The sequence below is a fragment of the Lolium perenne genome, chromosome 3 (genome assembly GCF_019359855.2).
Source record: "Lolium perenne isolate Kyuss_39 chromosome 3, Kyuss_2.0, whole genome shotgun sequence".
NCBI lineage: Eukaryota > Viridiplantae > Streptophyta > Magnoliopsida > Poales > Poaceae > Lolium > Lolium perenne.
The window spans coordinates 211,891,402-211,951,904 of record NC_067246.2 but is presented as its reverse complement, the minus strand read 5'-3'; the positions used below and the strand labels follow the sequence as shown (position 1 = coordinate 211,951,904).

The following is a 60,503-nucleotide window of genomic DNA, read 5'->3' as shown; positions in this document are numbered from 1 at the left end:
CGTTGTTTTGGCTTCGTCATCTTCTTTTAATCTGATCTGGTTGTAACCAGAATATGCGTCCAAGAAGGAAAGACGTTCACATCCTGCCGTGGAGTCGATGATTTGGTCGATCCTTGGGAGGGGAAAGTGATCCTTTGGACAATGTTTATTGAGGCACGTAAAGTCGACACACATGCGAAGGACTTTCGTGTTTTTCTTCGGCACCATCACTGGGTTAGCTACCCAAGTGGCCTCTGTAGATATTTCTTTGATGAAACCAGCTTCTCTGAGTCGATCAATTTCTGACAGCATGGCTTTGCGGTTTGGTTCCGAAAAACGCCGCAAAGGTTGTTTGATTGGTCGCGCTATTGGATCCAAGTTTAGGTGGTGCTCGGCAAGTTCCCTGGGTACTCCTGGCATGTCAGCTGGATACCATGCGAAGATTTTCCAGTGCTCACGGAGGAACTCGACGAGCGCGCTTTCCTATGCGAGGTCCATGTTTGTTGCGATGGACGTCGTTTTCTTCGGATCTGTCGGGTGGATCTGCACTTCCTTAGAATCTTTTGCGGTATTGAAAGTTGACTCCTTGTTGGGTCTCCCTACATCTGGCAGCACATCATAATCAGTCATGAGCCTTGACGCTGCATACTCCGCTTGCATCCCGAAAGTTTCTAATATTCGATGAAAATCCTTGTCACATTTATCGGCTAACGCAAAGCTTCCTTTGACTGTGATTGGCCCCTTGGGCCCAGGCAACCTCCAAAGCAGGTATGTGTAGTGTGGCACCTCCATAAACCTGGCATACGCTGGGCGTCCCAACAAAGCGTGATACTGCGACGGGAAATCGACAACTTCGAATTCCAACCTTTCTATCCTGTAATTTTCTCGGGTCCCAAACTGAACGTCGAGATTGATCCTTCCCAATGGGTAACTTGGCTTCTCTGGTGTGATGCCGTGGAAACGTGTGTCGGTTGGTTTCAAATTTGCTAAGGAGATGTTCATCTTCCTTAGCGTATCTGCGTACATGAGGTTTAGGCTGCTGCCTCCATCTATAAATACTCGAGATACGTCGAATCCTGCAATTACTGCTGGTAAGATAAGTGTTGATTGCCCTGGTCGAGGAACTTGCTGCGAGTGATCCGCTATTGTGAAGCCAATGTCTTGCCCTGACCAATTTAGGTACTCAACCGTTGGTGGAGGCATATTTTCTGCCATAAACACTTGCCGCGAGATTACCTTCTGAGCCCTATTAGATGGCCTAGCTTTTTGAATCATCGAGACCGCACCATTATTGTTCGGATCAACATATGGAGGTGGTTGTGGTGCTGCCGCTATTCTGAGCTGATGTCGATTTTCGTCCGTGATCGCGGGAGGGGGTGGCAAGTGGATTTCGCTCCTGGGCCCTTGGGGGTTTCTATTTGCTGCGTGAGCATTAGCCATCCCTGCGACCCGCAGCATTGCTTGGAAATTGCGGCAGTCTTTCTGCAGATGTCCTGATTGCCTTTTCCCATTGCTGTCGAGATAAAAATGCATCTGGCATGGCCCGTTCATCATATCTTCGGGAGTTACGAAAGATATCTGGAACCTTGATCCGCTATTTTGCCTGTTATCTCTATTGTCGCCTTGCTGAATATTACTTCTTTGGTAATCATCTCTATTGTTTCCTCCATTGTTTCCTCGAAAACCAGCCGATATTTGGCCGGGTGCGTCGTAACTTGAGAATTGTCGAGGAAATCGGCGTCTATTTTGAAAATTTCGACTGCGGTCCTCCTCTGGGGACCTATGTCGTTTGTTATGTACTGCATCTTCACCATCTGCCCATCTGTTTGCTATTTCCATTAATGCTGATACTGTTCTTGGGTTTGTCCTTCCCAAGTCCTCCAAGAAATCTCCTCGTCGAACTCCTGCTACAAACGCATCTATCGCTCTCTCGTCGGATATATTTTCTGCCGAGTTTTTGATGATGTTCCACCTTTGGATGTATTTTCTCATTGATTCATCATGCTTTTGTCGACATGACCTCAGCTCCTCTAGTGTCGCAGGTTTCTTGCAGGTTGACCGGAAATTCTTGATGAACACATCCTCAAAACTTTCCCAGCTGTCGATGGAGCCTAGGGGAAGCTTCTTTATCCACGATCTGGCGGCTCCGCTCAGATGTATTTGAATGCTCTGCATGGCTGTTGCTCTTGTTCCGCCTATTAATTTCACTGTCTCAAGGTAATCGACTAGCCAATCTTCGAGATCTTGCAAGCCATCGAATTTCTTGAAACTATCGGGTAGCTTGAATCCTAATGGAACTCTAGTTTTTCGGACCCGTCGTGTGAAACACGGGAGTCCACACATATCTTCTTCAGCAAGTTCTGGTGAATGCCGACGTTCCCTTCTTTCTTGTCGTGCTTTATCCACTCTGGCCTGAGTCGTTGTATCTTTGGTTCCACTTGCTCTTGGTGGATCTTGTACTACTGCGGTAGGTCTCGGACTATTTTGCCTTGCAGTTCCTTCGGGAGGTGTAGCTGCAAACGCTGCTCCCATGGCGCCACATCCTGCCATGGCCATGTTATACAACGCTTCTCTTGGATCTCCGGGAGGTGGTCTGGACGCCAGGATGTAAGCTTGTGTCGCCATGTACCCTGCTTCTGGTGTTTTTGGGATAATATTCCCCCTCGTGTCGATTGACATAAAGGACATGTCGAGGTTTTGGATTAAAGTTTCTCTTTCAGCCTCCGGTATATTTTGCAGCCGAGATCTTGCTCTCCTCCGAGCTTCTCTATGACTATCTCCCGAAGTTCCTGACTGTCGACTTAACTCCGCTCTTCGCCTGCTTGACGCGGAAGCTGCTTCCTTTCTTCTATTAAGAGCAGCTGTCTGTTTTTCCAATTCCCTTCTTTCTCTGGCTAGCCTATATTGATATGCTTGCAGTTCTTCTACCGTGGCAGTTGTTTCCATTGGTTCAGAGCCATCCAAACCTTTCGCAGCTCTATCCCATGCTGCTTGTGGAAGTTGAACTCTGACACGTGGTGTGGGCCCGACATATTTAGTGCCCAAACCTCTCCTTAGATCTGAGGGATCGACGTAGGGATTTCCCAAATCGTCGAAAGCCTCCGATGTTTCCTCTTGATCGCGACTTGCTTCTCCAATGGCATAAACTTGATGATATTTTGGAGTTTTCACTTTGCTTGGTTTGGTGACACCATCATAGAGATTGGTGAAGACCTTCCCAATAGAGATGGATTTGTCGATGAAGTCGAAGCTGTCGGTGTCGCTCGAATCATCGCTTATATAGGAGTCCGCAGTTGACTCGAAGGACATGTCGCTGAATATCTTGGCGAGTTTTTCGCTTGCCCTGCTGCCGATGAAGCGTGGCAACGAAATCTCCTCGTCGCTTGACTCGATGGATGATACTGAGTTTGAGAAGTCAGGACCAACCGCCGATAATCCCGACGAGATCGGAACTTCGAGACGATACGCTCCTTCTTTCTTGACGCGGAAGTGGAACTTTCCAAACGTCATCTTCATGGGCTCCTCCAGATACGCATATGCATCCAAACGGGAGGGCGGGTGAGGTATAAAATCAACTAGACCAGTTTCGATTTGTTTACCTCTATCCATGATGTTGCTTGCCACCGATGAAGTCGACGATTTTGAACGTGCCATCGAGATCAGCTCCTTGTCGCCTCTTAATCCCACAGACGGCGCCAATTGACAAGGTATTAACTTGTCAATGCCTACGGATTGTAGACTAGGGTTTAGTTAGATGTAGAGGGCAAGTAGATCTCGAAGGTTTCAGCCGAAAAGTACTCGACGAATATAAAACTAGGGTTGTGTTGACAGTAGATTCGATGCTTTCTTTGTCCCTCGACTCCCCCTTATATAGGAGGTGGAGCCGAGGGATTCGTATTGTACAAGTTACAGAGTCCGGAAAGGTTTCTAACTCATCCCGCAAGATTACAAACATCCTCTCCTAATACAACTCTAGCTTTCCTTAATAACAACTTGGACTTCCGATTCTTCTTATTCTTCGAGTCATGGGCCTTCAGTAAACCCCGGGTACTATCTTCGGCAGGCCCATTGGGGATGCCTATGTCACCTGTGGACCAGCGATGAGCTTAGGGCGCCGAACACTGTATTAGACCGCACCGGATGAAAAGGACATTTGGGGCCGTTGCGCCCCAAAAATCTTCGGGGGACGCGACGGAAGATGCTCTCATGCTTGGGTGCGAGCAAGTTTAGCGTGGTAGTTGCATGGTGCGTGCATCAAGCTGTCTGAGTTTCTTTTTACATACAAAATAAGTATTTCCTTCATACGAGTTTATGAAGGTTGCACGTAGTTCAAGAAAAATGACTATAAATTAAATCAACGAAATATAAATTACATATCACAAAAATTATATACTCCACTACTTCTAAACTAGAAGTAACCATCTAGACATTCACCAAGAGGTTACAAAATTATAAACCTTAGAGCATCTCTAGTGGCTCCTCTATATAATCATCTAAATGTGTATAGATGACCATGAGCTAAAAAAATCCTTCCAGTGGCTCATCTAAACGGTCATCTAAATATAGAGGATCATCCATTTCCTCTACTCATCCTCCAAATCTAGAGGATGAAGCGAGGACCATCCAAAGCAAAATCATTTCCCGTGCACGCGTCCCCACACACATCTGAGATCAAGAGGTCCACTTAACAATGCCTAAATCAAAAATATAGACGATCTAGACATAGACGTTCCACTGAAAAATTGAAGACATCTAAAAAAGAATCTTTATAGATGGTCATCTATATGAAAATATAGAGGTCCTCGTTTAGAGAAACCACTAGAGATGCACTTAATCACATCGAGTCTTGCGTGGTCCATGCATGACTTGGTGGCGGCAAGTTACTACGGACACCGCGTAATAAGAACAATCCATTAACTGACAGGACACATGAGCAGCATGAAAAGAAACTTCTTAACACTCTTGAAAATCGGGTCTGGTCCAACCCGTTGAAACCGTGTGCATGCCATTTTCAGAAACTATGTGCTGCCTCGGCTTTACACTGGGACTAAATACTCTCTAGTCTCCCTAGTCTTGCACGGAATTATCAATAGCTCCTAGTCTCTTTAGAACATCTCCACCGGCGGTCCTAAAATAGTCGCCGGTAGGGACGCCGGCATTGCTGTATGGGGGACGCCATCACTGCATCCTCCATTTGGTGACGCTGTTTTCACACCGACGTCTCACAAACGGCGGTCCCCAATTTTTTTATTTTTACAATATTTTGAAATAACATATCAATCACATTTTATTCATATAATCAAACAAATAGTACTTAAATTATTCATACAACCCAACAAATAAATAGTACTTAAATTATTCGTACAACCCAACAAACGAATAATACTTAAATTGTTCGTACAACCCAACAAACAAATATTACTTAAATTATTCGTCCAGGCAAACAAATAGAAATAAAATTATGCATTGTTGGCTGCTCCTCTCCTCGTCCACAAATGTGCAGCTAGATTCGCCTTCAGCTGTGCATGAACACCTGCATCTCAAATTTCATTGTGCATATGAAAAAAAGCAGCAAATTCTTGGGGCACATGCTCTACCTCAGCTAGTGACCCCTGATAATCAAATTTTTTGACAACGAGCATATATTAATATCGAAGATACCAATTACATCCAGCCTCTGCAATAACGCATTGCCCTAGCGGCCTTACGGATGCACACAGCCAAAAAAGAAAGAAGAATTACAGGAAAAAAGAAAAGTCCCGCTACGGTAGTTTAAAGTTTAAACATTGAAACAACGGCACTAACACCACCAAGACAGCACCATAAGTCCAACTTCTTCAAAAATGGCGCCTCCAAGAAGGGAACAGTGCACAAGCGCTGTCGTCGCCCGATCAAAGATCTGGGTTTTCACCCTGAAGAAGGTCATCACTCTCAAAACAATGCCTTCAACAAGGCCATTGCCAGGCACAACCAATTAAGCCCAGACCTTGGATTTTCACCCTGAAAGATAAGACTTTGGTCTTCTCCTGTGCAGTCGCCCCCGCTTGCATGCCGCTGCTCCAAGTCATGAAACACCAAGCCAACTCCTCCTCGCCTCAAAGAACGGATCCTCCATTGCTAGTCCTCAGATCTCGGCCTTCATGACATTCTCTGCCAGCACCATGGAACGAGAACATGCCCCATGATATTAACAGCCAGCAGAGCTTCGAAGCGCTCCCTCTGAAACCAAACGGCTAGAGTAAAACATGGGTGCGCACGACCGACTCCCACCCGATCCAGCAGTTTCCAGGCGTGAATCGCCCATGGAAGATCGCCGACGGCGCCTCCCGGAACCCGTCACTCTAGCCAGATCAATGGGGACACAGCTCTGTCAGATCAGCATCTTGACACAAAAAGGAATCCTAGGACCGCAGCCTTTATTCAGGTCGCGCCCCCACGTCGGCGACCATCCCAGGCTGGCCAAGGTTGCCGCCGGAGACACCAAGCGCAGATCGCGTTGTCCGAAGGCACCGCACACGCCTTGGGCACCGCCGCAGCCGAACGCCAGCCCACCACCGGTGACATCAGCCGTCGCTGGCTTCCACGCCTCTCCACCTCGCCGCCGGAACGCGATGACAGATCGAAAGATCCAGCACCACCATCCGTAGGCCGACCCTCTCCGGCGAAGAAGAGAGCCGCCTCCACCGTCGAACCCAAGGCTGCTGCCCCGGGCGACCTCGTGTCGCAGGAGAAGCCCGAGACCATCTCCACGTACCGGTGAGAGGCTGGGGAAAAATGGCGCAGACCATGGGCCTGGCCGCCGCCCACCACCAGCCCCTGCCGGCATGCTGCGGGGGAGAGCCGACTGGAGGAAGGGGCCGCAGCACAGAACGCCGCCGTCGTCCATCACCATCCGCTCCAGCCGGTCGCAGCGTCGAGGAGGAGGGGTCCCATCCGCCGTCCACAGCGCTACAACGAGGAAGGGCCCCCGCCGCCGCCACGCCCCGCGGTCTTTGCCCCGGCAGCTCTACCGGCGGCAGCGGCGGTTAGGGTTTGGTGTGCTGCGGAGAGAGAGAGGTGCGGGGTTGTGCTGTGTTCCGCGTACGATGATGATAATCAAATGGATGATCATCCTGCACAGGTGCGTCGCGCTCGCTCTCAATGATCATGTTGTGGATGATCACACAGGCGTTCATCACCTCCCACATCTGTGCCTTAGACCAAGTGAGAGCAGGGTACCTGACAATGGCGAAACTCTACTGAAGCACCCCAAAAGCACGCTCAACATCCTTGCGTGCTGCTTCCTGACATGTTGCAAAATAGGCTTCCATCTCATTTGATGGAGAGGGAATTGTCTTCACAAATGTAGCATACGTCGGGTAGATACCATCAGCAAGATAGTACCTCTTGTTGTATGCGTGGCCGTTTACCTCAAAGTTCACGGTAGGAGCTAGTCCCTCAGCTAGCCTGGCAAACACCGAAGAGCGCTGCAGCACATTGATATCATTGTTTGTTCCTGCCATGCCAAAACAAATGCATGCCAAATCCAAAGGTGATAAGGGGTTGCCCGATCTTCTCAGTAAGTGATGGGTGGTGATGAACACATGATGTATGCAGCGGATGGATTCGATGATATGATGTAGATAAATTGTATGACACCGACGAAGCCTCTCGATTGATTCCTGTCGCCAATGCAACAGCTCTCAACCCTGCAAGATATTCGCAACTCCACACACTTGCGCACGTAGCCGCCGACCACGAAGCGGTAAATTGCAATCTTCTACTCCCCAATGGAACAACAGATCACACAAACTTTCAGTAGCATAAAACTCTAGATCGAAACGAATTGGAGAGTGGTGTATCAATAGTTTTGCGTAGCAAACAACTATGAACTAGGGTTTATCTTCAACGTGGTCTCAACCTAATTTGGGGGCGTCCTGGGCACTTATGTAGGGGTTCAGGACGACCTCATGTCGAAAAGATACAAAAATAACCGACCCAGAATAGATCTTGTCGAGACAGATTCGGACTCGGCCGGCCTGGGGGCCGGTCGATCGGGCCTGGGACCGGGCAGGCCGGTCAAAACCGGACCTGGCACCGGGTGGCAACCGGGCGGGACGTCCGGGCTTACGGGATAGCGCCCGGCTGGCACAAGCTGGAGATCCGGTCGGCGCCGGGTTGGTCTGTTGTGGCATCCGGTTGACCGGGCCTGGGACCGTGGCGGCCGGTCAGACCAGGTCTGGCGCCGGCTCGAACTTGGTCTTCTTCCCTCACGCATGCCTCCCTCTCCTCCCTCGCGCTTCCATGGGATGTCTTCATGTTCAGCTTCATGACCAGCTCCATGTCCAACTTCTTGTCCAGCTGCTCCTCTCCTCCTCGTGCGATGCTTGCTCCCTCTTCATACCTGATCATACATAAGTAATAGGACTTAGGCAGTATAAAGTTCTCATTGATCAAAGTATCACTTAGGAACAAATTCACCTGTTGTTTAAGTAGCTTCGCACGAGCTCGTATCATTGGTCCAATCCTGACGTCATTGGACTTGAGCTTCACAGCAGCATCGTCTTCATCTTGTAATGACGGAGGTAGTAGTGTAGTAGGGATGTCCCAACAAATACAACATGTAGCATTACAAATAGATGATCTTGATCATGATAGGCAGCTCACAAGATCTAACATGATAGCACAATGAGGAGAAGACAACCATCTAGCTACTGCTATGGACCCATAGTCCAGGGGTGAACTACTCACACATCGATCCGGAGGCGATCATGGCGATGAAGAGCCCTCCGGGAGATGATTCCCCTCTCCGGCAGGGTGCCGGAGGCGATCTCCTGAATCCCCCGAGATGGGATTAGCGGCAGCGGCGTCTCTGGAAGGTTTTCCGTATTGTCGCTCTCGGTACAGAGGGTTTCGCGACGAAGGCTTTAAGTAGGCGGAAGGGCGGAGTCGGAGGAGTCACGGGGGCCCCACACGCTAGGGCTGCGCGGGCCCCCCTAGGCCGCGCCGCCCTAGTGTGGCGGCGCCCCGTGGCCCCACTTCGTTTCTCCCTCGGTCTTCTGGAAGCTTCGTGGAAAAATAAGACCCTGGGCGTTGATTTCGTCCAATTCCGAGAATATTTTCTTTGTAGGATTTCTGAAACCAAAAACAGCAGAAAACAGCAACTGGCTCATCGGCATCTCGTCAATAGGTTAGTGCCGGAAAATGCATAATAATGACATATAATGTGTATAAAACATGTGAGTATCATCATAAAAGTAGCATGGAACATAAGAAATTATGGATACGTTTGAGACGTATCAAGCATCCCCAAGCTTAGTTCCTACTCGCCCTCGAGTAGGTAAACGATAACAAGGATAATTTCTGAAGTGGCATGCTATCATAATCTTGATCAATACTATTGTAAAGCATATGAGATGAATGCAACGATTCGAAGCAATGATGAAGACAATGAGTAAACAACTGAATCATATAGCAAAGACTTTTCATGAATAATACTTTCAAGACAAGCATCAATAAGACTTGCATAAGAGTTACTCATAAAGCAATAAATTCTTAGTAGAAAGCTTTGAAACAACACAAAGGAAGATATAAGTTTCAGCAGTTGCTTTCAACTTCAACATATATATCTCATGGATAATTGTCAACACAAAGTAATATAACAAGTGCAATAGGTAAACATGTAAGAATCAATGCACATAGTTGACACAAGTGTTTGCTTCTGGGATAGAAAGAATAGGTAAACTGACTCAACATAAAGTAAAAGAAAGGCCCTTCGCAGAGGGAATCATGGATTACTATTTTTGTGCTAGAGCTTTTCATTTTGAAAACATAGAAACAATTTTGTCAACGGTAGTAATAAATCATATGTGTTATGTATAAGACATCCTATAAGTTGCAAGCCTCATGCATAGTATACCAATAGTGCTCGCACCTTGTCCTAATTAGCTTGGATTAACACGGATTATCATTGCATAGCATATGTTTCAACCAAGTGTCACAAAGGGGTACCTCTATGCCGCCTGTACAGAGGTCTAAGGAGAAAGTTCACATTGGATTTCTCGCTTTTGATTATTCTCAACTTAGACATCCATACCGGGACAACATAGACAACAGATAATGGACTCCTCTTTAATGCATAAGCATTTAACAACAGATAAAATTCTCATAAGAGATTGAGGATTTGTGTCCAAACTGAAACTTCCACCATGATTCATGGCTTTAGTTTGCGGCCCAATGTTCTTCTCTAACAATATGCATACTCAAACCATTTGATCATGAAAATCACCCTTACTTCAGACAAGACGAACATGCATAGCAACTCACATGATATTCAACAAAGGTAAAAGTTGATGGCGTCCCCAGAAACATGGTTACCGCTCAACAAGCAACTTATTAAGAAATAAGACACATAGCAACATATTCTTCACCACAATAGTTTTTAAGGCTATTTTCCCATGAGCTATGTATTGTAAAGGCAAAGAATAGAAGTTTAAAGGTAGCACTCAAGTAATGTACTTTGGAATGGCAGAGAAATACCATGTAGTAGGTAGGTATGGTGGACACAAATGGCATAGTTTTTGGCTCAAGGATTTGGATGCACGAGAAGAATCCCTCTCAATATAAGGCTAGGCTAGCAAGGTTGTTTGAAGCAAACTCAAGTATAAAATGGTGCAGCAAGACTCACATATGAACATATTGTAAGCATTATAAGACTTTACATCGTCTCCTTGTTGTTCAAACACCTTAACCAGAAAATATCTAGACTCTAGAGACCAATCATGCAAACCAAATTTTAACAAGCTCTATGTAGTTCTTCATTAATAGGTACAAAGTACATGATGCAAGAGCTTAAACATGATCTATATGAGCACAACAATTGCCAAGTATCAAATTATTCAAGACATTATACCAATTACCACATGAAGCATTTTCCGTTTCCAACCATATATCACTGAACGAAGTAGTTCAACCTTCGCAATGAACATTAAGAATAAAGCTAAGAACACATGTGTTCATATGCAACAGCGGAGCGTGTCTCTCTCCCACACAAAGAATGCTAGGATCCGATTTTATTCAAACAAAACAAAAATAAAAACAAATAGACGCTCCAAGTAAAACACATAAGATGTGACTGAATAAAAATATAGTTTCACTAGAGGTGACCTGATAAGTTGTCGATGAAGAAGGGGATGCCTTGGGCATCCCCAAGCTTAGACGCTTGAGTCTTCTTGAAATATGCAGGGATGAACCACGGGGGGCATCCCCAAGCTAAGACTTTTCACTCTTCTTGATCATAGTATATCATCCTCCTCTCTTGACCCTTGAAAACTTCCTCCACACCAAACTCGAAACAAACTCATTAGAGGGTTAGTGCATAATTGAAAATTCATATATTCAGAGGTGACATAATCATTCTTAACACTTCTGGACATTGCACAAAGCTACTGAAAATTAATGGAACAAAGAAATCCATCAAGCATAGCAAAACACGCAATGCGAAATAAAAGGCAGAATCTGTCAAAACAGAACAGTCCGTAAAGACGATTTTTTCTGGGGCACTTAACTTGCTCAGATGAAAATGCTCAAATTGAATGAAAGTTGCGTACATATCTGAGGATCATGCACGTAAATTGGCAGATTTTTCTGAGTTACCTACAGAGAATTCTACTCAAATTCGTGACAGCAAGAAATCTGTTTCTGCGCAGTAATCCAAATCTAGTATTGGCTTTACTGTCAAAGACTTTACTTGGCACAACAATGCAATAAAATAAAGATAAGGAGAGCTTGCTACAGTAGTAACAACTTCCAATACTCAAATATAAAACAAAGTGCAGAAGTAAAATAATGGGTTGTCTCCCATAAGCGCTTTTCTTTAACGCCTTTCAGCTAGGCGCAGAAAGTGTGAATCAAGTAACATCAAGAGATGAAGCATCGACATCATAATTTGTTCTAATAATAGAATCATAAGGTAACTTCATTTTATTTCTAGGGAAGTGTTCCATACCTTTCTTGAGAGGAAATTGATATTTAATATTACCTTCCTTCATATCAATAGTAGCACCAACAGTTCGAAGAAAAGGTCTTCCCAATATAATGGGACAAGATGCATTGCATTCAATATCCAAGACAACAAAATCAACGGGGACAAGGTTATTGTTAACCATAATGCGAACATTATCAATCCTCCCCAAAGGTTTCTTTATAGCATTATCAGCAAGATTAACATCCAAATAACAATTTTTCAATGGTGGCAAGTCAAGCATATCATAGATTTTCTTAGGCATAACAGAAATACTTGCACCAAGATCACATAAAGCATTACAATCAAAATCATTGACCCTCATCTTAATGATGGGCTCCCAACCATCTTCTAACTTCCTAGGAATAGAAGTTTCAAGTTTTAGTTTCTCTTCTCTAGCTTTTATGAGAGCATTTGTGATATGTTTTGTAAAGGCCAAATTTATAGCACTAGCATTGGGACTTTTAGCAAGTTTTTGTAAGAACTTTATAACTTCAGAGATGTGGCAATCATCAAAATCTAAACCATTATGATCTACAGCAATGGGATCATTGTCCCCAATATTTTGAAAAAATTTAGCAGTTTTATCACAAACAGTTTCAGCAGTTTTAGCAGTTTCAGGTAATTTTGCACGCTTTGCACTAGGAGTAGAAACATTGCCAACACCAATTATTTTACCATTGATAGTAGGAGGTTTAGAAACATGTGAATCATCATCATTACTAGTGGTGGTAATAGTCCAAACTTTAGCTACATTATTCTCTTTAGCAAGTTTTTCGTTTTCTTCTCTTTCCCACCTAGCATGCAATTCAGCCATCAATCTAATATTCTCATTAATTCGAACTTGGATGGCGTTTGCTGTAGTAACAATCTTATTATCATTATCCTTATTAGGCATAACTTTCAATTTTAAAAGATCAACATCAGAGGCAAGTCTATCAACCTTAGAAGCAAGAATATCGATTTTATCAAGCTTTTCCTCAATAGATTTGTTAAAAGCAGTTTGTGTACTAATAAATTCTTTAAGCATGGCTTCAAGACCAGGGGGTACACCCCTATTATTGTTGTAAGAATTCCCATAAGAATTACCATAACCATTAGTATTAGCAGAAGGATATGGCCTATAGTTGTTACCAGAATTATTCCTATAAGCATTGTTGTTGAAATTATTACTTTTAATGAAATTCACATCAACATTCTCTTCTTGAGCAACCAATGAAGCTAAAGGAACATTATTAGGATCAACATTGGATCTACCATTCACAAGCATAGACATAATCACATCAATCTTATCACTCAAGGAAGAGGTTCCTTCAACAGAATTTACCTTCTTACCTTGTGGAGCTCTTTCCGTGTGCCATTCAGAGTAATTTGTCATCATATCATCAAGAAGCTTTGTCGCCGCCCCCAAAGTGATGGACATAAAGGTTCCTCCAGCAGCTGAATCCAATAGGTTCCGCGAAGAAAAATTCAATCCTGCATAGAAGGTTTGGATGATCATCCAAGTAGTTAGTCCATGGGTTGGGCAATTCTTTACCAAAGATTTCATTCTTTCCCATGCTTGAGCAACATGTTCATTATCCAATTGCTTAAAATTCATTATGCTACTTCTCAAAGATATAATTTTAGCAGGAGGATAATATCTACCAATGAAAGCATCTTTACATTTAGTCCATGAATCAATACTATTCTTAGGCAAAGATAGCAACCAATCTTTAGCTCTTCCTCTTAAGGAGAAAGGAAACAATTTCAATTTTATAATATCACCATCTACATCCTTATACTTTTGCATTTCACAAAGTTCAACAAAATTATTAAGATGTGCAGCAGCATCATCAGAACTAACACCAGAAAATTGCTCTCTCATAACAAGATTTAGTAAAGCAGGTTTAATTTCAAAGAATTCTGCTGCAGTAGCAGGTGGAGCAATAGGTGTGCATAGGAAATCATTATTATTTGTGCTAGTGAAGTCACACAACTTAGTATTCTCAGCAGTTCTCATTTTAGCAGTAGTAAATAAAGCAAACTAAATAAAGTAAATGCAAGTAACTAATTTTTTTTGTGTTTTTAATATGGAGAACAAGACAGTAAATAAAGTAAAACTAGCAACTAATTTTTTTTGTGTTTTTGATATAAAGAGCAAACAAAGCAGTAAATAAAGTAAAGTAAAGAAAGACAAAAATAAAGTAAAGAGATTGGATGTGAGAGACTCCCCTTGCAGCGTGTCTTGATCTCCCTGGCAACGGCGCTAGAAATTTAGCTTGATACGCGTAAAGCACACGCCCGTTGGGAACCCCAAGTGGAAGGTGTGATGCGTGTAGCAGCAAGTTTCCCTCAGTAAGAAACCAAGGTTTATCGAACCAGTAGGAGTCAAGGATCACGTGAAGGTCGTTGGTGACGGAGTGTAGTGCGGCGCAACACCAGGGATTCCGGCGCCAACGTGGAACCTGCACAACACAATCAAAGTACTTTGCCCCAACGTAACAGTGAGGTTGTCAATCTCACTGGCTTGCTGTAAACAAAGGATTAACCGTATAGTGTGGAAGATGATGTTTGTTTGCAAAGAACAGTAAAGAACAATTGCAGTAGATTGTATTTCAGATGTAAAGAATGGACCGGGGTCCACAGTTCACTAGTGGTGTCTCTCCCATAAGATAAATAGCATGTTGGGTGAACAAATTACAGTTGGGCAATTGATAAATAAAGAAGGCATAACAATGCACATACATATATCATGATGAGTACTATGAGATTTAATCAGGGCATTACGACAAAGTACATAGACCGCTATCCAGCATGCATCTATGCCTAAAAAGTCCACTTTCAGGTTATCATCTGAACCCCTTCCGGTATTAAGTTGCAAACAACAGACAATTGCATTAAGTATGGTGCGTAATGTAATCAACACAAATATCCTTAGACAAAGCATCGATGTTTTATCCCTAGTGGCAACAGCACATCCACAACCTTAGAACTTTCTGTCACTGTCCCAGATTCAATGGAGGCATGAACCCACTATCGAGCATAAATACTCCCTCTTGGAGTTACAAGTATCAACTTGGCCAGAGCATCTACTAGCAACGGAGAGCATGCAAGAACATAAACAACATATATGATAGATTGATAATCAACTTGACATAGTATTCAATATTCATCGGATCCCAACAAACACAACATGTAGCATTACAAATAGATGATCTTGATCATGATAGGCAGCTCACAAGATCTAACATGATAGCACAATGAGGAGAAGACAACCATCTAGCTACTGCTATGGACCCATAGTCCAGGGGTGAACTACTCACACATCGATCCGGAGGCGATCATGGCGATGAAGAGCCCTCCGGGAGATGATTCCCCTCTCCGGCAGGGTGCCGGAGGCGATCTCCTGAATCCCCCGAGATGGGATTGGCGGCAGCGGCGTCTCTGGAAGGTTTTCCGTATCGTGGCTCTCGGTACAGAGGGTTTCGCGACGAAGGCTTTAAGTAGGCGGAAGGGCGGAGTCGGAGGAGTCACGGGGGCCCCACACGCTAGGGCTGCACGGGCCCCCCTAGGCCGCGCCGCCCTAGTGTGGCGGCGCCCCGTGGCCCCACTTCGTTTCTCCCTCGGTCTTCTGGAAGCTTCGTGGAAAAATAAGACCCTGGGCGTTGATTTCGTCCAATTCCGAGAATATTTCCTTTGTAGGATTTCTGAAACCAAAAACAGCAGAAAAGCAAGAATCGGCTCTTCGGCATCTCGTCAATAGGTTAGTGCCGGAAAATGCATAATAATGACATATAATGTGTATAAAACATGTGAGTATCATCATAAAAGTAGCATGGAACATAAGAAATTATGGATACGTTTGAGACGTATCATGTATCAATAGTTTTGCGTAACAAACAACTAGGGAACTAGGGTTTATCTTAAACGTGGTCTCAACCTAATTTGGGGGCGTCCTGGGCACTTATATAGGGGTTCAGGATGACCTCAGGTCGAAAAGATACAAAAATAACCGACCCAGAATAGATCTGGTCGAGACAGACTCGGACTCGGCCGGCCTGGGGGTCGGTCGACCGGGCCTGGGACCGGGCAGGCCGGTCAAAACCGGACCTGGCACCGGGTGGCAACCGGGCGGGACGTCCAGGCTTACGGGATAGCGTGCGGCTGGCACGAGCTGGAGATCCGGTCGGCGCCGGGCTGGTCTGGCGTGGCATCCGGTTGACCGAGCTTGGGACCAGACGCGCCGGCGTGGCGGCCGGTCAGACCGGGTCTGGCGCCGGCCCAAACTTGGTCTTCTTCCCTCGTGCATGCCTCCCTCTCCTCCCTCGCGCTTCCATGGGATGTCTTCATATCCAGCTTCATGGTCAGCTCCATGTCCAACTTCTTGTCCAGCTGCTCCTCTCTTCCTCGTGCGATGCTTGCTCCCTCTTCATACCTGATCATACATAAGTAATAGGACTTAGGCAGTATAAAGTTCTCATCGATCAAAGTATCACTTAGGAACAAATTCAGCTGTTGTTTAAGTAGCTTCGCACGAGCTCGTGTCATTGGTCCAATCCTGACGTCATTGGACTTGAGCTTCACGGCAGCATCGTCTTCATCTTGTAATGACGGAGGTAGTTGTGTAGTAGGGATGTCCTCATCACAAAGCTCATGGGCCACCGCCTCAAGAATGACACTACACTCACCAGTATGGCCCTTGTAGATCCCCTCCTAAGCAAAAGGGCAATTCTTCCAGACCCAATGCATACAGTCAATGCTTCCGAGCATCCCAGCAAGCCCTCTTGCTGCATTCGTCTGCAGGATCCGAGCTGTATCATCTGCTCTTGGTGCTCTCAAATAGTCTTTACCAAACACCGCTATGACGGCTCGGCAGAACCTGTAGAGAGTCTCTGTACATGTCGACTCTGCCATCCGTAGGTAGTCATTGGTTGTATCTGGAGGAGCTCCGTATGCAAGACAGCACATTGCAGCAGTTCACTTCTGAATTGAGGGGAAGCCCCACAAACCTGTGCAATCTTTCTTGTCCATGAAGTACGTGTCGTACTCCCTGACGCCGTGGAGAATCTTCATGAACAGGTCCTTGTTCATCCTAAACCGGCGCCGAAATTCCTTCGGCGAATGAGTCGCGTCGTCGTTGAAATAGTCGACGTCAAGCAGCATTGGGCCGTCTTCACGATGTCGGTTGATGTTCCTCCTCTTGCTTGGCATTGAGCCACCGGGCCGAGGCACGACGAAGAAAGGCTGGCGAACGCGCAACATGTTTGTCAGAATCAGCTGCTGCTGTTGCCGCCGAACATCATGAGCGTTCTGCTCCTCCGTGAACAGATGCACCATCATCTCGTCGTCGCTGTCCATCGCGGCAATCGGATGAACACCTTGCGGGCGGGGCGATACTATCACGGTGGCGGCGAGCTCTGTTCCGGGCGAAACAGCGGCCGCCGATCGAGGGGGTGGTGGCCGTGTCGATGAACGGCGGTTCCTAGACTGTCGGCGGTGTCTATTGCAAGCAGGTTGGGCGCGGCGGCGACGACGACAGTGGCGATCTAGAGGGGTGGGAGTCGGCTCGGGCGTGTGTAGAAGGTGGGAAAACGGTGTGTCTGGCTGCCAGGCGGAGCCCACACTCGTTTTCAGATGTGCCGCGAGGCGCCGGTGCGTCCGATTCGCGCCCTTGGCGAAGGGGCCGGCACGGGGTCGACGGCGATTCTATTGGGCTCCAAAATTGGCCGGCGCCATTTGCGGCGCACCAGTGCAAGCCCATTTTCGTTACCGGCCACCAAAATGCTATCGGGGACGCCGGTGGAGATGCTCTTAGTCTTTAATTTAACTTTCTAAGAGCATCTCCAATCGTGCCTCCTATACGGCGTCAGGTGGAACCGTATTTTGGGCCGTACGAGTGTTGTCGGCTAGAATTTGAGAATGGGGCCCGGTTAAGTCCTAGCCGTGTCCCCATAAAAATTCAAAATTTAAATTTGGTAAAAAAAACAAGTGATTTTATGGATAGTTCGGACGATCTCATACAAAGTTTGGCTAATTTAAAAAGAAACCCTAAAACTGGCCACGACCAAAGCCTAGGTGCCGGTACATCGCCGTCGCGTAGTCCTGCTCGTCATCGTCGTCGGGCTCCTGCTTCGGCGACGCTAAGTTGCTGCAGCCCTGGCTGTCATCCCCGCGTTCGCGGTGCCTGTTTGACGGGCCGGCGTCGCTGTCGTCATCCAAGTCAATGAACAGGCCGAGGCGGCGTGCACACTCGGCCTCCTCGAGGTGGTGCTCCGCCGCGGACCACTTCTCGATGAACTCGTCCGTTTCCTGGAACGAGGCCTTCTCGGTGATCCGTTGGCTTGGGAACTCCTCCGGGTCCTCTTCCACCTTAAGTTGGAGCGCTGCCAACTTGTACTCCGGCGGCGCTGTCCACTCGCGCATCTCGTGCTTAGGCTGCAGTCGGCCACGGGGAAGGAAAGGGGTGCGCCGGCCACGGATTACAATGATGTCGCCCGCACACAAGCGGGGCCGCTCGTCCAGCTCCTACTTCACCGGTGCCAGAACGGGGGGAGGGGGAGGGGGACGAGTAGGGTGAGTAGGCGCTGAAGACGAGCATGCGAGGAGGAAGATGACTGGTCCGCAACCGCTGACTAAGTTGGCCACGACGACCGACCAGTTCGCACATCCTCTTCCTGCCCTGTTTCTCGCCAACTTGCGCTCATCCGACGCTCACGCTAGCCTCCATGTGGGTTGGGTTTTTCCTGGGGGCGCTGGATAAGTTGTTGGGCCACGTCGGCACCAAAATACAATTTGAGGGCCGGCTAGGCGCATTTTTTGACGCACCCCATAGCTCTTTAGAGAGCCTTTAGAGCATCTAGGTTGACTGTAGACGATATAGCATTTAGCTTATAGCCAACGGTTGGAGTATTAGGGCATCTCCAGCGGCGCGTTTCGGACGTCGCGTCCGTTTGCGTCAGGCCAAATGGTCGAAACCGTCCGGGCGTCCGTTTGCGTCGGGGTGGCTCCAGCGGCACGACGCATAATTTTTTTTTTCATTCATACGTCATAATTTACATGATAAAAAGGAAATAAAAAAGCCAGAAAGGCGTGGTAAAATACGCGCTGTTTACTGGTCGTCGTTGCTGACCAGGTCAATCAGCTGCAGCGTCGGCCATGGAAGCTCGTACGCCGGCGGTGGAGGAGGTACCGCCGCACGGACAGGAGGCTGTGGCCAGGGATCCCACGCTGGAACAGCAGGCGGAGCGCGGACGTTGGAACGCGTCGGCGTCGCCGGAGGAGTCGCCGGCCTCCCCTGCGCGAGCGCTGACTTGTGCAGCTGGATTGCGAGCCCGTCCCACAAAGCGAGCTCGTTGAGCTCGTCCTGCTCGCTGTTGGCCAGTGCCATGGCAATGGCCTCCTCCTCTGAAATGTCCGGCGGCTGGGTCTCTGGATCCCACGCCTGTCCACCATCGTCGTGGCCGTACTGCGGCATGGTCACGTCGTCGTCCTCGTCCGCGTCCTCGTGGTCGTTCTCTTCTTCTTCGGCGGCGATCTCGCGCTCGAAGTAGTCTACGTCGGCGAGGTAGGCAGCGCGGCGCCGCGCGTCGAACTGCCACGTCCCGAAGGAAATCCAGTTGTAGGAGTTTAGCGTGTACGCCGGATCCTCCCGCAGATCCGGCGGCAAGATCGCTCGGCGGCGGCGCACCTCGTCCCGCCGCTCTCGGCCCTCGCGCGACACGGGGGGACCGGCACGCGCCGCGAGTTCAGGTACCAGCCCCCTCCCGGCAAGTTCGCGTCCGGCCATGGTACCGGCCGGTTTTCCTCCCATAGCTGTCGCGCGAGGTCAACGCGGACGTACCGGCCGACCCGTGCCTTCTTGCCGGAACGCGAGCCGCTAGCCTCCTGGTCGTTCTTCGTCTTCCGGAACGGCCAGCATTTCTTCCCCATGGCGTCGGTGTGGTGGATACTGTGGGAATTTGGCAATGGTTTTGGTCGGGGAAATGGGCGCCGGCAGCGTCCCTTTAAGAGGCTCCGACGCCATCTCGCCTTCAATGGTCTGCCAGTGCAACGCCTACTAGCTGCGCACGCTCGCGAAAGCCGAGGCACGCCATTAACGCGGCCCCTGCAAAGGCTGCAGCGCGCCGCCCAGAAGTAATGCCGCGGAAGACGAAGCAGTTGTGCCGCTGCCAGGCGGGCCCGTGCGAGGACCGAGCGGACACTTTGCGCGTCCGCGCAGCGTCCGCCGAGACGCAAATCTGGCGCATATTTGGGCCAGGTTTGCGTCTCCGTGGACGGCCCGATCACTTTGCGTCGCCCCGCTGGAACAGGCACCATACGCATTTCCGGTCACGGCGGACACAAACGGTCGCTCAGCGTCCGTTTACGTCGCCGTTGGAGATGCCCTTAAACTTGTTCTTAGTCATTACTACATTGATTAGATGCATCTACTCTGGCGGGTAGCATCTTTTTTGGTGAACGACTTTAGCATTGACTCACATTCCACTAGTAGTTCAATACTGATTCTGGATGGTGCGAATGTGGATGCATTCAATGTACACGCGGTATTGACTTCTTTAGCTTTTTTGTATAGTTTTGACATGCAAGAGAAATACAAAGAATAACCAACTGGTCTGCACAAAACAAATTAAAATAGAAAAATAAACAGTTATAGTACCGTGGAATCCCCCTATGTACATGCGCAGGTCTATGTGGTAATTTACATCGTCATATAATTATGCAGCAAGACGTTGAAGCATAACCTAAAGCTACCTTCTAGTCTCTAGCTTCCATGGCCAAGCAGAGTTTGCCGGAAAGGAGAAAAATGTCTGCGGTGCTCTTTCTAAGCCTTCTTTCATCACTCTCCTTCCAGTTTTGCTCTTGTGCTTCCCCATGGCAGGCTATGACCACCGGCTCATCCATGACACCACAAGATCATGATAGAATCTTTCTTCTCTCACCAGATACCACCTTCTCTTGTGGCTTCCATCAAGTTGGAACAAATGCTTTCACTTTCGCCATCTGGTACACCACCGTGAAAACGGTTGTCTGGACGGCGAATCCCTTCTCCACGGTGAATGGCTACAGTTCCCCGGTGAACCTTTACGGCTCCAGGATATCGCTGAACAAGGATGGAAACCTGGTCCTGGCAGATACAAATGGCTCAACGGTATGGGAAAGCAAGACATCTTCAGGCAAGAACACAATTGTTTCCCTCCTCGACACGGGCAACCTTGTGATCATTGATTCTGGCAACAAAACTGTGTGGCAGAGCTTTGACTCACCAACAGACACCCTGCTCCCTAGGCAGAACCTGAAGAAAGACACAAGGTTAGTTTCTGGTTACCGTTACCTCTATTTTGACAGCTACAATATCTTGCGCCTATTGTATGATGGCCCGGAGATTACAAGCATCTACTGGCCAAGCCAATATGCCAGTACACCACTAGCTGACGGGCGCAATAGATATAACAACACCAGGGTAGCATTTCTTGATGAGGAGGGTAATTTTGTGTCAAGTGATGGGTTTAAGATAGTGGCTTCAGATTCAGGCCTCGGGGTCAAGAGGAGGATTACAATTGATAAGGATGGCAATTTCAGAATTTACAGCCTGGATGCATCAACAGGGAGCTGGGTGGTTACAGGGCAGGCTGTAATACAGATGTGCTATGTGCACGGATTATGCGGTAAGAATGGTCTTTGTGACTACTCAAAAGGCCTTAAATGTAGATGTCCTCCAGAACATGTAATGGTTGATCCAACAGATTGGAACAAGGGATGCAAACCGACATTCACAATTAGTAGCAAGCAACCACCTGAGGACTTCACATTTGTAAAGCAACCTCATGCAGACTTCTTTGGCTTTGATCTGAGGTCTAAGCAATACCTGTCATTAGAAGAATGTTGGGACATATGCCTGAACGATAGCTTATGTATATCTTTCACGTACCAGGGTGGGGCTGGTTGGTGTTACATGAAATACTTAAACTACAATGGTCAGCAATACCCATATTTTCTTGGAGATAACTACATTAAAGTATCAAAGAGTTTCAACAGTTCAGCATCCTCAATCTCCAAACAAGAAAGCCTAACATGCAGACCCAATGGTTCTGAGATCATGCTAGGATCAGAAAATATGTATGGAATAAAGAAGGACACCATAAAGTGGATATACTTCTATGTATTTGCTGCAATATTAGGAGCTCTGGAGTTGCTTGTTATTGTGACAGGGTGGTGTCTTTTTTTCAAAAACAGTAACATGCCCAAGTCAATGGTGGATGGATACAAGATGATAGCAAACCAGTTCAGGCGGTTTACATACAAAGAATTGAGGGAAGCAACTGGAAAGTTCAAAGAAGAGATAGGGCGAGGGGGTGCTGGAATTGTTTATAGAGGAGTACTTGAGGATAAAAGAATAGTGGCAGTAAAGAAACTTGCAAATGTTCAACAGGGGGAAGAGGAATTCTGGGCAGAAGTGACTCTAATTGGAAGGATCAATCACATAAATTTGGTCAGGATGATGGGATTTTGCTCAGAAGGGAAAAATAGGCTATTGGTATATGAGTATGTGGAGAATGAGTCACTGGACAAGTACCTCTTTGGTGAGAGTACTGAAAGTTTGCTCGGCTGGAGCCAAAGATACAAGATTGCCTTGGGCACAGCAAGGGGTCTTGCTTATCTTCATCATGAATGCCTTGAGTGGATTGTGCATTGTGACGTGAAGCCAGAGAACATACTCCTAACTCGAGATTTCGATGCCAAAATAGCAGACTTTGGACTAGCCAAGCTTGCAAAGCGAGACAGTGCTAGCTTCAATTTCACCCACATGAGAGGCACAATGGGCTACATGGCACCAGAATGGGCGCTGAATATGCCGATCAATGCGAAGGTTGATGTTTACAGCTACGGTGTTGTACTTCTGGAGATTGTGATTGGAACTAGGGTCTCAAGTGGCGTAATTGTTGATCAAACACGAGTTGAGTTTACAGACATTATCCAGGAGGCCAAACATATGCTAGCTACCGAGTGTATCACTGATCTAGTGGACGCCAAACTGAAGGGGTGTTTTGATCCAGAGCAGGCTACTGCAATGGTGAGAATAGCTGTTTCATGCCTTGGAGACAGAAGCAAGAGGCCGACAATGGATGAAATTCTGAAGGCTCTTATGGCATATGATGATGAAGATGGCCATCCTGCCTATTCATAATGAGTATTGACATGAAGATGAAGGGATGCAAAGATTGGGATATGCACAATGTTTCTAAAGTGTATTGACATTATGTGCCAATAGGCATAAGTACACAAGTATGAAAGAGCAAACTGCTGTGCGCATTCGCTAGAACCTATTGTAATATGTGCCACATTTTGTGTTCTAATTGTAACCGATGAACAATATGATGGGCTGGTATTTCCTTGCATATCGGCATCAAGTGTTATGATAACAGCAATGTTATAGGTCTGCCTACTGTCAGGTTTCTTTTTTATCTTTTTTTGCAGGAAGTTATCAGGTTTCTTTGAGTTTATCAAAGGATCCAGGGATGAGGATACCTGCTGATCTAAAGAAAATAACAACAATGCCATGTGTTTTGTTCTAGAAAACCGTTTTCATGTCTCCAGTCTCCCCATCAAAAGGAAACCACTCGATACGCAACGCAAAAGAATATATGTGGTTCAAATTGATGTATAAGGAAAGTCGCCTCATAAGCCAGCACCATCTGGTGGATTACATGCGGCAAATTAGTCGGCACAGGCAGTCCTGAGTGATGCAGAGCTTGTTTGTTACCTTGGCTTTATTAGTCACGCTAGAATCTTCAAGAAATGGCAATGCCAACTGCCAAGTAGTATTATAGCAAACAGGAGATAAATTGAACTGGACAAAAAATGACGGGAACTTGGAATATTACATACACTGGGCGACAGTACCTGCGAAAATTGACGGTATTGTGCCATATAAATGGCATTATGATAGCAGGATAGATCGAGTCCTCCGAGGGCTCATACGCGGTGCCGGCGTTGGCCGAAGCTGAATCCGGCGGAGGGGAATGGCTAATGAGGGCGCCGCCAGCGGCAACCGCGGAGGGGGCACGGAGTTCGGAAGCTTTCGGAAAGGCGGCCGCGAGCGCTGCGGTGAGGAATTTGTTTTTCCGTTTTTTATTAGTAGAATGCCGGAGCGAGGAAATTGGGCATTGGGCTGCGTACGGCCCACTGGGCCTCTTTCCACTCGGCAGCCTGGTTCCGTTTCACACGGGAGAACGGAGTCGACGCCGGGCGAAGGCAAATTTCTGAGACGAGTGACATATTGGCATGACCGGTAGCTAGTCAGCATTGCCTGACACTTGCAGAAGCAGATACTTTCGACACAAAGTCAGAAGCCCCAACTTCGAATAGAAATTTCGTTGGGATATTCGTGAAATCTGTTGGAAAATATGCACCACGCAAGTAAGATACTACCACGAGACGAGACAAGATTTGGACGGCATTCCAAAACTATTCTATGGGACCCTTTATTTAGGAAACTGGGTCAGACACGGAGGTGGCGTTGCCAATTGTTTTGCCGTTCCCACGACCCAAGCCAAAACTACCGAGTTGGCGTTGCCAATTATTCACACTAAATTTAGATGTGCGCCTTGGCGCATGACCCCGTAGAATTCGCACAAATTTATAGTTAGTATGATTGTTTTGTAAAATGATGGAAAAGAATTGTTAACTGGTCTGTTTTAAATGTATAGACTCTCACTGACCCGAGGAAATTTTTTTTAATTTCAGCAAGCATGTTATGTACACGAAATAAAAAAATTCACCAGGGTCACTTAACTTAGACCATGCAACAGGCATTTTCTTTATATACCAAAAAAGAGTATGTTCAGATTTTTCCTAGCAACAACATGGCACTCTAAAAAACAAAGGCCTATTACAGCAATCAGATAAGATGCCAGTGATATTGCTAATATGGAGTTTCCAAAGAAGCACCATTGCACGGTCAAAGAGCCTAACAGAGTGAGTTCCGGTGTTCATAGTGGCAAGCAAACTTAGATTCTGTTTGTAACACGGCAATCACCTGCCTAGTGCAACATGGTTTTTTTTTGTCTAGGATTGCTTCCTCATCATCTTCCGACGCTCATCCCGAGTACCCAGCAAAGGTCAGCTTCTCCCCCGCGACTGCATATTTTGGAGGCTTAACCAGCTCAACCTGAATTTTAACCTGCATGAAAAAACAACCCATGCACAATTCAGAACTCAATAGCATCATGCGACATGCATCTTTCTCAAAGAAAATGTATTTAGGAGAAAATGTGAACCATGCAGGTGAGTGTAAAAATGATAACCAATTAGAAGAAATTCTTTGGTATGCCTCTGCCCGGGATTTAGGGACAATCCAGAAGTACCTATCCATGTTCTAACATGTGAATATGACATCAGTTTCTGAAAATAACAAAGCAATAAACATCTACATTAGTATATATTTCTACAACTTTACCAATTGATATATCAAGAACAAAAGACCATTATTATCAAACATCATATGATCTGGTGCTCACTTCACACGCTCACTGAACATTCAAATCATGCAAGATCACAAGAACCACACACAAACACATACTTCACTGTCAGATAAACTAATCAGAATGATGCATCGTACCTTCAGAAGCCAGCCAGAGGATTTCTCATACAATCATCGATCTTACACCACTCAATATGATCCGCCTCGTTGCTGCCAACAGCAGCAGCAACCAAAACTATCAGAAATGCCAACTCAAGTATTAATGGAAATAAAAAACGAAATGGAGAGGAGATTTACCAGACGTTCTTTTCTTGCTCACTGCAACGGAAATCCGACTAAGAAAATTCAGGAAAACATAGCAATTTTGCTTTTATACATAAGTTGCAACTTAGCCACTTTATAGATTTTCGTCTGTTGTGATCTATCCTTCTATTCATTTGTAAGCTTTATTAAGTTCAGTCAGCAGTATGAATCAGTTACAAAAATAGGTTGTTGAACTGAGCTCTTTTCATCTTTTGTAAGTGACAACTAAAGGGCATTATTGCTGGAGTATTTTATAACTTGGTTTGGACGAAATGAGGCTGAGGCTCCACCCGTAAGGAAACAACGCAGATGTCACATAACATATGAAAATTACGCAAGGACACATTCTGCATTACTCTGTGACTCTGAAGCCAAACAAACTTGCACTCACCCAGCCAGATTTTTTTTTTGAACAAACTTGAACATATTTGGATACTTCAACATCCTAACAGGAACTCAGCTAACCGCGTCAATTAATTAGCCATGTTTAATATTTACAAAGGAGTTATAACATGCACATAAAATCTAGGTGATTGTTCCTTGTGGAATGACGTTTGGCTGGATGGTTTACATCCCTTTTTTTTAGAACTATTTATATCCCTTTTAAACGGAAGGACTCATGGCCCAGGCTTTATATACTCTAAGATAGGTTACATAGACCAAGTTATAAAAGAAAATCCAGTATGAGCAACATAACCTCCTTGGGAGGGCCAAACACCAAAAGGAATAGCACGTGGTTAGGCAACCAGACTTTCGAGTGCCCAAAACTACTATAAAATAAAATTGTATAAGAGTATTTGATAAAATTAACCGCCAACGAAAAAGAAGACACTCGTCATATAACCACCAGCAAGCAAGAATAGACATCGAACAAAATGACATGTTGCCGTATTTGACAGAAGGGTAAACTCAGCTTGAGGCCTGAGGGAACTGCACCTTCGACGTAGCGAAGCAAACCTACAAATAAGCACTAGCAAGGCCTTTTTTCACCAGACTTTCGAGTGTCGAAAACTACTAAAAATTAAAATTGTATAAGAGTATTTGATAAAATTGACAGCCAACGAAAAAGAAGACACTCGTCATATCACCACCAGCAAGCAAGAATAGGCATCGAACAAAATGACATGTTGCCGTATTTTCCAGAAGGGTAAACTCAGCTTGAGGCCTGAGGGTACTGCACCTTCGGCGTAGCAAAGCAAATCTACAAATCAGCACTGGCAAGGCCTTTTTTCACAATAACATATCAGAATGGAAGGTGTAGAAACCACGGTAGCATTTTCATATGAACCCATTTTAAATGTAGCCTAGTACAGGGTAAGAAAAAACAGATGAAAGAAATGATCTATGAGAAATTGAAATTACTTTCATTTGATCGGGAACATCTTGATCACCTTTTCTCTCCTTTTCAGCATGCTAGAAATGAGTGATTATAACCTAGATAAGTTTACAAATCCTGAAACAGAAGAGGAGCATCCAAGCTTAAAGTTTCTGAAATAGCAGGTTATGAATCGACCTCAGCAATGGAGAACATAATTATTAACTTCTGTTTGGTTTCAGTACATGTCATTTGCAGCTGAATTTTTTTTTTTTTTTTTGAATACGGAGTTAGTTGAGTATGAGACAAGCATGCATTCACAACAGTTTGGTTTGACAGTAAAATTGTCAGCGAATTAAGTGGCTAGTTTGTAAAATAACTCTATCTCACAAAGAATAATATGTGCCGAGAGCAGTAGCACTCGAGAACTCAAAACCAGTAGCATGGGCTATAATGGGACTAAAATAGTTGTAAGTTACTACAGATTACAGAGAGGTGTAAGCAGTGGGGTTTCCGGATGCGACATTCTAAAATCGTACTAGTAGTGAGAGATGTATAGATCTACCAAATTATTAGAGGCATCAACAAAGAATTCTCATTTTTTAGTAGTCCATACATTAGCCGGTCACTGATAGTTTTACTTAGCTAGGGGTTACATCCTCAAACAAAATGGAGAAAAAACACTCGGAACCAAAAGAAATAAATGGATTGGTAATTATGTGATAAGGAAAGCAAGAAATAGATGGTACTGAAATCACTGGGTTAAATTACTTCGAAAAAGTAGAAACCTAAACTAAACTGGGACCATGCTTTCTAGTACAGAATACTCAAAACCAAAAAGCACTTCAATGGAAAATGACGTAGATAACACGAGTCTGGATACAAAAACTGTATGTATCGGGACTATAGCGAAGCAAGTGTGTCACATATTCAGATTAAGAAATTGTAGGCCAGCGGTAGCTATAACCAGTGTATTTCCTTCTAATTTTGTGCCCACCATGTGCAACACGAAGGGCAGGAGACAAATCAATAACCAGGTAATAAATATATATAAAAAGGAAGCATATGATAAGAATTAGTAGTCCACCTTGGGTCAGGAAGGAACACATCCCTCCTTGCTATACAAACAGTTCTTCCTGGGACAGCGAACACAGATGATGCCAATCACATCTGCACTTCAAGGAAGTGAAGCTAATGGCCCCGGTGCGGAGACAATGGTATGCTCATGTACAACAAAGAAAATAAAAGGATCAGTAAGGAGGCAAAGGATAAATGTACGGAGAGACATGATGCATAAACCAGACGGTGAGTTAAATGCAGTCTTCTCCTATTGCAACAAAACAAAGCCATATCACAGTTTGTAACCCAGATATGTATATATGGTCAGGACAAACAAAGAATACCACTTAGGAGAACATGACATCAGATAACATCGGGGAACAAAGTAATACTTTCACCAAGATGACCCAAAGAAATTCGTGCTAACTGGCTGACTATAAAGAAAAGGAAATGCCACAAATATAAAAAAATAGCTGCAAAATTTGCAGCTTTTAGCTATAAATTAACCCAATCCACCAATGAGCAACACTCCAGAATATATATAATTGTTGCAGAAGTAACAGGAAAGTACACAACAGAGAAGCTGTAAAATTAGAGTGCCAAACAAAAGAAACCGCCTAGGAGTATGTATGAAATACCGATTTTAAGGAAGATGATCACAAACAATATATAGACTATATGGACACACATCTTGTGCTCCCAGATTTCCAAGTCAACCAGTTTAAAACAGTCTTTGGTCGAACCTGGACACTTACCTGAGCAGCAGATTTTCTTAGGAGTGAAATACTCTGAACAACACGGAGCATGTTCTGTAGATGGAAGTATCAACAATTAGGCTCCGTTTGGTACCTCTGTTTTTGTTGAAGTATTATGAGAATACTGCAGTTTTTAGAAATACTAAAGTATGGAAAACTGTGAGGTGTTTGACTCTAACAAATATTGCAGTTTTCAAAACCATAGTATTCCCAAAACTGTGGTATTTTTGCAGTATTGAAAAAAGAGGTCCGACCCTCTTTTTTCTAAAACTGAGAAACGAGAAAAACGACGCATCATACATTGCTCGCGTTTCCAAGTCGCCCCCGCATCATATCTGCTCTAGATCCTCGCTTGGCGCCATGGAGAAACACATGGGCGCCAGCAGAAAACGCGCTAGCCCACGGCCGAGCCTGAGATGAGAGGACCTGGGAGGAACCGTCCAGTGATTCAGGCCATTGCAATTCGCGCAAGAAGACGGCGCACGACGCCACAGCGGCCAGCGCCCACGCCTCCGTCCAATCAGTTTACAACCGCTACTGCAGCTACATTATTGGGCAAAACTTGATTTTACATGCGTCAAAACCACAATAAAGCAGTACTTGCCAAACGTCTTTGTGTTCTTGCCAAAACGTCAAAAAACTGTGGTTTCAAGAAACTGAAGTATTCCTTTGCCCGACACGGAAATACTATGGTTTTGTAATACTTTATTTTTAGAAATACTTTGTTGCCAAACTAGGCCTTAGGCTCAGTTACAGGAAACATAGATGCAAGGAGACAAATTTAAGCCCATGGGTTCATATGCATCAAATACGATTGTAAGCAACTTATTGATCTCTGGAAGATCCTTATTGAAGTACCAACAGAACAGAGCAGTACAACTTAGTCCCCTACAACCTGTGAACAGAACTAAGAAAAATCTGTGGAAACGACTATAAATGAAACATGGATGATCATGTCACTGTTCGAGAAGGCTCAACATTCCCTTGTTTAGTGCATGACCAAACAAAGCACCCTCCATTGATTCGGTAATTGCATACTGCTCTGGCAGTTCGAACATTCATTTATGTTGCAGCATTTGTCGGAATCATGTCTTCGAATTTTAAAAGATAAGATCACCAAATATTTCTACGAACACAAATTGATTAGAATAGATGTTTTTTTTCGAAATCACATATCCAAGGAAGTAAATAAGAAAACATAGATGCTCATATGCATCTCAAGTATAGCTACCTCAAGTCTACATTACAGGCATCTTGTTAAATTGTTTTCACTCCTAAACAAAATAAATTTCATTGTCACTTTGCAATATGCATTTATTGTTTAACTTCAGGAAATTCTAGGTACCAACTAAGGAGCCAGAAATATATATAAAGAATAAACTAAACCCTATGTAACATCAAAATATATCATTTTTTTATTAGAAATTGTATCGATTCAAACAATACTGCTACCCAATGAGATGAAAATGAGACTATAAATGATATCATGCGCGACTCCATGCTTGAGCGAAGGATATCACTTGATATTTCCTCCAGCTTGCCGTTTCTTATTACCTCCATAAGGGATGCTTTATGAACTTATATTGTAAAATAATTATACTACAAACATATGTTTCTTTTTGGTAATATGAAAATAACACCCTCAAAATTCTACCTTAACTGGACAAAACAAAATGATATGTTTTAAACGTTACCATGAGCTAACATGAAAACAAAGAAAAATAGGAGAACTGAACTGTAGCAGTTGAGATTGTGGCCACAAAGTAATTCAGTTGTGATTTGTCTCGGCTGTTTAACACGACAACTCCGCAAACATTGTGGCCTTTCTGATTGTAAACAGACTCAAGTTGATAAAAACATCATTTTGGCGCTGCAGAGGTGAAGAGAGGCACTCTGGCTGTTCGTGATCACATGCGTGACCAGCATGAAGCTAAGAAAAACTGTAAAACAAACTTGGATAAAACAGTCTTATGGTTATCCGATTTTTTGTAAACTAAAGTTATTGCATGTAACATAGGAATACAATAGCAGATCTAAACATGTAGCATTGTGCCTGGAAGTTAAATCTTGAAAAAATTCTTACTCATGCGAACACACACCTTTCATCACCTTTCATCGCATAGCTGGGTCACAGCTCGGGTCTCACTGGTAATCCTCTGCTAATCTCCAAAACAAAGCAAAGTACAGAGCAACTACCAAGAACAACATCAGGCAGCTGGGCACCAAACGGGACCAACCATGGAGCCACACAATGGTGACTACCACCACCCGCTATGGAAAACAACAAACAACAATAGAAAAATAAGAGCATTATATCAATAGGTCACAAATTTAATAACATGCCAGCAAATGGATCAAGGCACGGCGTTTGATGCCCAACATCAACAATAAGCTGGTTGATATCTGTCACCCTCTATGGAAACAAGTTCTGATGTTTTAAGAAATAACATTCCATTAAGGTACTCGCTCATGTCATGATATTTTACCCAAAATGGGCACAATTACTTCATTTCAGACTTTAGTTCTTAAACCAAAGTAAAATGCATCCAACCTTAGTTGTGTTCGGCACCATACTTCTTACGTTGTTCATGAAAAAGAACAACCTCATTGACAAAACTACTCCCAGATGTACATGTAGAAATCCCCTTGCAAATCTGTTAAAACTGATATTATAATATCTACGCAAAAAAGGAAGCAAGACCCTAGAACATCTTGTGATCGACTGCATAAAACCTCTAATGTTTTTTTACCTAAATAGCATGCATGTGGAGGTGGAATGAAAAATCCTTTATTTTGATAGCTTCTGAACACATTTCTAGAATGAGTTCAGTCGGAGAAAACCCAAGTTAAGTATTCAGTAGGGGTTCAATATAACCAGTAAAAAAGGGTCAACTTTGCGCAAAGTTTATACTAAAAACATATTTGTCTTCTAAATGTAATTAATAGTTTCAAGGATCAAGATAATACCAAAACTATGAACAATTAAATCAGTGTCACCAGATGCACAAAACAAATACAGTGAGTACCAAGATCCCCATAACTTCACGAGACTCATCCCATGAAGACGAGGGGGAGAACATTGGCCAAGAAAGTCAGTAATTTACGTAAAGCATAATAAGGGTCTTGAAAAATAAAGGAAGATGGATGCAACAAATATTTACCTGACAAAACTGTAGGCAGTAGCAAGAAAGGAGGCATATGACTGGAATTGCATATCCGATCAGATGCAAGTGCAAGTCAAAAATTAACATGGATATCTTGATCATGGATCCATGTTAATTTTTGACTTAGAAACTGTGTCAGACTTAGAAGGAAGGAGGGATGGGTCTTGAACTTCAAAGAATATAGAAGTTGAATCCAATATCCAGTTGCAATACTGAAATCAGTAAACCGAAATTGGATCCTTGAGCAGGACAACAAGGTCCACTATGTCAGAATCCTTTGCACCTAGCTGGTAACAGTAACCACCTCCCATTTTATGAGTAAAGGATGTAAAGTATAGTACCGACTATAAAAAACTCATGTGTGGGCTGAAATAACACAACCTCAATAAGTCCAGAATCAATTGTCTAGAAATAAGAATTAACCAAGCAATGGAGAACAAAGCCACACAAAACCAAGTAAATTATGGGCTTGACTTATTATTCTTAGAACATGTTCAGTCAACTTATGCCGATATGAATGATATAATATTGAAGAGTAATTAGAAGTGTCAGACTGATAAAGACATTTTCTATGCACACCATTTCACGAAAAGGTTGATTAATCCTTCCTTGCTAACCTAACTTATCACCTATCATCCAGAACACTATAAGAAGAAAACACCTACCTATTTATGGTAGTTTTCACTTAGACTGGCGGTGGCATATAATGAACTTGTTAAGCATGAGATCAGAATAGTATGTTTCAGCGTCAAACAAGTTTAATAGACACTGGCCACCTCCGTCCCTTATGTTCTACAAAGTAAAGAAACAACTTTGAGCAAAGTTAAGGGGAAATAATGTAAGCATCCAAGCATAATACCTCACCTCGGCTTTGAATAAAAATGGGATGCAATCAAGGGTGAGCATGCATACATGTATGAAGTGGTGAGCATGCAGATATGTTTACCAACACATTCATTTTAAATGTCTACTAAAATAGTAAGGCCTTACGCATCATCTTAGTAGAGGATTATTCAGCAAACTTTATGCATCATTAAAATTAAACGACTCATAGTCAGAACACCAAAATCCAAATGCCAATATATTATATGCATACCGTGTGGACATATGTTTCAGCATTCTTGGGGAAATCTGATAACAACATTAACAACTTGGATATTTACTACCCTTGTAAAGAATCTGCAAAAGAAAACACAAATGTCGGAACCAGAAGTTCATCTCACCCAACACGGAAGATCATACGACCCATCCAGCTTTACATAAAAATAGGTCAAGAAACTAATACATTATATTCTCAAGTAATGACTAATGAATGAAAATGCGAAGAGCGGTGATTCCTGAATGTTTTCATAAAAGGTAGAATACTACTGAATTCTAATTCACAGAAGCGATGAAATATATTAGACCATTTCCAAATTTCACCACCCATAATAAAATACAAAATTCCTCAGATCAAAGCATATACACTCAACTACAGAATAAAAGTAAATTCTCTGAATATAAATTACACCAAAGTTGCATCTAATGTCAAGTACTTTGGTGTAAAATGATTAATACATTAAACACATGAATGGATAGTAAGGGAAATGCTAAAATATTGCAGATTGCTAATCATAAGTCCTACACATTCTGATGAACTATTTTTTCCTGTATTAACTGTAGCTGTAGTGAAAGGCAACAAACATGCAAAGTTGGAAACTGGCAAATACCTTCAAACCCATCCAACCGGTGATGCCGTGATCATCCCTGGATGGGCTTATAACAGCGGCATAATCTTTGTCAGCGAGGTGCCAAAAACAAGGTTTAATCGCACCACAAGAAGTCCTCGAAAAAACACATTATTTAATTATAAGAAGGCAGTACACAATATAATTGCAAAATTCAGCATTTTCTATTCCTCATAACAGTGAACCTAAACCTTTGGAAATTGCAGTCCTCCTGCCAGCATCATGTCACTATCCGCAGGTTCTATGATCTGGTAAGTTGTAACCTGGTAACACCATGCAGATAAAATACTAAATAGAAATAATTTTGCAAGGAATTGCTACTAAACAAGCCAATGCCCAGAATTCATTCTGCTACACATATTAGAAGGAAAAACTTATCAAGCATACATATCGTACAATGGTTCATCAGGCTTAGCTGGAAGATTTTCAACTCTTAGCATCTCTTAGACAATCAGATTGCCGATCACAACTATCACTGTCTTCCAAAAGTCAGACTGCTAATGAAAGACCATGATAATCTACACTCATAGACACAAGACATGATCTGATAATTTAGGAGTAGCTACTGTCAGGTTACACATGATACCTTGGATGCAATAGCCTCTGTTAGGCTTGAAACCATGAGCTTCTCAAGCAAAGCCGTCATTAAAATCTGCACCAAACAATCCAATGTTTACACACACTATATAAACTTTGAAATAAAAAATCAAAACAACAACCACAACATACGAACAAGCATCTCTTACTCTCTGATAAGCAAACCACACCACTCGATCTTCTCGGCCTTTCCACTGTTGACACCCACCACAACAAATAAAAAATCTGAGAGATAAATGATTGGAAATAAAAAGTAGTACATAACAAAATCGATAAGAGATTTACCAGAGGTGGGGCCATATGAACTGAAGAAATCAACATCTCCCCACTGAGAAATATCAAGATAAAGTACCAGGTTTAGATAGGGAGGGGCGGGATAGCAACATAGGGTGAAGCGTGGCCACCATGGCTAGTTTGGGCTGAAACCATGTATGTACATATTATGGTGTGCATCTTAATAGGCTGAAAAATACTATGAACAACTATTAACAAAAGCTATGAAAAACTACAAACAAAAGTTATGAAAATACTGTTTTGCAATAACTGACCAGAAATTTGTTTTCATCGCTGCAGCTAAACCATTGAACCAAATTTAGTGAATGAGCACTCAAAACGATCATAGAAACAAGACCTACAAAGCACCCCAACTAAGCTTTCTCTAATTCTACCAACTGGATAGTCAAAACTGATGATCTGTGAACTTATATGTCTAGAAACGAGAATATAGAAACATGTTTACTTGTTTGCATCGCTGCAGGTAAACCTCTGCATCAAATATAGTGAATGACCACTCAAAACGATCGCAGAAACGAAACCTACAAAGCACTCCAACTAAGCTTTCTCTAATTCGACCAACTGGGTAGTCAAAACTGATGATCTGTGAACCTATATGTCTAGAAACCGGAATATAGAAACTTGTTTACTTGTTTTCATCGCTGCAGCTAAACCGCTGCACCAAATATAGTGAATGACCACTCAAAACGATCGGGAAAACGTGACCTACAAATCGCTCCAACTAAGCATTCTCTAATTCGGCCAACTAGGTAGCCGAAACTGATGATCTATGAACCTATATGTCTAGAACGGGAATACAGAAACATGTTTCATCTAAAGTCCACTTGATCTTGCTAATCCCCAGCCATATGCACCTAGGAACCACCATTTACAGAACCTTGGATTATCATAGAGGGAGGGGAAACTCACCCTTTGAGCTGGATGAAGAGAAATCGATCAGAGAAGGTGGGGATCTTCTATTCTTCATTCTTCCTTCTCCTTCTCTTGCTCCTCTTCTTGTAACCGCTTCTTCTTCCTCCAGATCCTAGACCAGAAGCCATTCTTGCTGTGTAGAAGGACGATCTAGGGCATGAAAAAGAGTAAAGGGATAGAGGAGGTGGGGCACCATGGGCCACGAGCTCTACGTTGGGGATGGAGATTGGTGGAGGGAGGGCAACACAGAGATTGGAGGATGGGGGCCTGGAGGATGAGGGAGAGGGAGAGGCGGTAAAGGAGGAGGAGAAGAGGACGGGAGTGGAGCGAGCTAGGGGATTGGGGAAGATGGCATGACGGGATTTGGCTGTGGTGGCTAGGGTTTTCCACCGCCGGGAGCCCTTTTTATACCACAAAGTGAAATAATGAACAGCCAAGATGCACTGCAAGACCCCACCTGAAAAGATCCAACGGCCACGAAACGCAAATCGTTGTGAGACCCCCTATGGGGGGCATCGTTTATACCTTTAGATGTGTACAGGTATAAACAGATAGTACTGACTCAACTATTGTAAACAGCATTCAGTCATGAAGTTGGATGATTAAACTAAAGATTCCATTTATTGAACAGCAGCACCACTGTAATCGGTAGGCCATTGCACAAAATATTCTTACGAGAGAAACATTTCGGAGTCGGTGGTCACGGAGAACAGCAAGTGACCAATACCTATGGGTTCATGACACCCCTGTGGACCATAGGTGAAAGCGATATTTGGTCGTGTTTTCCTGCCTTAAGCTGGACACAGAATGAACATTTGAAACGCGTTTGGTTGCCTAGGCTAAATTCCTGCATGACTACGCCAGCGAGATGACAGCCCTTGCGTGTTGCGAACAGGCCATGGGCCAGTTTTGGCGGGTCGTTTGGTAGCCTGTGCGATCTTTTGCGCGCCGGAGAAAGAACCCAAGCCCCATCGTTTGGTTGCCCGTTACATACGACCAGGATGCGAGAGACCACTCAGAAGAACAAGATCCTGACGATCACTACGATGAGGAAGGCGATGAAGTAATCTTTCACCCGGCTAGGACGAATCTCTGGCGGTGCTCCTTGTAGAGCATGTACTTCCTCCGGCGGTGCTCTTTGTAGAGCATGTACTTCCTCCGGCGGCGGCTGTGCTAATAGCACTACCTCATCGATGACATGATCTTCCTGCAGCTCCTCTTCCAGGAAGCAGAGGTACTCTTGTTGTGCCTCTTCCAATGTTGCATATCCACGGTAGCTGTTGTTGGAGTAGCCATTGACCTGATCTTGACAGACTCTCCATGAGGTGTAGATTCCTCGAACCCGCCCGCGAAACACCACATACCACTAGCATGGCAAAAGAAGAAGTTAGCAATCGCAACAATGAAGCAATTCAGAAATGAGCAATAAAACAAGACAAGTGTTGACAGCAAATCTGAAACTAACAGGGGCATGCATATCATTCCAAAAGTCAATCAGAAGTTTATCCTACACCATCGTGGTGTCGTCCTACCACCACAAAAAAAGTGGATGTCTCATCCTAACACCGCAAAGTTCACAATCACCTGAGGGGTTAGTATATACCACCTCATAATACTTACAAAAGGGGGCCAAATGTTTTTCATCCTAGCTACTGCCAGAATATACATCATCATCATCATCATCACCATCTCCATGCATGCAACCCTGATCCACCGCCTCAAGGGCACCACTAATCCTTGCCGTGGTACTTGCCAAGGTAGTTCCTCAGCCAGAGGACGCGGTGTGGCTCGATCATGCCGACGAAGCTCGGTCCCTAGGCCTTGTGGTCGACGAGGTGGTTGAGGGCGACCATCAGATCATCCTCGGTGAAGCCAAGCATGTCCATGACCGCATTGTACAGGTCAGGGTGCATTTCCGTGGGCTTGTTCGCCATGATGGCCTGTGCGACCTCCTTCACAGCAACAGTCATGTTGGTGAAGACCACCGGCTCGTCGTCCGCGAAGGCACCTCTCTTCCTCTTGCCGACGGTCGGCTTCTCAGGCGCGTCGGCGGGCTTGTCAGCATCGAGGTTGACCGTGTTGGACTCCTGGGTGTCAGCATCCTCAGGTGCAGGAGCTGGTGCAGGCGAGCCCAGGGGCTCACTGGATCCCATGGCGAACTTGTCGGTGGTGAGGCCGAAGGAGAAGATGGTGTGCATCTCGTTGTAATTGGCGATGGGAATATTAAGGAACTCCATGCCCTTTGGGTGATCCTACGATACGAAGGGACAATCATGTTAGTTCTGCTCGTGGGTTAGCTAGTGAGGACGACTGAGTTAGTGAGGTGCTCATCGCGACGTGCCCGTAGTAGTGCTCACCCTCAAGGACGATGCATTTGGTGTCCTCGCACCACTGAGCACCGTTTAGATCGCGGAGCCTGGTAATGGTGAGCCAACTCTGCCTCCACTTCCTCAAGTGGTTGTACACTTGAGTGGAGCAGACGGTCACACCACAGTGCTCAGCTAGGCCCTTCGCCACAGTATTGAGATGGACTTCCTTAAAGCTTTTGTCAGTTCTCACTCCGCTCTGGATCAAGGCGCACATCTTCTCCAACACGAAGCTGGACATGAACGGAAGCCATTTCATGGTGGCATTCATTTCCTGCCCGGTCTTCAAGGCCCTCTCCACTTCCCTGCGGTTCTTGTTCTTCTTAGAGGTGGCTAGCCTAGCCGCCACCTCTGTCGCTACCTGAGCCACCAGGTCAGACACAAGCAGAGGGGTGACCTTGGACTCATACGTGTGCTGCGAATCGGGAACTTGGGAAGGGATCCGAGAGTCCCCAACGCAGACAAGCGCCTGGCTAAAGTCATCGCAGAAAGAGTCCTACACACATCGTAGTACAACCTAAATCATACAAGCAGTTCATTGCAACTGTGAATAGCACAAACCCTTGCAAGGTCATGGCAGGTGAGCACATTTTGGACTAACCCCTGCTACAAGAACAAACCCTAGGCAAGATCATGGCAGGTGAGCACATTTTGGACTAACCCCTGCTACAAGAACAAACCCTAGACAAGATCATGGCAGTAGCATACAGAAATATCGAATCCTAGCTAGATCATGATAGCTCACTACAATCCGAACTAACCCCTGCTACAAGACCAAACCCTAGGCAAGATCTGACAACTCCTAACCTAGATCTAAACATCACCGCGGTACGGGATAAGGGATGGCTTACAGTCATGGCCGGAGGTGAAGATGCGGTGGACTAGGAGGTAGCCCAGATGTACTCGCCGCCGCCGCCGCTGCAACCGTCACCGACCGGAGATGCGTGCGCCTCTTACCTGCTTGCCGTCGGGAGGAGGAGCTCAAAATTTGGGGGACAATGGAGGAGGGGGTAGAAATAGGCCATGGCGAGCGGCGGGAGGTGACGGAATCCTTCCCGCCCCCCCTTTTCGCTTTTCGCCGATGCGCGCCGCAGCTCCCGCCATCTCCATTCTCGTCTCCGCCAGTGCGCCGAAGATTCCACTTTGCATCAGCGGGCGTGGAGATTTGCCTGCACCGCTGGAAACTGCCGAACCGGACGTTCCTCCAGGGCCTGGCCCGACACTGCTTTGATAACCGGTTCCTACAAGAACGCGGGTCGGCCCAGGCAACCAAACAGACCAAAAATTGCTGATTCGTTGCGAGCCAAGGGGCTCACAGGCAACCAAACGTTCCCTTGAGCACCCTGTTTATCTTTTGATGACGTGAGGAGGCAGCCAAGATCACAAGTGTGAAATCAGTATAGTGCAGATTCTCAATGACCCTTCACACGAGCAGATGCTCAAAGCAGTGCATGGCCAGCCAGACTCATGATCATTGCTAACCACGTTTCGTAATTATTGCTGTGGTTTTAGTTTGAAGGAGTACTAGTCACAAAATGGATAGTGAAAGAGCCCGCACTAGATTTTTTTGATAAAGAAATATATTATTATCATAAATATACCAATTATATTTACTCTCTGCAATAATAAAATATCCTAAATACATTATGGATGCACCCAATCCTACTACAAAAAGGGAAAAGAAGAAAAAGAAAGATTCCGCTACGGTGATTAAAACCTTGTAGCTGCAACACAAACCACTGCAATGGCAGCACCTCAAATTCGTGCTTACAAAACAATATTTTCAACAAAACCATTGCTAGTCACAACCAATTAAGGGTAGATCAGCAAGTCCGCCCTCTCAAAACATTACCTTCAACAAGGATACATACATAAGAGATCATAATCACTGACATCATCATCACCTCCAACAATTAGAAAAATATGTCTAGGCTCCTCTATCCAATCATGCTTTCCTTCCTCTTTGTTCTGCTGCACTCCTATGAGTCCCCTTGGCGCACCATAAGCACGGGCTCATCTCGCCTGACATGAGGCCACCTCCAGCGGTGGACCGCATTTTAGACAATCAATTTGTCCGCTTTGGTCCGTATACGGTGGCTGGCGGACATCAGAGAGAGAGGCCCAGCTCCTTTTGAGTCTAGCAGCTACCCAAACGGCAGACCGCATTTTGTCCGCGGCCTTGTTTTTTTTTAGCAAATTTTTCAAACTTATTTTAGAAACATATGTCACGGGTTTTGAATAAATGCAAAAAATATTATCACAAATTACATAAATAGTAGCAATGTTTTGGATAACACAAATAGTAGAATCTAGTTCGCACAATACACACAAAATCATAGGTCATAATTTATTACAAACAATGGAACTCAAATAGAGGACTAATAGTTTCTAACATGGTTCCACATATGCTGGACCAAATCATTTTGGAGTCGGTTGTGAGTTGTCTTGTCTCATATTGCATGATGCACATGGAGAAAATCGACCAAGTCTGTCGGCGGTTCAGGCTCGGTATTAACCAACTCACCCTAAAATTTTCATCCTTGATCATACACGCTTTCATCGCGCTCCTCCTTAACGATCATGTTGTGCATGATCACACAAGCAGTCATGACCTCCTATATAATGTCTCCTTGCTCTATGTCATAGAAGGGTGCCAAACAATTTCCCAACGAGAGATCTCAACACAAAGAAGAAGCTAGCATGAGCAACGATACACATACGGTCAGCAAAGGAAAAGGGATTGGGATGTCTGAAAATCACCTTGTCGGCCGGCGAGGACTAGAGTTAAGCATGTTGCGGGTGTCTTGGGCCACAAAGGGAGCTAGCTTATGTAAAACCATTAGTGATTAAGATCTTGAGTGTTTGATTTTATGAGAAAAATTCAAGATATGAATCTAAGTTAGTGTCATAATAGACTCATGAGTTGAGCTTTGGCTGACCAATATTTAGAGCATGCAATTAAATGAAGAGTTTTTTACACACCTCAAGATATTTTAATAGAGCATGAGAAGATACAAGGTTGACCAAGACATACAGCGAAGATTGGATTCAATTTGGTTAACAAATGAATCATAAAGAATGTACCACATGAATCATGTCATCTTGTGTTATGGTAAACTTTGTCAATTATGCTTTGTGAACTAACTCATCATATATGTGTCTTTGTGTTGTGTATGTGGATTAGGTATCTTTTTATAGGCATGCATCAAAAGTAAGATTTCATATAGCCCATGAGAGGGTGTGGCATCAAGTGATGATCGTCATCAAGGTCGAGAAGGGCATGTTCAAGATAAGAATCTTGAGAAGATCATGCTTGAAGATTGTCGTCCATTTGATGATAATAGACATGTGAAGATGTTCCTTAATGAATATGTTCCATATTGGTGTATGGGGGAGAAAATTATGAGTCTTCGTGAAGTAACAGTGATCAAGTGAAACATTCTAGCTCGAATGACGCTTGAATTGAAGAAGTTTCATCAAGATTAAGAGGTATGGACAAGGAAAAACTATGGCATTGCAAGATTTTCTTTTACCGGTCTCAAGGTGGTTGTTGGGAGACCGGGTTACTGGATACATAGTCGCACTATCAAGAGGGGCTTTCAATTAAGTAACTTGATCACATCGTCTTAGGTAGCTCAATACTTTGCATGATTTGTATATCCTTATTCTTGTTGCTTCTTGCTCTTTCTCTATGTGAGTTTAAGCTTGTTGCTATCTTTGCAACAAGCCCAAGTTCATGGAAAACAAAATTCTTTTGGATCTTCTATTTCATTTTCGAGTATGGAAGTTTTACTGGTTCTTCATTTTGGGAGGTTTAACTACCCCACACTTTTGGAATTTTATATTTTCTCCTTCTTGGGTTTTGTAGTCTCTATTGGATAGAGTTTATTCGTAGAATTTCAAAAGGCCCAAGTTCACTAAAATTGGAGTCTAGTTGCAAAAGTTATTGAGTTTTGGGCAAAGAACTGGTCTATCAGTTGGTGGGCTCGTACAATCATCATGGCAACCGACCGGCTCGGTTTGAACCAACCCCAGAACCGGGCGCCTACCAGCCAGCCAAAGATGTCATTGTGGCCATGTTCAGTTTTGGCTCGGTTTCCTGTGCGGTTCCTTGACCGGTCCACCCGTACTAAAAACTGACGGGCCAGTTTCATTGTAACATCCCAAATTTTCAATAAAAGGAAGAAGAAGAATTCCAAAGTCCAAATTTCAGAACCAACAAAAACTTTTACTTTGCATATAGAGCTATGCATAGGACTTGTGCATTTTGTCTGATATGCCATGATGAGTGTTATTGTGTTTATGTGATAAACCCTAAAACCCCAATTGGATCAAGTAAAGATCATAGACCAAATAAAATAAAAAGAGAAAGAAATCAAATAAGAAAAACCCTAAAACCCTCACATATGGTTTATGCCATCTTTGCAAATCTTTACCCTAGACCAATTTGACCTTCTCCATTAGTTGTATTATGTTACTAACCACTTATTACAACTTTTGGAATCAAAGAAACACAAATTAAATCAAATTCAAACTCAAATTGTGATCACATATGATATTGGTCAAATCTGCCATTTATATTCTGGTCACTACTTTGAGCCCCTGGTTTTCAAGTTTTTCAAACTAAACTTTCCCAATTCTTTGCACCTCATCCAAGAGCACATCAAGGTGAACAACTTTTGTAAAGACCACCATACCAAAATAATTTTGGATCAAAAACTATGCTCATGCCAAGTTGAGACTTTTTAACTTTGACAACAATCTCACTTTTTTGCAAATTTGCATTTCTTTGATTTTTAAAATTCCACCACCACTTGTATTTGTCTATGGTCATTTGCAACTTATCCAAATGTACCATTTTCAAATTTTGGAACCACATGAGCTCAACCAATTTTGGCAAGATTTTGCAAATTTCAAATATGGAACAAATCCAAAACCCTATTTGCATAGTGTTTGGCCTAACCCTAAGTGCCCACTCAACTCTACCTTGTCCCCTGGTCCCCTCTCTCTCTCTTAAACCAAATAGCAATCCTAGGAGGAGAGCCACACATGGCAAACCCTAACCATGCCGGCCATGGACATGCCCTCTTGCTCCCCCTCTCTTCTCAACCCTAGCACCGACCACCTTGCCCTACTGCCTCCCCTTGGTCCCCTGAGCAAGCTCATATGCGCCATTGGTCGAATGGTGGACCACAAAGCCCAGGCCAGCACGCGCTCGCGACGCACTGGTGCGATAGGAGCGGCATGGCCATGCCATCGCATGTCTGCCGACGCGTGCGCCACGGCCACACGTCGACTCGCCGCCTCGCTCCATCCCTGGCCCCCTTTCCTCACCTCGAGCCTCGCCGTGCCACCGCGAACGTGCAGGACATGCTCACGACACAGACCCGTGCCCACCGCCGCCGGAGACGACGGCTGCATCCCGCTACTGCCGCGCCACCCTCCGCGACCGCCTGACAGCGTTAGGCACCGTCTGACCATGCTGCCGACGCCCAGAGGACCGCCACGATGCTCTGAACAGGTTGCCACCCTCGCCTAGCTCGCTAGCTCGCCGGAGACGTCGCGCCCTTGTCGATTTCGCCGCAGCGCCACGGCCAACCTCGCGCCTATAAAAGGAGGCCACGCCTCAACGATTCCTTCACACCATCTCACTCCCCTCGCTCCACTGCTTCTCCTCACACCAGTAGCTAGCCCAATCATCGCCGGAGTCGCCGGAATTGCAAGCTCGACGCCGCCAGTACCTGGAGGTTGCAGCCGTTGATTCGAGCCTCCCCAAGCGCCGCCACTTGTACCAGTCGCCTCAGCACCGTCAACAACATCGCCGTGAACCTCGCCACCGACCGTCGGAGCCCTGGTAGGCCCTCCGACCCCTTAGGCTCGCCGGCGAAGCCACGACATCTTGTCAGAGATGATGATGCCGGTGCGCCGTTGATCTCTGTTCTAATCCAACGCTCCTCCTCACTCGTACCGATTCGCTGTTTTAAGAGACGCTGACGGGTGGACCCCACCTCGTCAGACGGCCCACTCGCGCTGGCCGCGTTGCTGGGCTGAGTTTCTCTGTTTTAAACCGTTTCGGCCCAACTAGTTTTCCCGCGCAGCCCAGTAATTCAAATTCAAATTTCCAGCTTTAGTTTGAATTCAATACTGGCTCTGTGTTTGAAATTCAATAGAATCTGTTTGGCTTGGCCAAATTTAGCAAACTTTATATCGTTGGGAAGCTACTGAAAAGTAATACAAAACCCCACTGGTCTCATTGTGAGATCTTTTGTAGAAGTAATGTGACAAAAAGAACAAGTCAGGGACTTTTGCACATTCAAATAAATCTTAAAAAATCAACAAAAATGATATTAAGTTGTTTCTAACTCTAATAGCTCACATTTCACTTGCGCTAATTGTTTCTGCAAAAATATGGTGTGGTCACCTTGGATGATCATGGCCTAGTTTAAATAAAGGACTATATGGCTAGTTTAGTTAAGTGATATTGTCCAAAACTATTATGCAAACTTTATGAAGTGTTCTACTTCATTTAAATCTTGTCCCAAGTACTTTCATATGAGGTTTAGACCCTGGTCAAATTATTCTCACATGAAATACTTGGTGATATTAAATCATATTTAGCCTTGTTAAATTGTATGAGGTATTCTACCTCATTTAAATCATTTTCTCAAATGATGATGATTAACCAGACTGCAATAACTGGGCACGCACGAACCAGATTGCAGCAGGAGGGATTTCTGGAATAGCAGGAGGGGTTTCTGGATCGGATTCCGAGAAGCAGGCGTGGCTAGCTAAATATGCCACTGCCACGAATCATCAAAGCTCAATTCCAGCAGCTAGCACCGTGGATCAGATCAGTGCAATCTTGAGAGACCAGTTCGGCATGGTGCCGAAGAGGAGGGCAATCGGCTATTCCAAGCCGTACCCCAACGAGTATGATTTGATCCCACTACCACCCAAGTATCGGCTCCCTGAGTTCTCCAAGTTTAGTGGATCAGAAGGCTCTAGTTCAATTGAGCATGTGAGCCGATATTTGGCGCAGTTGGGCATGATCTCAGCATCAGACCTGACTTAGGTCAACATGATTTCATGTATGATGGTTTGAGAAGTTAAATCTTAAGAAGATTCAATGAGAGGAAATTATTCCTCAAGAACTAAATGGAAACTATCATTTACATATGTAATGAGAGGAAATTATTTTTCCTCAAGAAAGAAAACCAATGCACCTAATTGTGTTAAGTGTGTAATTAGAATAGTTTGTGTGAATTCATGTGGTGCTTAGTATAGCTCTTGAACTTGTTGAGTGATTATACCTCGTATTCGAATTTAGACGCTAGCACCGGAGAATACCAGGAAGAGGAAGGTTGCTACCAAGAGGAGGAAGAGGAGAACTTTGACCACTACCAAGGCAAGCTAATTTTCTTGCAAAGTGCAAAGCCCTTTGGGGCAAGGCACCATTAGTCTACCTTACTTACCACAATCCTATCCCAAGTTTTTACCTTATAAGTTTTACTTGATTTTTGAAGAAGTTACTCTTATAGTTAACTTTGGTCTAAGTTAAGAATAGTACTAGAGTAGCAAAGTTAGTCTCAAAGCTAGCCAAGCAAGATAGCACCCCTCATGATAGTGCTAGTGCTAAATATTAAAACTTGACTACTCTAGATGGGAACATGTGACTTGAAGAGAATTTTGAAACCTTGGAATGATGAGTCATTCCATTGAATGATTTTTAAGGTGAATATGACTTGGAGAAGATGGTGATTTTTGATTAAAACTGATGTTGGTTTGGATGCGATACCTTTCCAATTTTGAGTACCCCCACAATACCTGATTATGGGTAGGGCTTAACGAGAAGTTTATACATCTTAGTATGGGTTCCCTCTGAACACACATCATAGGGGTTATGCCGAGGCTGCCTCCGTTGTTGAGAAATGATGTGAATTGAGGTGAATTGTACGGCCAAGCCCTGTGCAGTTCCCAGGTTGACAGTTGGTTTTCACTGGGAGGCCAAGCTCATGGGGAGAGGTGCTCATACTATGGTTTGTAAGTGAAAGGTTATGGTTGATGATCCGCATACTGTGTTACGATGATTCGGGGTTATCCCGACGGATGAAATCAAATGTTGTGGCACAAGTGTGCACCCTCTGCAGAGTGTAAACCTATTCGAATAGCCGTGTCCACGGTTACGGACGATTGGACAGGCCATACAGTTTCCGGTGTCAGATTCTTGAAAATATTGGTGAAGTGAATGGTGAATGTTGACTTGTTTCTGAATCACAACTGAGTTGTGGGAATGACACTAATGTTCTGATACGTCTCCAACGTATCGATAATTTCTTATGTTCCATGCTTGTTTTATGATGATACACACATATTTTATACATACTTTATGTCATATTTATGCATTTTCCGGCACTAACCTATTAACAGATGCCGAAGAGCAAGTTGCTGTTTTCTGCTGTTTTTGGTTTCAGAAATCCTAGTAAGGAAATATTCTCGGAATTGGACGAAATCAACGCCCAGGGGCCTATTTTTCACGAAGCTTCCAGAACACCAAAAGGGAACCGAAGTGGGGCGACGAGGCGCCGCCACACTAGGGCGGCGCGGCCCAGGGGGGGCCGCGCGGCCCTAGTGTGTGGCCCCCTCGTCAGCCCTCCGACTCCGCCCTTCCGCCTACTTAAAGTCTTCCTCGCGAATACCCTAGTACCGAGAGCCACGATACGGAAAACTTTCCAGAGACGCTGCCGCCGCCAATCCCATCTCGGGGGATTTAGGAGATCGCCTCCGGCACCCTGCCGGAGAGGGGAATCATCTCCCGGAGGACTCTTCACCGCCATGGTCACCTCCGGAGTGATGTGTGAGTAGTTCACCCCTGGACTATGGGTCCATAGCAGTAGCTAGATGGTCGTCTTCTCCTAATTGTGTTATCATTGTTGGATCTTGTGAGCTGCCTAACATGATCAAGATCATCTATTTGTAATACTACATGTTGCGTTTGTTGGGATCCGATGAATAATGAATACTATGCTATGTTGATTATCAATCTATTATCTATGTGTTGTTTATGATCTTGCATGCTCTCCGTTATTAGTAGAGGCTCTGGCCAGGTCGTTACTTGTAACTCCAAGAGGGAGTATTTATGCTCGATAGTGGGTTCATGCCTCCATTAAATCTGGGATAGTGACAGAAATTTCTAAGGTTGTGGATGTGCTGTTGCCACTAGGGATAAAACATCAATGCTATGTCTAAGGATGTATTTGTTGATTACATTACGCACCATACTTAATGCAATTGTCTGTTGTTTGCAACTTAATACTGGAGGGGGTTCGGATGATAACCTGAAGGTGGACTTTTTAGGCATAGATGCATGCTGGATAGCGGTCTATGTACTTTGTCGTAATGCCCAATTAAATCTCACAATACTCATCATAACATGTATGTGCATGGTCATACCCTCTTTATTTGCCAATTGCCCAACTATAATTGGTTCACCCAACATGCTATTTATCTTATGGGAGAGACACCACTAGTGAACTGTGGACCCCGGTCCATTCTTTTACATCGAATACAATCAACTGCAATATTCGTTCTACTGTTTTTTGCAAACATCATCATCCACACTATACATCTAATCCTTTGTTACAGCAAGCCGGTGAGATTGACAACCTCACTGTCACGTTGGGGCAAAGTAATTTGGTTGTGTTGTGCAGGTTCCACGTGGCGCCGGAATCCCTGGTGTTGCGCCACACTACACTCCGCCGCCATCAACCTTCAACGTGCTTCTTGGCTCCTACTGGTTCGATAAACCTTGGTTTCTTACTGAGGGAAAACTTGCTGCTATACGCATCACACCTTCCTCTTGGGGTTCCCAACGGACGCGTGCTGTACGCGTATCAAGCTCTTTTTCTGGCGCCGTTGCCGGGGAGATCAAAACACGCTGCAAGGGGAGTCTCCACCTCCAATCTCTTTACTTTGTTTTTGTCTTGCTTTACTTTTATTTACTACTTTGTTTGCTGCACTAAAACAAAATACAAAAAAAATTAGTTGCTAGCTTTACTTTAGTTACTGTCTTGTTCTCCATATTAAAAACACAAAAAAATTAGTTACTTGCATTTACTTTATCTAGTTTACTTTATTTACTATTGCTAAAATGGGTACTCCTGAAAATACTAAGTTGTGTGACTTCACAAACACAAATAATAATGATTTCTTATGCACATCTATTGCTTCACCTGCTACTACAGCGGAATTCTTTGAAATTAAACCTACTTTACTAAATCTTGTTATGAGAGAGAAATTTTCTGGTGTTAGTTCTGATGATGCTGCTGCCCATCTTAATAATTTTGTTGAACTTTGTGAAATGCAAAAGTATAAGGATGTAGATGGTGACATTATAAAATTAAAATTGTTTCCTTTCTCACTAAGAGGAAGAGCTAAAGAGTGGTTGCTATCTCTGCCTAAGAATAGTATTGATTCATGGACTAAATGTAAGGATGCTTTCATTGGTAGATATTATCCTCCTGCTAAAATTATATCTTTGAGAACTAGCATAATGAATTTTAAGCAATTGGATAATGAGCATGTTGCCCAAGCATGGGAAAGAATGAAATCTTTGGTTAAAAATTGCCCAACCCATGGACTGACTACTTGGATGATCATCCAAACCTTTTATGCAGGACTGAATTTTTCTTCGCGGAACCTATTGGATTCAACTGCTGGAGGTACCTTTATGTCCATCACTCTAGGCGCCGCAACAAAGCTTCTTGATAATATGATGGTTAATTACTCTGAATGGCACACGGAAAGAGCTCCACAAGGTAAGAAGGTAAATTCTGTCGAAGAAACCTCCTCCTTGAGTGATAAGATTGATGTTATTATGTCTATGCTTGTGAATGTTAGGACTAATGTTGATCCTAATAATGTTCCGTTAGCTTCATTGGTTGCTCAAGAAGAACATGTTGATATGAACTTCATTAAAAATAATAATTTCAACAACAATGCTTATCGGAACAATTCTAGTAACAACTATAGGCCATATCCTTATAATAATGGTAACGGTTATGGTAATTCTTATGGGAATTCTTACAGAAATAATAGGAATACACCCCTAGACTTGAATCCATGCTTAAAGAATTTATTAGTACACAAACTGCTTTTAACAAATCTGTTGAAGAAAAGTTTGGGAAAATTGATATACTTGCTTCTAAAGTCGATAGTCTTGCTGCTGCTGATGTTGATCTTTTGAAATTGAAAGTTATGCCTAATGAAGATAAAGATATTAAGTCATTTTCTACAGCAAACGCCATCCAAGTTAGAATTAATGAGAATATAATATTGATGGCCGAATTGCGTGCTAGGTGGGAAAAAGAAGAAAATGCTAAAGAAGATAATATAGCTAAAGTTTGGACTATTACCACCACTAGTAACGCTAATGCTCCACATGTTGCTACACCTCCTACTATCAATGGTAAAATAATTGGTGTTGGAAATGTTTCTACTTCTAATGCAAAGCCTGCAAAACTGCCGGAACCTGCTAAAACTGCTAAAACTGCCTGTGATAAAACTGCTGAAATTTTTTTCAACATTGGGGATAATGATCCCATTGCTTTAGATTATAATGGTTTGGATTTTGATGATTGCCACATCTCTGAAGTTATAAAGTTCTTACAAAAACTTGCTAAGAGTCCTAATGCTAGTGCTATAAATTTGGCCTTTACAAAACATATTACAAATGCTCTCATAAAAGCTAGAGAAGAGAAATTAGAACGTGAAGCTTCTATTCCTAGGAAGTTAGAGGATGGTTGGGAGCCCATCATTAAGATGAAGGTCAATGACTTTGATTGTAATGCTTTATGTGATCTTGGTGCAAGTATTTCTGTTATGCATAGGAAAATCTATAATATGCTTGACTTGCCACCATTGAAAAATTATTATTTGGATGTTAATCTTGCTGATAATTCTACAAAGAAACCTTTGGGGAGAGTTGATAATGTTCGCATTACTGTTAACAATAACCTTGTCCCCGTTGATTTTGTTGTCTTGGATATTGAATGCAATGCATCTTGTCCCATTATATTGGGAAGACCTTTTCTTCGAACTGTTGGTGCTATTATTGACATGAAGGAAGGTAATATTAAATATCAATTTCCTCTCAAGAAAGGTATGGAACACTTCCCTAGAAAGAGAATGAAGTTACCTTTTTATTCTATCATTATAACAAATTATGATGTTGATGCTTCGTCTCTTGATAACACTTGATACACACTTTCTGCGCCTAGCTGAAAGGCGTTAAAGAAAAGCGCTTATGGGAGACAACCCATGATTTTACTACAGTACTTTGTTTTATATTTGAGTCTTGGAAGTTATTACTACTGTAGCAACCTCTTCTTATCTTAATTTTGTTGCATTGTTGTGCCAAGTAAAGTCTTTGATAGTAAGGTTCATACTAGATTTGGATTGCTGCGCAGAAACAGATTTCTTGCTGTCACGAATTTGAGCAGTAGCCTCTGTAGGTAACTCAGAAAATTCTGCCAATTTACGTGAGTGATCCTCAGATATGTACGCAACTTTCATTCAATTTGAGCATTTTCATTTGAGCAAGTCTGGTGCACCTAAAAAATTCGTCTTTACGGACTGTTCTGTTTTGACAGATTCTGCCTTTTATTTTGCATTGCCTGTTTTGCTATGTTTGATGGATTTATTTATTCAATTAACTTTCAGTAGCTTTGTGCAATGTCCAGAAGTGTTAAGAATGATTATTTCACCTCTGAACATGTGAATTTTTATTATGCACTAACCCTCTAATGAGTTGTTTTGAGTTTGGTGTGGAGGAAGTTTTCAAGGATCAAGAGGGGAGAATGATACAATATGATCAAGGAGAGTGAAAGCTCTAAGCTTGGGGATGCCCCGGTGGTTCATCCCTGCATATTTCAAGAAGACTCAAGCATCTAAGCTTGGGGATGCCCAAGGCATCCCCTTCTTCATCGACAACATTATCAGGTTCCTCTAGTGAAACTATATTTTTATTCCATCACATCTTATGTGCTTTACTTGGAGCGTATGTATGTTTTTGTTTTTGTTTTGTTTGAATAAAGTTGGATCCTAGCATTCATTGTGTGGGAGAGATACACGCTCCGCTATTGCATATGGACAAATATGTCCTTAGCTTTACTCATAATGTTCATGGCGAAGGTTGAACTGCTTCGTTAAATTGTTATATGGTTGGAAAGGGGAAATGCTACATGTGGTAAATGGTAGAATGTCTTGAATAATTTGATACTTGGCAATTGTTGTGCTCATGTTTAAGCTCTTCCATCATATACTTTGCACCTATTAATGAAGAAATACATAGAGCTTGCTAAAATTTGGTTTGCATGATTGGTCTCTCTAAGGTCTAGATATTTTCTAGTAAGGGTCGAACAACAAGGAAGACGGTGTAGAGTCTTATAATGCTTGCAATATGTCTTTTATGTGAGTTTTGCGGTACCGGTTCATACTTGTGTTTGTTTCAAATAACCTTGCTATCCTAAGCCTTGTATTGAGAGGGAATACTTCTCATGCATCCAAAATCCTTGAGCCAAACACTATGCCATTTGTGTCCACCATACCTACCTACTACATGGTATTTCTCCGCCATTCCAAAGTAAATTGCTTGAGTGCTATCTTTAAACATTTCAAAAGTTATTACCTCTTATTTGTGTCGATGTTTTATAGCTCATGAGGAAGTATGTGGTGTTAATATTTCAATCTTGTTGGGCAGCTTTCACCAATGGACTAGTGGCTTCATCCGCTTATCCAATAATTTTGCAAAAAGAGCTGGCAATGGGATTCCCAGTCCCAAATTAATTAACCTTCATAATTTTACAAAAATAGACACTCCTCCATGGTATGTGATTGTTGGACGGCACCCGAGGATTCGGTTAGCCATGGCTTGAGAAAGCAAAGGTGGGGAGGAGTGTCATCTAAATAAAACTAAAATAAAAAGGCACTCCTTCATGGTATGAGATTGTTGGCAGGCACCCGAGGATTCGGTTAGCCATGGTTTTTGAAAGCAAGGTTGGAAGGAGTGCCACCCAAAAATAAAATTTCATGGGAGCCGATCTTTGAAAGTCTGTCTGGCAAGGGGGTTAGAGTGCCCACTACCATTCGTTGACAACAACAAACACCTCTCAAAACTTTACTTTTTATGCTCTCTTTATGTTTTCAAAATAAAAGCTCTAGCACAAATATAGCAATCAATGCTTCCCTCTGCGAAGGGCCATTCTTCTACTTTTATGTTGAGTCAGTTTACCCATTTCCTTCTATCTCAGAAGCAAACACTTGTGTTAACTGTGCATTGATTCCTATATACTTGCATATTGCACTTGTTATATTACTTTATGCTGACAATATCCATGAGATATACATGTTACAAGTTGAAAGCAACCGCTGAAACTTAATCTTCCTTTGTGTTGCTTCAATGCCTTTACTATGAATTTATTGCTTTATGAGTTAACTCTTATGCAAGACTTATCGATGCTTGTCTTGAAAGTACTATTCATGAAAAGTCTTTGCTATATGATTCAATTGTTTACTCATTGTATTTACCATTGCTTCGAATCGCTGCATTCATTACATGTGCTTACAATAGTATTGATCAAGATTATGATGGCATGTCACTTCAGAAATTATCTTTGTTATCGTTTACCTACTCGGGACGAGTAGGAACTAAGCTTGGGGATGCTGATACGTCTCCAACGTATCGATAATTTCTTATGTTCCATGCTTGTTTTATGATGATACACACATGTTTTATACATACTTTATGTCATATTTATGTATTTTCCGGCACTAACCTATTAACGAGATGCCGAAGAGCCGATTCTTTGTTTTTCATTGTTTTTGGTTTCAGAAATCCTAGTAAGGAAATATTCTCGGAATTGGACGAAATCAACGCCCAGGGGCCTATTTTTTCACGAAGCTTCCAGAACACCGAAAGGGAACCGAAGTGGGGCGACGAGGCGCCGCCACACTAGGGCGGCGCGGCCCAGGGGGGCCCAAGCGGCCCTAGTGTGTGGCCCCTCGTCAGCCCTCCGACTCCGCCCTTCCGCCTACTTAAAGTCTTCGTCGCGAATACCCCAGTACCGAGAGCCACGATACAGAAAACCTTGCAGAGATGTCGCTGCCGCCAATCCCATCTCGGGGGATTCAGGAGATCGCCTCCCGCACCCTGCCGGAGAGGGGAATCATCTTCCGGAGGACTCTTCACCGCCATGGTCGCCTCCAGAGTGATGTGTGAGTAGTTCACCCCTGGACTATGGGTCCATAGCAGTAGCTAGATGGTCGTCTTCTCTTAATTGTGCTATCATTGTTGGATCTTGTGAGCTGCCTAACATGATCAAGATCATCTATTTGTAATACTACATGTTGCGTTTGTTGGGATCCGATGAATAATGAATACTATGCTATGTTGATTATCAATCTATTATCTATGTGTTGTTTATGATCTTGCATGCTCTCTGTTATTAGTAGAGGCTCTGGCCAAGTCGTTACTTGTAACTCCAAGAGGGAGTATTTATGCTCGATAGTGGGTTCATGCCTCCATTAAATGCAGGACGGTGTGACAGAAAGTTCTAAGGTTGTGGATGTGCTGTTGCCACTAGGGATAAAACATCAATGCTATGTCTAAGGATGTATTTGTTGATTACATTACGCACCATACTTAATGCAATTGTCTGTTGTTTGCAACTTAATACTGGAGGGGGTTCAGATGATAACCTGAAGGTGGACTTTTTAGGCATAGATGCATGCTGGATAGTGGTCTATGTACTTTGTCGTAATGCCAAATTAAATCTGACAATACTCATCATAACATGTATGTGCATGGTCATGCCCTCTTTATTTGTCAATTGCCCAACTGTAATTTGTTCACCCAACATGCTATTTATCTTATGGGAGAGACACCACTAGTGAACTGTGGACCCCGGTCCATTCTTTTACATCGAATACAATCAACTGCAATATTCGTTCTACTGTTTTCTGCAAACATCATCATCCACACTATACATCTAATCCTTTGTTACAGCAAGCCGGTGAGATTGACAACCTCACTGTCACGTTGGGGCAAAGTAATTTGGTTGTGTTGTGCAGGTTCCACGTTGGCGCCGGAATCCCTAGTGTTGCGCCGCACTACACTCCGCCGCCATCAACCTTCAACGTGCTTCTTGGCTCCTACTGGTTCGATAAACCTTGGTTTCTTACTGAGGGAAAACTTGCTGCTATACGCATCACACCTTCCTCTTGGGGTTCCCAACGGACGCGTGCTGTACGCGTATCATGTTCCCACCTTAGTTAGTTAGCACATGAATAAGTCTTTTCTCAAATACTTGTGAACTAAAATTGGCTTTATGCAAATAAACTAGAGCTTAGCACCCCTTACTAGAATTGTTAGCACTTACACTAGTATTAGTTTGCGAGTACTTAAAGTACTCACGGCTTTGTCCCTGGCTATTCAAATGGCCAGAGTATGAAGATGAACAGAACTACCAAGGAGATGACCAGTAGGATGCCTATGACAACTAGGAGTCTTCCAACGTCAAGTGTTGGCCTGTGGACTAGAGAGTCCATTTCTATTTACGCTTCCGCTATGAACTTGTGTTTGTTTGTTGATCAATAGATCAACTATTTGTGTAATATGGATCATGTGATCTCAAGTTGTAAGACAATATGGTTTGTAATGAATGATGACTATGATATTCAACTATTATGCCTCGCAACAACAATATTCCTGGGATTGCGATGAATGACATAATAGGCATCTGGACTTAAAAATCCAGGTGTTGACATTCATCCCAAGCGGCTAGTTTTCTTGAGGGGTATAAAAGGGATCTTCTTCCCCAATGTTCTAAGAGTTGTTGAGCACGAAAATGCATGTCCATTTCTCTCCATCAAAAGCTTGACTTCTCTCAATCTCTCCCAAGACTCTTACTTATTTTTAGGGCTTTGAAAGAAGAGATCTAGATCTATAATCTCCACCAATCCATGGCTCCTCTAAGTGAGGGGAAAGATTTGGGTCTAGCTCTTGGAGTCATTAGTTGGTTTCTTCCATTGGTCTTCCTCTCTAATTTCTCCCTAGCACTTGCTTTGGTGGGATTTGAGTGCGGAGGATTGGCGCACACCTATGGTTTTCTTACTTTGCCTCCTTACATAGTGTTCAGCTTTCCATTACGAAGTTCGAGTGAGAGACCATGAGCTTGCTACTCTTGGAGGTTGACCTGCTAGTTGGCATGGTTGTTGGTGATGGGATTCACAACATAAAAATATCCTTCGACATGCAAACAAATTCAAGATCCAGTATAGAAAAAGGCAAGATCCAATCTATGAAGATGCAAACAATGAGAAAGAGATCAAGATCTACATACCATTGTAGATCGCAAAGCGGAAGCGTATATTACGCGGTCGATGTAGTCGTACTCCTTGCGATCCAATATGTGATGCAATCCGATCAACGCCGCAACGAACGGTGCCTCCGAGTTATGCACACGTGAAACACAACACCGTATCATCCTTCTTGGTCCAGCAAGTATGGTCGAGAAGTAGATGTGATCTATGTCAACAACGCGAAGGCAGTGAAGACTATGGTGGAGAGCTCCGCGGGCAGGTCTTCGCCTATGGGCATGAGGAAGAGGAGTGGCAAGGGATAGGCCAAGGTGGCCCCCAAACTCATCTAGGGCCGAAGGCCAAGGGATGACTTGCCTTCCATGTTTCACTCCACAATTTTAGGGATTTGGCAATATCCCTTGAAGGGAGGCGCATGGGCCATGGTGGGCTGGAAGCCTGGCCCATGTGGGCCTGGTACTCCACCCATTTAACCTATGGGGTCCCTCTAGGATAGGTGGGCTCCACCTTGGGATCACCAGAACCTTGTTGAAGATTCCCGATACGATACCGAAAAAATCCTGAACTTTTCTGAAACCCTAAAATCAACTTCCGTTATCTGAATCTTATTCTCCGGACAATTCCAAAGCTCCTCGTGATGTCATGGATCCCATTCACAACTCCGAACAACATCCGGTCTCACCATTATTAATATCACATTTCAACCCTAGCTTGTTGAGCGTTAAGTGTGTGACCCTACGGGTTCGAGAATCCGTGGACATCATTGAGACACCTCTCCAATCAATAATCAATAGCGGGACCTAGATGAACATAATTCCCACACATTCAATGAATATATTTATCAGTTGAACCACGATATCAAGGATTCAAACAATTCCATATTCCATTCCCTTTGTCTCGCGGTATTTTACTTGCCCGAGATTCGATCATCGGTATCACCATACCTAGTTCAATCTCATTACTACCAAGTACTCTTTACTCCTATCGTAGCACATCATTCACTTGTGGTTAACTCATTAGTCACTTGCTTGCAAGTGATATAAAACGTGTGTTACCTGAGCGGGCTCTAAGTATATCCGTCCGCTACATAGATGGAAAAATTCCACTCTTCATACATACCACCTAACAAGTACTATCTGAGATACCCAAAGACACCTTTTTCATGACCCAGTTGTGAAGTGATGTTTGATTCCTTCAAAGTATTCTTCCGGTAGAGGGGAGTGATACGCGTACAGCACGCGTCCGTTGGGAACCCCAAGAGGAAGGTGTGATGCGTACAGCAGCAAGTTTTCCCTCAGTAAGAAACCAAGGTTTATTGAACCAGTAGGAGCCAAGAAGCACGTTGAAGGTTGATGGTGGCGGAGTGTAGTGCGGTGCAACACCAGGGATTCCGGCGCCAACGTGCAACCTGCACAACACAACCAAGATACTTTGCCCCAACGTAACAGTGAGGTTGTCAATCTCACCGGCTTGCTGTAACAAAGGATTAGATGTATAGTGTGGATGATGATGTTTGCAAAGAACAGTAGAACGAGTATTGCAGTAGATTGTATTTGATGTAAAGAATGGACCGGGGTCCACAGTTCACTAGTGGTGTCTCTCCAATAAGAAATAGCATGTTGGGTGAACAAATTACAGTTGGGCAATTGACAAATAAAGAGGGCATAACAATGCACATACATATTATGATGAGTATTGTGAAATTCAATTGGGCACTACGACAAAGTACATAGACCGCTATCCAGCATGCATCTATGCCTAAAAAGTCCACCTTCAGGTTAGCGTCCGCACCCCTTCCAGTATTAAGTTGCAAACAACAGACAATTGCATTAAGTATGGTGCGTAATGTAATCAACACAAATATCCTTAGACATAGCATTGATGTTTTATCCCTAGTAGCAACAGCACATCCACAACCTTAGAACTTTCTCTCACTGTCCCAGATTTAATGGAGGCATGAACCCACTATCGAGCATAAATACTCCCTCTTGGAGTCACAAGTATCAACTTGGCCAGAGCCTCTACTAGCAACAGAGAGCATGCAAGATCATAAACAACACATAGAATGATAATCAACATAACATAGTATTCCTTATTCATCGGATCCCAACAAACGCAACATGTAGCATTACAAATAGATGATCTTGATCATGCTAGGCAGCTCACAAGATTGAACAATGATAGCACAATGAGGAGAAGACAACCATCTAGCTACTGCTATGGACCCATAGTCCAGGGGTGAACTACTCACACATCACTCCGGAGGCGACCATGGCGGTGAAGAGTCCTCCGGGAGATGATTCCCCTCTCCGGCAGGGTGCCGGAGGCGATCTCTTGAATCCCCCGAGATGAGATTGGCGGCGGCGGCGTCTCTGGAAGGTTTTCCGTATCGTGGCTCTCGGTACTGGGGTATTCTCGACGAAGGCTTTAAGTAGGCGGAAGGGTAGGTTTAGGGGCGACGCGAGGGCCCCACACGCCAGGGCCGCGCGGCCAAGGCCTGGGCCGCGCCGCCCTGTTGTGTCGGCGCCTCGTCGCCCCACTTCGTTTCCTTTTCGGTCTTCTGGAAGCTTCGTGGAAAAATAGGACCCTGGGCGTTGATTTCGTCCAATTCCGAGAATATTTCCTTACTAGGATTTCTGAAACCAAAAACAGCAGAAAACAGCAACTGGCTCTTCGGCATCTCGTTAATAGGTTAGTGCCGGAAAATGCATAAATATGACATAAAGTATGTATAAAACATGTGAGTATCATCAATAAAGTAGCATGGAACATAAGAAATTATAGATACGTTTGAGATGTATCAGGGAGTAGCATAATCTCATGATCTAGTGATTTGTATATTTGACATTGGAAAGCCACAACAATTTAACATTGACATGATCGTATTGCTTTGGTCCATCATGTCATTCTCCTAATGATATGAACCCATTGTTAATTGACAACACATGTCTATGGTTAGGAAACCTTAACCATCATTAACCAACGGACTAGACTAGTAGAGGCATACTAGGGACACGATGTTGTCCACAAACCACACAAGTATTAATGTTTCCTCTTAATACAATTATAACGTGGAGTATAAACATTTATCATGAAAAGGTATCCATAAGGAAAGGGCCCTTATCTTCGTGAGGGGGCTTGGGGAAGAAGATGAGCATTCGTGACGTTCAGGATACATGTGTGGTAAGCAACACCTTTCTAACATGATGTACCTTACTTCGTGTAATAGAACACACGAGAATACATCTTCGTCTCTTTGTGCCTTGGTTATCTCTAGACCCAATTTTATTTCGATAGCCGTTGAGTTGGAAGTAATCATATGTTGATTATCACTTGCTTATTTAGGTTTTGTGGTTGTAAACGTTAGTTTAGTTCCATATTCTTACAAGCCAAATATTTAGTTGTTTAAAAAAATGCTTATTCACCCCTCCCCTTCTAGGTGGCATCATATCTTGTCCTGCAAATGACCCATCTTCAACTTGCACTTCATTTTTTATTTCTTCATTACGTTGATGTATTTGCGATACACATTAGAGATCACTCCATCTTCGTCTACGAGACATATTTTCCATAGGATCAACTACCAGTTGACTAATCTTTGGATCACTTATTGAACATCTTCATCATTTTCTTCTTCTCTCAACCCTAAAATCAATGTTAAGGAAATCGGTAATCGTTAACTGCTCGGTTGGCTTGGGAGTAGCGATTAATCGAAATTCGGACGATTAACTGATTTAATCGGTCGGCTATTAATCGGTGCAACCTACAAAATTAGCACTTAAAATAGTTTGTACAAGAAAAAATAATATTATGTGAGCCTCTATATGTCTGTCCTTACATCTTTAGAGCCTAAAATCCTAGAAAAACATGTACGCTTCTCCTGCGTGACCTAACCTTCAAGGTCACGAGCGAATCAGGATCTACTAGCCGAAGCCGCCTTCCTTCCTTCCACTTCTTCTTCTCTCACCTCTGAAGGTGATCTTCTCCCACCACCTACCTAGGGTACAACCCCTCTTACACCTCAACCACCTAACCTATTGAAGGCGTCCTCGAGCTCCTGGACGAGCACCTCAAGGTGGCCGAGCTCCTGTATCTGAGGTATGGGCAACTATGAGTAACTGGTCTAGGAGGGCAAGAAACTATTTGGCGATAGTGGAAATCAAGCTACTGGAGGCTGCAATGAAGCGGGAGCTTCACAAAATCTACTTTATTAGGGAGGGGTAGCGCCTGTATTAGCGATATGCCTTGCAAATTTTGTAACTTTTTTGGCCAAGTGTAATAGTTAATCGGGAACATACCTAGTAATCGGACTTTCAGACTGATTAATCGGGCTAAAGGATTAACCCAAGCGATTAGTGGTAATCGACACGGTCAAGCCCCTAGTAGCGATTAATCGGCCTAGTAATCGTTGAATCGGCCTAGGTTTTGAACAGTGCCTAAAATCAACATATGGTTCAACCATTGTCTATGAACAAAACCTTCAAGTAAACATCAATGCAAACATTAGCCCATAGGGATTGTCATTAATTACCAAAATCACACATGGGGTCTCCATGAACATTCCCTCCTTAAAATATATTTAAGTATTAGTCTGTGTCGAATACCTTGAAGCATCCTTTTTGAACTCATGGTTGAAGCATGGCCGTGTCCTAAAGCGAACATTTGTTTGAGATAAATGATTCATGTCTATCTGCTAATACTTCAGAGTTAGAACTCATGGTCGTAATTGAGTCCGAGGTGATTGAAGCGTAGCTACTTCATCATCATGCAGAGAGTACAACCTCCATGAAGAGGATAACCTCAAATATCAGGACTAGTTGTTATGTTAATTTTGTGTCGTCCTTTGCTCAAAAGCACTTTGTAGCATGTGACGGTTGCCCACGACATATTACCATTGCATTGTCTTGTCTACCAAGACATTTTTCAACTTCTATAACATAACTTTATACAATGGATAGAATCCTCCCCCTTCGCCTATAAATAGTATCATGCTTCTCCTAGAAAAGGTTGGAGGAACCCGAGCATAATTTTCAAGATCCTTGTGATCTGACATTTGTGGTTCACATCTCCTTTTCTATTGTATCCAATCATGTCCATTGTAAAGATGGAGTTCATTTGGTTTGGCTGAGCACCAAACACGGAGGTTGTGGCCAAAAAATCAAGAACCTATTCATGGAGATTTGACATCGCCTAGAC

At 43.8% G+C, this 60,503-nt stretch overlaps 1 protein-coding gene and 2 long non-coding RNA genes across 4 annotated transcripts; 1 reads left to right on the top strand and 2 right to left on the bottom strand.

Annotated features, from left to right (window-relative positions):
* The first annotated feature begins 20,758 nt into the window (after window positions 1-20,758).
* Window positions 20,759-23,326, top strand: LOC127343259 (putative receptor protein kinase ZmPK1). Its single transcript, XM_051369386.2, has one exon. It carries the CDS (start codon window positions 20,766-20,768, stop codon window positions 23,145-23,147), a length of 2,382 nt encoding a protein of 793 aa, XP_051225346.1. The 5' UTR covers window positions 20,759-20,765; the 3' UTR covers window positions 23,148-23,326.
* Window positions 23,327-24,851: 1,525 nt separating this feature from the next.
* On the bottom strand, window positions 24,852-27,526 carry LOC127343263 (uncharacterized). Of its 2 annotated transcripts, none has more exons than XR_007877116.2 (4): window positions 25,740-27,526; window positions 25,581-25,652; window positions 25,240-25,363; window positions 24,852-25,142 (listed from the first exon to the last, which is right to left on the bottom strand). It is a non-coding gene; the product is annotated as an uncharacterized lncRNA (long non-coding RNA). The 2 variants fall into 2 exon arrangements; XR_007877117.2 differs by having other exon boundaries at window positions 25,267-25,363; window positions 25,740-27,524.
* A 3,551-nt stretch (window positions 27,527-31,077) lies between these two features.
* Window positions 31,078-34,002, bottom strand: LOC127343261 (uncharacterized). The gene is made up of 3 exons (XR_011755709.1): window positions 33,748-34,002; window positions 33,135-33,217; window positions 31,078-32,830 (listed from the first exon to the last, which is right to left on the bottom strand). It is a non-coding gene; the product is annotated as an uncharacterized lncRNA (long non-coding RNA).
* Between the last annotated feature and the right edge of the window lie 26,501 nt (window positions 34,003-60,503).

What these genes read in the sequence shown, in the direction of transcription:
- LOC127343259 (XM_051369386.2), top strand. Translation starts at nt 20,766, where the DNA reads ATGTCTGCGGTGCTCTTTCTAAGCCTTCTTTCATCACTCTCCTTCCAG.